This window comes from Melanerpes formicivorus, unplaced genomic scaffold, assembly GCF_026170545.1.
Source record: "Melanerpes formicivorus ecotype bairdi unplaced genomic scaffold, bMelFor1.0.p_v2 SCAF_2, whole genome shotgun sequence".
Lineage (NCBI taxonomy): Eukaryota > Metazoa > Chordata > Aves > Piciformes > Picidae > Melanerpes > Melanerpes formicivorus.
The window spans coordinates 49,310,712-49,381,961 of record NW_027142354.1 but is presented as its reverse complement, the minus strand read 5'-3'; the positions used below and the strand labels follow the sequence as shown (position 1 = coordinate 49,381,961).

Here is a 71,250-nt window from a genome sequence, read left to right as displayed (position 1 = left end):
CCAGTTCTGGGCCCCTCAATTTAAGAAGGACGCTGAGACTCTTGAATGTGTCCAGAGAAGGGCAACGAGGCTGGTGAGAGGCCTCGAGCACAAGCCCTACGAGGAGAGGCTGAAGGAGCTGGGATTGTTTAGCCTGGAGAAGATGAGGCTTAGGGGAGTCCTTATGGCTGTCTACAGCTACCTGAAGGGAGGTTGCAGAGGGGTAGGGGTTGGTCTCTTCTCCCAGGCAACCAGCACCAGAACAAGAGGACACAGTCTCAAGCTGCGCAGGGGAAGTTTAGGCTCGAGGTGAGGAGAAAGTTCTTAGCCATTGGAAGGGGCTGCCCAGGGAGGTGGTGGAGTCACCATCCCTGGAGGTGTTCAAGAAGGGATTGGATGTGGCACTTGGTGCCATGGTCTAGTCATGAGGTCTGTGGTGACAGGTTGGACTTTATGATCTTTGAGGTCTCTTCCAACCTTGTTGATACTGTGATACTGTGATTAAAAGAGCCTATTATATGCACCAAGTACTGGAGAAGTCTCCACATACACATTCCATGACCTACTGATGTAGATAAACAGCCTTGTTACTTACCTCAAATGCTCTTGTGGTGACAAAACTGCAGCAAGTTAGTAAATCTCTGCATCATGCTCATCCAAAGCCCATTATAGAGTTTCATTAATAACATGGCACATTCAGCAACTTAACAAGTGTGCCCCATTCTGCTTATGCCAGGGAGAAAAATGACACTTGGAATTGGACACTTCCAAGCTGTCCCACAAACTGGGAAAGGAAGGATGACAATGCGTCAACAATGCCCTGGTTTGATACAAGAATTGGAATTGTAGTCCTGGAACTTCTTCTTTTTTATTTTTTCTTTTTAAATGTTCAAAGTAATAAATATAATAAAAGAATAACTATGTACACAAAAGATCTGCAGCTTAACCTTTCGGTATGACCAAGGTAAGAAAATAAACCAGCAGGCAAAGCATCAGCTCAATCTTTTTCTAAGCAATACATTTAGTAATGATCAAGAGAATCAAACTAGAATCTCAAACAGAACCATTGTAAGATGAGAGTTGAGAATTACAATTTAATTACTGTAAGGGTAGTTATCCCTTGAGTTATGATTTATGGAGCTTATCCCATGTTAACAGTTATATAGCAATTTCAATTGAGGTCAAAAGGAAAAAAATCTTTACTACGAAAAAATACTTTCTTTTCTTAGGCCAAAGTAGTACTTGATGTGAAGAAATAGTTAACTGGCATCTAAGATATAGGTGATGTTTCGTTTTAATAGCCACGTGCAAATACCCTTGAATATTTAGACACAGGTGTTAATTAAAATAGTTTTGAAATGGGAAAGCACTCAAAGTGTTGGTATTAGGCTTTAGAATACTTGAAGACAGACCATGATTCTGGATTTAAGACTGAAAATCTCCTGTGTGCAGGATGCTGTATATTGCATATGAAATATTTGAAGCAGTTTTAGTTCCTTTAGGTCTTTTAATATAGTAGCATTATGCATGCAGTTTGGAGGACAAATCCATGAATTATCAAAACTTCAATATTTATTACCTTGATAAATATATTTATATACAATATTTACTTAAATTCCCACTTCACTAGGCTATAAATCAGGGGCTTAAGCTCAACAAAGCTGTTTTGCTTTGTCTGGAAACAAAGCAAAAGGCTTTAAACTTGCTTGCAGTGAAAGGAAATGGTAATTTTGGGAATTGACTTCCATATGATATATTAAGAGTGGATGTATATTCTCAAAAGGGAAACATTTTCACAGGCTTCCAATTAGGATATAAACTACTGAACTTTCTAACAACCTTATTTCCTGGAAAATTATTTGTATTACTGTGCTACTAAGTTTGCAAATGAGTTCCTCTACTACACTCTGCTGAGGATGGGAACATGAGAAAATTAGAGTTTAAGCTATTCATTACTGAATTTCTGAAACAAAACCCACAGTTCTAGAAAAGCTGTTATACCTCAATCATATATTTAATATATTTCTCAGCTGCTGAATAGCAGTTATTGTGTATTATACCAAGAATAATTGCTTTTTGAATACCAGTTGGTCATTTTTTTATCTTCTTGTCTTCTGTGTTTGTAGGAGTGAGAATCTGTAACATTATATATAGGCTAGTAGTCATGAGGTCTTGGGTGACAGGTTGGACTTGATGATCTTTGAGGTCTCTTCCAACCTTTTTGATTCTATGATTATATAGAAAGAAATCATCCATTATACCTTAGGTCATTGTACTTTAAAAGGAAAGCCTCATTTTAAGGCTCCTACTCAGTCAGTAGATGAGTAATTTTAAAAGCATGGATATCTTTTTCTTAGAGCAAAATCTGCAGTCTTCATAGAACCTCTGTGTGTGGCCCTGTTTATATGTCTGGCTAGGGCCAGCTGCAGTAAGCTGTAATATTTAGTATGAGTTCTTGAAGTACAATAAAATTCTAAATTCAATTTGATGTACCTGTAATTTTCTGGCCTTGAAACCAAGGCTTTATTGCTGAGTATGTCTAGAAACACATAGACATTAACACAATCTGCATTTCAGCTGGTTATATAAGATGCATCTCACTTGATAGTTAAAATGAAAATAAAACTGCAAAATTCAGCACTAGGCAATTAGAGACCAACATAATTTTCTTCCTATCATAACCATCTTTACATCATTGTTACTGACTTTGGATCACTACAAATTTGTATAAAAGGAATGCACATCAAAACTTCAGTTTGATCATAGTTCACACAAGAGAAAATACATAAGTAGTAGCCTCATCAACTTCCTGAAATATGTAGTAAAATTTTCAGACTCTGTTCCAATTAAAAACAAAAAAAAAATCATCATTATCAGGCCTCCTAATGAGAAAAAGTTACTCACACAACAATGTTCAGATAAAAGTAAAGACAAACTGGGGACTTCAAGGAAGAGTTGAGTCAGAGAACTGCTTGGGTTCCCATGCAGTTGAACAAACATCTGTATGCATAGCTTCTGTGCAAATGAGCGTATTTCAGTAAAATATAGCAGAGTAAAAGCTGGGAATATTCTTGAACAGTACTCTACAATTAGTCAAATTTGGCTTCTGATGTACCACAAAACCAGCAACTGCCCTGCTGAGAATTTCTAGTGCCTCCATAACCATGCTGAATGGCCATGTCAATCTCAGTTGGTCCAGTGAGCTCAAGATGTCAAACCCTACTTTCTTCTGTACTTACAAAAATGAAATTCAGCACATTGTGGATAATGAAATGAGAGATTGTGACTAACATTTCCAAAGCTGTGAAAACATGTTAGTGGCCATAAAAGGTTAAGTAATTTTCATAAGGATATAGAAAATAACACACATTTTATTAAGGCAATTTTAGAGCACAAATGCCTCTACTGTTAGAGAATTTACCAGTGGATTTCCACACAAGTTTCTGCTGTAGTCATAACTAAACTGTGAATTTGTTGCAATAGCAGCCTGTAAAGTTCAAATATTTTTGCAAATGTTTTAGTAAGTGCATATTACTGCTAATAAAATTAACTAATAAAATTAACTAGTGCTATGAACGACAACAACAACAATTAACAAAAATCAGTGATACCTTAATATTCATGATAGCTGTATTTAATTTATATTGCTATGTTCCAAAACCTTGTCCCTGTGAATTATAGGCCAAAGGAACTTGAAAAAAAAATATTTCTAACAATTTAAAAAAATAATAACTAAAAATCTAATTCTCATGCATATTATCTTAATTGGTTATTGGAGACATTTAATATGTTCTATAATATCAAAATTTAGCCGAGTGAGTGCTGAAGTAGTCTTAAAGTTTAGGTAGCCACGCATGCCATAGTAGGTAATTGTGTAATATAGCCTCCTCCCAGTAGATGGAGATACGAAAACAAACGAAATTGATGCATAGCAATCCACTTCTGTTCAACTTTGGTTGAACTTTCATTGTTTTGTTAGGTATCTGCATTTGTCAAAACCATTGCATAACCTAGCATAGCTAGACCAGTGTTTTCTTTTATTAATGTTGTTTCTAAGAATACATTCTCTCCCTGAGGTACCCTGAGTACATTCAATAGGACTACTTTTGAAACTGCATCGTGATAGAGAGCACTATGGGCTAAAGAAGGTTCTTTGCTACTATATGATTATCGCATCCCATTCCCTTTCTTTCCCATTTTCATCTGCAATTTCACATTCTCTATTATACTCTGTGACACAGACTGTTATTATTTCTTATTGTCCACAAAGAGTGTCAAATACTGATTATGTAGTTGTATTACTTTCTGGTATTTCAGCTACCTTGGGCAGGCTGTCAGCAGTATGTGTGAGGTAGATTGGAGAGGGTGGGGAGGAAGGTTAAGTTCACAGTAAGAGTTTCAGAGATGGCAAGACTAACTTTGATGCTGCACAGGAAGACTGAACCCAGATCACAGCTTTCCTCCCACTTCTAGACATGTTTTGTGTTATACATTGAGAAGATTTGGATTATTTCTTTACTTTCTGTTAAACAATGCAATAATATAAAACATAAAACAGAGGACAGGTAGAAACTGCAAGAATGAAAATTACATCTGGATACATAGGAATAAAAATTCACAGGAAGATGTGTCAAGCATTGGAGAAGACTACCCAGAAGGGCTGCGAAGTTCCATACTTTGAAACACTCAAAACTGAGGTGGATTTGACCTTGAGGAAAATTATTTGACTTTGGAGCTGGAGTCAGTCTTTGAGCAGGAGGCAAGAAGAGCAAACTTTCAGAAATTCCTTCCAGCTGAAATTATTTTATGAAAGCATATTGCTCCTTTCTATCTCAGATACACCAAAGCAAATGGTATAAATATTATAATATTAGCAAAAGGAAAGACTTTGCATTTTAAAAATTTTGTAGGTCACAATAGAAAATAACCAGAACAAGAAGGACCAAGACCTGAACATATTTTACTTGGGAAGAAACATGAGGAAAACTAATATTTTTGTCTGATGGTAAAATTGTACTTGTCAGACAACGATAACTGGAATTATTTGCTAGTCTTTGATTGCTGAAACTGACAGACATTCAACAATACTCCCACAGAAAGAATATTTTAGTGGAATTTAGCTGTTAAATCTGCCATTGGTTTTAAAAATACATTCTTGAGGAAAGCTCACAATTCCCATGAGGTATTTGATTAATAATTTTCAAAGCTTCAGTACATAAATGTTACCCCATCAATAAAGACTGTCATACATTAGCACCACAAAATCTAATTGTACTAGGCACTGTAGAAAGCAAGATTTTCAACAGATCTCTGCAAGCTAAATAATCTCAATCAGTAAGGCAGACACATAAGAGAAAAGGAGGATGAAGAAGGCAGTATCATCACTACCCTTGACTTGGAAAAGCAAAGTTTTTTACAATGGATTTTGACATTTGAATTTATGATGGACAGCAAAATCCTGAAACATAGATATTGTGCTGGGTTACACCCATCCTGGCAGAGGGCGGCGAGAGCACTGCTTCCCCAGGGGACAAAAGAAACCTGATCCAGGTGAACAGTGAGGGACTTGATTTCCCCCTCCCAAGAGGAGGGGTCCCCCGGGTCGAAGGTGGTCTATTCCACTCCCCCTTCCTGTCCAGCAAGACTATAAAAAGACTACACTGCAGCCTTTTTCTCTCTTTGTTCCCGCCTCGCCTATTTGAAAGGACCGATAGCTGCTGCTAGCCTCCTGGTTCTGCCACGTGGTTGGGCCATAGTCAGGCCTGATCTTCTCCCTGATGCATCCATGCTTCTTTAAAGGACTGAAATCCACATACATCAAGGGAGATACAAGGCCATCCAAATTTAGTTTTGTATATTTTCCTATTCATCCTTATTCCTTATCCTTGCAAATCCTCCCTGTTACTGCTATATATATAGATATTGTTAAAAAATTTACTTCTCCTACTTCCAAACTGACTCCAGATTACTTTTTGGTAGATTTACCTGCGGTCTCTTCAGGGGCAGGGGGAGGAATTCTCATGGGTTTGGTTTTTTCCTTCTACTACCATCTGAGCACTTAAACTCCAGTGAAGGTTCAAACCACTACAGATACATTCTGCAAAACTTACACTTTCACAGCCTTCAAAGAGGAGTTTCCTAATCTGTGGATAATGGCAGCCCAGATCATAAGACATGGGAAGTGGACGCTCTCTCCAGAGTTGCTCTTGAAAGGACAGAAGCTCAAAGGCTTAGATCATGTTCCTCTGTTTAGCAAGCAGTGTGACTGCTGGCAACATGAATCTGAAAAGCTTCAGAAGCCTGTAGATGTGTCTCTTAGAAATAAGCCTGAGGTTCTCTGCAGCTGATACAAACCTTAAGAGTTCCTTCAGGATATTTGACAAACAGATTTCAACACAAAATTTTGTTATCATCAGAATTTTGGGGTAGCTGTGTTAAACCAGAATTAGCTGAAGCTTCAAAGATGTAAAATTGTGAGTCGGCAGAGAGGCAGTATTTGGCTGGAGTACAAAGGTGGACAAAACTCACTGGACACAATGAAAGCTGGCAGAATTTAACACAGTCAAATAATCTAAAATTACTGCTGTAGCATTTTTAAAGGATACCTGGGAAAAAAGTTTAGAGTTTGGTGAGAGAATTCTATTCACTTAAACTGGGTAACAGTTATGCACTGCAAAAAAGCACAGTAATACACTGTACATACAGTGGAATTGCCTTCTCTGTTGAATAAAGAACAGCTTCTGCCCAAAAAATTTTCAATCTAGTTCCCATACATATCATTTATCAAACACAATATTACAGTCTCATCAGTCCAGAAATTCTACGCAACAGTTTTCATCCACGGATCATCACATTCGCCCATTGATCTCAAGGTGTTTCAAAGGGAATCAGTTTTCTTCTCCCCATTTACTCAAGCACTCAGACTTTAGAAAGCTGAATTTATGTTAGGACTTAAAGGCCACTATGACCCAACACACTAATTTAATTTAGAGGAATGGCATCAGTATCTTATTATCTGTATCTGTAGCATTTTCATAGAGAAATGATGTTTAAGATTCAATCAGAAACACCAGTACTGTCAGAAAGGGCTGACATGTCTAAAGAGAAATAATGTGCTTACAAAAGAATGTAAGTATCAAGCAAGATTTTTTTTAAATGCTATGAATGACTTTATGAAAAATGAAGAAAGCTATGACAATTGGGAGAAATGAGTTAAAAGGATACATTACAGCGAAGCAAAGAAGAAAAAAATTAGTATAGTCACAGAAGCTGCATGCAGAAAGGAGGACACTGATCCAGAAATAATTATACTTGGAAATAGGATAAAGAGGATAAAAATAGCTGCCATTAAACTGTTATTTTTTCTCCAGTTGTCCTGCAACATAATGTTTTTTGTCCACTGCCTAAACTATTTTGTCTCTTTATATATTTACCTGGGGCAGTGTATATACACTTGGAGGCATTTAAAAGATGTGTAGATCTGGTGTTTAGGGATGTAGCTAAGTGGTGGACATGGCAGTGCTGGGTTAATGGTAGGGCTCAATGATTTAAAGGTCTTTTCCAACCTAAAAATTCTATGATTCTATATTATATGCATTAGTACACATATGAGAAGATGCCAGAGCTAATTAAGTTTATATTTTATATAGATATGCATAAAAAGATTTCCCACTATATACGGGAACTAATAAATACAAAGCTGGCAAAACAGTGGAGGAAAGGAAAACCTTTTAAGTGAACTAAATGGAAACTTAGAGATGGATTTAATTTTAGATTGGTGAGTTATTTCACTGTTTGAATGAGGCTATGGAAAGTAAAATTACCAATGGTGAAGTGAAAAGAGAAGAACATACTAGGAACAGACAGGCACCATCCCATGAAATTCTAAGTTTGATATCAAGCATGATAATAATCATCCTAAACTATAGTCTCACTTGATCAGAAAATGCAGTATGACTATGCCAGAGGGGCTCTCTATACAAATTAGCCTGTGGATAAAAGCACATGTGGGTTTTTTGTTGTTCTTGTAAGTACCCATACCCATTATATTTGTCTTACTGTATGTAATATAATGCAACTGTTGACAGACTTTTCCTTCTCCAAAGTTCAAAGAGAAGCAAGCCAGCTCTTCAGTCACTATGTAACTGAGGTCTAGAGCTTTTGTGTAGAAGAGTTCACAGCCACCTCTTCATGCTGTTCAGTAAAATCAAGAACTAAATATTACATCTCTCCATATATCTATTCATAAAAACCAATGTTCAGAATCAGATTTCAAAATCACTGTCCATGTTTCTTTATTTGCAAGAAGTCTGATGATTACAACAGGAGATGGAAGAGTTCATTAAGTAATATGAACAGGGCTGGAATATGTCCAGAACATTATCTATATATGAAAAACTACCAAAAGTTCACTTCCATCCAGCTCTTGATGCTGTGTTTATTTATGTATCTTTCTATTCCAAGACTGAAAGGAACAATTTTTTTTTGTTAAGACAGATGTGTTACCAACTCAGGAAGCCTCTTAATATTACATCTATTATAATAAGATTATTCTAGAATATTTCATGTTTTCACCATATATCATGTCAAAGAACATCTGACAAGTATCTGAAGCAAACAATTTCTCTCTCTCTCCCTCTGTGCCTGTCAGTTTAGCCCCTGCCAGATCCCCTTACTAGTAAAAACTATAAATATCTAGAAAGCACTTGCTGAAACAAACTGAAACTTACTGAAACAAAAATATTTTACACCTACTGACAATTTACTCATTCCAAGACTCTTATCCAAGAAATGTGTATCCAGTTCCATAAATATTTGAAAAAAAAATCTACCACACATGACAATCTTGAATGCTGTGGTAGAACAGGCACAAATGATTCAAAATTCTTTCAAATTGTAAGGCTGGTAAAAAGCAAATGTGGTTGAGCTATGTACTGGACAGGAATGAGTAGGACAAAGGCACCTTTACCAGAGTGCTCCCTCACTTCTGAGAGCTCCTCTGTCTTGTGCCAGGCTCCCTGTGTTGCAAGGTACCAATAAGGCAATCTGTGAGCAGATGACTCATCCACATTCCCTGTGATCAGTGGCAGGTTGGGGTGAGCAGCAAAGGTAGCAATGTGTGAATATATTCTCTTTGAACACTTTTGAAAGCAGAGGAAATGCACTGAAAGGGTAAAAAGAATAAACAGTGTCCTGTGAGAGAAAGATGACCACGAAGGAATAACAAACTGACATGCATCTCATTTACACAGAATTTTACAAGGATATCACTGCTGTATATAATCTACAAAATTAATTATTTCTCTGGGAAATAAATAGAGCTAGCACAGAAAAAAAACCACAACAAAACAAAACAACCCAAACCTAAACCAAACCCAACCAACCAAAACAAATAAAGAAAACTTTGAAAACCAGATATTTTTTCCACAAAGGATACTTTTTAAAAGAAATTTTCCTTATGCCCCCTCGGTTCATTTAGCAAACACATCTACATCATAAAAGATTACCTATTTTTATCTAGTATGTAAATGCTGAGGAAAAAGAAATGAGGGGGGGAACACACACACATCTGTCAGGGGCTGAATAGTTAGCATGTATCAGATTAACTGCAAATATCAGAGACTTAACTGCAGTTCTTGTAGCATTTGTGCTAAATCTGTCATATTTTAACTCGCTAGTTGCCACAGACACTTCAGTCAGCATACCTATTTAAATTTCAAAATTTCTCAGTTTCAGGAACAAAACAAACGCAATTCTCAAGAAGTTTTCAGCTGTTGCAAAACTTACCTGATTTTTTGGCAAGAGGATTCCTAAATGAATCAGAAATACTAATGCTAATACTCGTGCTAACGACATCCTGCAAGGTGATAAAATTAGCAGCTGGAAAGTGAAATCTTGCAACCACAGTTCTCAATTTGCCATTCACATTTTTCAAGCTGCTGTCCAGTTCATGCCACTTTCTCAACAAATTTTGAAGTTGTTTGTTTGCTTAAATGCCCAAACCATATGTTGCTGACAAGCCTTTTAGAAGATAAATATTTCCATTATTCTCAAGAGCGCTCTGTCTCCCAAGAAACTTCTCATCTCCATGATCACTATGCCTTTACAAAACTTGTGCAAATCACATATAAAATTATTATTTCCACATAATTTTCTCAGCTATGTTTATTGTTAAACTGATCTGATAACCGCAGTCTCATTAAAATGTCTCGGTGGTTTGATCATCTCTGGTAAAGGAATTTGTGCATTTGGTAGTGTAAGAATTTATCTTCGACTGCACAACTTCTTAGTTCAAAAAATTTCAAAACTGCTTAGAAAAGGAATAATTGCAAATTCCAAATCCACAAAAAGAAATAATTAACTGAAAGTTCAAGACTGAAAAAAAATCCACAATCTATCCAAAGCCTATTTCATCTCGTGAAATCATCTAGCACTGAGACAGACAGGAAACGTCCTTTCTACCACCTTTACTAAGCAAAAACTGGTCTGAGAGTTTTACAAGCCAGGTTGGAATATTCCAAATGGTTTTGAGATTTCTTTTGCCTGTCTCTGACACTGCAAATTCTTTACAAAGAATAGATGACTTTTGTTTCCCCCTTTAACCCCCCTGCCCCCTGCTTTCCTACAGGGAAGTCCCAGCCTTGCACTCCTTTATTTTCAGCATCATTAAATTAGTTTCATCAGTGTAACAACAGAGCAAAGCCCAGTGCTGTGTAGCAGTAAGAAAGCCAGCTCAGGCCCTGGAAAGAGAAGAGCTGTGTAGAACAGAATTCCATGCTAATTAATTTTCTTACTTCTGCAAATTATCCTTTTCAGCAGCGCAAGCTGGCATGGATTGGTGTGCAATGCACTCCTTGCAGTAGCAATACTAAACCTGAATAATCAAACATGTTGCTGCTAGACCTCACTTAACTGTTGGCTGGGATCCAATACAACTGTCCTGTTTGAGGACAAGTGTCATGATCTATGTTTCCATTTTGAATGCAAATACTGAATTGTTTATTTGTCGAAATCATGCTTCAAGCAGAAAGGATAAACAGGGCACAGTAAACCTTTACATTCATAGAGTGATTCTGTTCCCTGTTTTCTTTGTTTTCTCCACAAAACACCTAGTTTTCATTTTAAATAAGTTACAAAATAGTCTTCCATGAATGGGCATATAATCTAAACCTTTTTGTTTTAGACCCTGTGCTTGCATAGATGCTTTATTTGTAAGACCATCTCAGATGTCCCAGGATAGCTGCTGTAGGTCCAAAAAGTAAATGTATTAATCTCCCCTAGTTTTCAGGGGGAAAACCCCCCACAAACAACTGACTCACATCCTAGTCTACTCTTAGAGAGTTACATAGACTGTGTGTCTTTTTTCCACAATAGGAGGCTAATTTGGCACAGGGTATTATTGAACAAAATGCAGATGTAAATTATACGATTAACAGAAAATGTGTTGTCTAATTTACAACAACACAAAGTGAAGGAAATAAGGAGTGGTTAGTGGCCCAATGTAGCACTAGCCTTTTAACACCCAGGAGATACTTATTAAACGAAGCTAATAAAATAAACCTTTCTAAAGAAGACAAATTGGATCTGTGCAATTACGCTGGGGAATGCTGATTGGACAAGACATGCTTCATTTAAGAAAGTATGCTCCTCTTGCACATTTTGGGAATGAAATAGAATACTTCTGCTAATATTTTGCCAAGACTTCTTTTTACTTTTCTTCAAAAATGGAAAGGGACATGCTTGGACTTGATGATCTTTGCGGTCTCTTCCAACCTTGGTGATTCTGTGATTATTCTAAAAGGCGACATAAGGTAAACCACAGAACATAGATCTCTTAACAGTGAATAAACTGATCCAATGGAGCCAGAAAAACCAAATAAACAAACAAACAAGCCCAAAACCTTAACACTTTAAAATGTATTTACATATTTAGCACTAATGTAAGCATATTTGCAAAAATGGGTATTAATGGTGTTTATATGCTAAATGAAGTTTTAATCTTCTGAGAAGAGTGACACACACAAAAGCCTCAAACATCTCAGTTAAGATCAAACATATTTGAAAAATGGTGTAAAGTTTCAAACTGGTACATTTTAAATCAGAACCAGATAGAAGAACATAATCCCCAGAAGGTTATGATTTGCTGATTTACCTTTTCTGCTTCTTCCTTTTCTACCTACATGCAAACCTTTGATTTTTCATAGCTGTGATGTTATTGTCTGTGAATAAATTAATGCAGATAAATGGTTCCAAGTTACAACAAAAATATTGAGCTATACTAGCTCATGATGAATTCACAGAGATTACATCTTTGGTGTATTCATAGAGCACCAAAGCCTCTCAGGAGCTTGGGTTCACAACTGTTGAAAGGCAAAGACAGTGTTCTGGCTGTGTGCATTCAGCCCACCTATGCAGATTATATGATGCTACTGCTCATGACAAGAGGGAAAGGAACTCGATGACAGAGGACACATTCTGTACTTTTAATTGCATTCTTGTATTTTCTTGGTTTTGTAGCATTACAATATCTTTTAAACACAAATTTTGAGCACAGAGCCTCAGTGCTGGACTTTATCTAGGTTTACTGCTGAAATATACATGGTTCTGCTAGTTTCAGGCAAATACTTTCTGTTGCTTGATAATTAAATATATTTCCTTCAAAGTTGGTAGCACAAATGTGGTTTATGAAATATTTTATGAAAACAATTAATTTGTTCTGGGCTAGTTATTTTCATAGAGTATTAGGTTGGAAGGGACCTCAACGATCATCTAGTTCAGTCTTTCAGGGTAAGAACATAGTTTAAATGAGATGGCCCATCACTCTGTCAAGCTGGGCCTTGAAACTGTTCAATGTTGGATATTTGTTCCTCTGTATTACCATGATGAAAGAAAACTGCTCCAATTCCTTTATTTACAGTGTAGCTAAGTGACATAGGTGCTACATCATTCATTGGCTTTATAAGAAGTAATAATGTCACAGAAAAAGCTGGAGCAGACTGAACTTATTTTCCTTTAGGACAGACTACATTAACACACTTACTGAAGAAGGGGACAGTAATGATCAAATCAGTACTTATCAGGACAAAATTAGTAATGCTATACAATCCCAGTGGTTTAAAAGTAAAGAGCTCCAATTCTAACAAAAGTCCTAGTAATGCTCTGGTTTAATGTCCAAGTAAAATCTGTGTATGTAACCATCCAAACAGCTTAGTATTAAAAAAAAAACAAACAAAAATCCCCCAAACTGAACCAAACCCAACTTTTACTGTTCAATGTTCATATACTAAAATGTTTAGGTGTTCAAGCCCTCTGTAGGATTGATCATGGGGAGATCTGTTGAGAGAGGTCAAAACACACAGTAAACTGGAAACTGTTGGGGTTTGTGGTTGGCCTTTTTTTTTTTTTTTTTCCCCAAAGTTCTAATGATGTAGAAACTGCATAATAATCTCCCTGTGAACCATAAACATAATAAAAGCTGAGGCCATTTCTAACATAATCTCTATCAGCAAGATGCCAGCGCTTTTCCAGATTTCCTAACGGGTCCCTGCTAATTCCATGCCAAAACTAGCAGTGGATTTCTTCCTTTTAATCTCCCCTAATGCCTTATTCGATTATTGTCACTGCTCTCCGACCGTGCACCGTCCCTTCAAACCCTAATTCCTCCACTGGAACAGTCAGATGAGGCTGAACGGCGGTGGCGAATCCAAAGGACGCACACGGCCACAAACACCCCCCACGTCCCCACCCCGGGCAGAGGGCAGCCGAGGACCGCGGGGAAGGGGGTGACCCAGCTAGACTCTGCAATATCCTAAACCGACGGAGCCCCTGGCCGAGAGGAGAAGGATGAGTACCACCACTTGCTCCAGTTGACGGGTCTGAGGGCACCTGAGACGTCCTCACACATACCTGAGGCATGGCTCTGCTCATTGCCTGGGTATGCGTCGCTGTGAGGTGAGTGAGCTAGCTCCAGCCTGGGCTTAGCCCCACCGACACCCCAAGGCCCCCTCTTGCCCCGCCGTTGCCCGTAGGAGCGGACGAGCGGGGGACGGGCCCTCTCCCTCCTCTGCTGTCCCCTCGGGACCGGCTACTCGGCCAGCGCCAGCTAGGAGAGAGGGTCGAGGCGGGGGGACGGGGCACGAGTTCGGCTCGAGCGCTGAGGCGAGGGGACGGGACACGAGTCCGGCTCGAGGGCTGAGGCGGGACTCGCCTCTCCTGGCAGCATGGAGAAGGCGCTGGGAGACCAGGGCGACGGGCCGGACCTCTACTCGGAAAACATCACTCGGATCCTGGACAAGCTGTTGGACGGCTACGACAACAGGCTTCGACCGGGATTTGGAGGTAGAAGGAAACTCGGGGAGCATGACAGCACACGGCTCAGTGAAGGAGGGTGGGCGGGAGCAAGCCGACTCCCTGTACGGGTGCGGGGGCAGGGTCCTGTCCTGGCCCCGGCAGGAGGGGGGTGGTGAAATCTAAGAGCCGGGGGGCAGAGGCGGAAAGTTACCCGCGTCCCGCCAGCCTCCAGCCCGTCGGCTATTGGGGGACGGGCCCGGTGGTGTGATGGCACCACGGCCCTTAGGCGTCTTGCAGCGGAGAGCCGGGTCCCGCCAGCCCAGACCCCGCTCCGCACACCGCTCCTCCCCGTGTCCCGCAGGCGCCGTGACAGAAGTCAAAACGGACATCTACGTGACCAGCTTTGGGCCAGTATCGGACGTGGAGATGGTAAGGGCCCCGCTTTCCGCCCCTGTGCTGCTTTCCTGGGATTCATTACGGTGGCATCTGAGTCGACCGTCATTAAAGCAGATTACTAAGCTTAATCTTTTTGACAATCTCTAGGGCCCAGCAGAGCAGTTTGGCTGGAGCTGCATATAGCTATTTCCCTGGCTGAGTCAGCCCGGGGCAGCCTGAGGCCCAGACCCCGGGTATAGGCTCGGATGGTAGGGTAAAGATACCTCTTCAGCCTCCCTAAGAGGATTGTAAGCATTTGTGGCCTGACACAGGTGTGCAGGAAGGCTGCATGCTAGGAGACAAAGTAATGCATAGTTGCAGGGGAAGGGTGCTATTTCTGAGACTACTGCTGCTTGTCCTCCTGGGTGCCCCCAGATAAAGGTAGCTTCAGACTTGGGTGAACATTGCTAATTACAGCAGCAGTCCCAGGAAAACACTAAGCCCTCACAGTGAGGATGGCATTGCTGTTCCCATTCTGGAAATTGACTTTGGTCGCTATTTTTGACATTGTTCATCAGTCAAAGAGAAGGCATAACATTTATTTCTTACACAGTTTGTCTCTGGTCAAGGTTTAGCTCCATTTCCTCAACAACTTCTATAGAGAATTCCTTTCTGAAGGCTTTTGAGAATAGTACTAAGAACCCTTAAGGAAAATAACATAGATTAATATTAACTTGACATCATAATGTTACTGTGATGTGACTCTCTCTCTTTGTGACTATCCCAAGTAAGCTGCAGAAGAGGCACTGTCTTTTTATGCCTGGCAATTAAACATTGATAGCTTGTTTCTTGCACTTTGAAAAGATACTAAATTAGACATTTATATTTCCTTAGACCTCAGTCACTTTGAAGTAAATTATCATCTCTGAGAGCACAATGATTTTTTTTTTCTTATAAATATAAAATTATCTGTTAACTGATTAATTTTTAATTATTCTTTAAATAATAATATGGTAGGATATGTTTCATAGACTTTTTTTTGTTAGTAGCTACTTAATGGTAATAGGATTAAGTGTTTAAGCAGTAAATGAAATGCCATTGACGTGTGTTAGGTTCTTTCATGGAGTTACCATATATACAGCAGCCTGGAACTGCTGGCCCTCAGAAGTAAGTCAACCACCTGTTTATTTTCCACAGGAATACACAATGGATGTCTTCTTTCGGCAAACGTGGACTGATGAGAGGTTGAAGTTTAGTGGGCCAACTGAAATTTTGAGATTGAACAATTTAATGGTCAGTAAAATCTGGACACCAGACACATTTTTTAGAAATGGAAAAAAATCAATTGCTCATAATATGACAACTCCTAACAAACTTTTCAGAATTATGCAGAATGGAACTATTCTTTACACAATGAGGTGAGAACCTACTCTTCTGCTTTTGGTTGACTTTGGCTTTGATTCTTTCACCAGTGTGCCTGCATACCATTTTTTTTTTCATTGTCATCTACTATAATGTATTCTAGACTAACCATTAATGCTGATTGCCCTATGCGGTTGGTGAACTTCCCTATGGATGGACATGCTTGTCCATTGAAGTTTGGAAGCTGTAAGTTTTTCTCTTTTTCAGTTTTTTTTTATAGTAATACATTGGTCTACACATACATGAGCAGATCACAAGGGAGATCCCAAGAGACTTAGCTGAAATTTGTAATTGTATTTTTTTAATACTAGAATCTTACTTTCTCCTCTGAGACTCATATTGTTCACGTGGAATTGAATTTATTCACTGAAGGGTGACTGTTGAAGCATATTTTATTATTTATTATTCTTACATGGCTAGTAGCCAAAGAGGGTCCTTCAACAAGACATAAAAGCTGTGGTTCATTTCCCATACTGCTTCTAGTTATGCAAATATTTAGCTGATCTGTGGTAATCAATTTTGAAAATATATACTTGATCTGTGGTAATTAATATGTGCTTTATAGCAAAGAAAGAAATAAAAGATAGTGCCTATCAATCCCCACCTCAACCATTCTCTTAAGGTTTTTTTATTTTTAGCATTTTGTCATTAATGAGGTTAGGAACTTGCTGGAGCAAGATGCGTGTTTTCATGGGTATTTTGAGACACAAAAGGGATCATGTTACTTATTTTTGCTTTAAAATGACATCAATTAATAACAGTATTTTTTCCCTGTGTAACTCAGATGCTTATCCAAAAAGTGAAATCATTTACACATGGAAAAAAGGACCCTTGCATTCAGTAGAAGTACCACAAGAGTCTTCCAGTCTCCTCCAGTATGACCTCATAGGACAAACTGTATCTAGTGAAACAATTAAATCTAACACAGGTAAGCTGTTGCCTTGTGCAAACTATTGACATTCTAAAGCACATCTTGAAAATTAATTATGTTTTTTCCATGTAGAACTGAATTAGTTTAATTATATTTTGCCATTTAAAAACTTGAAATTCTTTGAAAAAAAATCTAACCATTGTCACTTAAAAGAGAGCTTTTCGGAACAGTCCCTGTAAGCATACAATTTTTCATGCAATTCTTAGGAATTTCCCCTGTGTCCCCACCCAGTAAAAGCAATACATAACATTAATATTATTCTCCTCTGTTTCTGTAAGGTCATTTTCATTTTTCCCTTTTTTTTTTTTTTTTTAATCAGCTTATTTTTATTGTGCACTAGGAGGCCTCTAAGTGCTTTACTCTGAACAGAGTATTTTTGGCTTAAGCCAATAGCATTTACTCATATGTTGCCAAAATAATGGTACCGTACTTGTCTCTTAACAGGTGAATATGTAATCATGACAGTTTATTTCCACTTGCAAAGGAAGATGGGCTACTTCATGATACAGATATATACTCCATGCATTATGACAGTCATTCTTTCTCAGGTGTCTTTCTGGATTAACAAGGAGTCTGTTCCAGCCAGAACAGTTTTTGGTACGCTGCATTAAGGTCTTTGAACAGCTCAGCATCACATACACCATTCATTCATTCCTTTCATTGCTTGTTTGTTTTAGGTGAATATTCACTTCAGCTGCTCTATTTCCATCTTCAAAGGAAAATAGGCTACTATCTCATTCAGACATACATTCCATGCATCATGACTGTAGTCCTGTCTCAAGTTGTGTTTTGGATCAACAAAGAATCTGTTCCAGCAAGAACTGTGGCTGGTATTTGTGTTTTGTCCTTTTGTCTTTCATTTCATTCACTGTGTTGAATCTGTTGTGTCAAACAGCTACTGTAGTCCAGTGGGGATTAGAAAAGACAGCTAGGACGTTTTGGTGGACAAAAGTAAATATTAAAATGAAACCAAATAATATTCATTCTGCCTGTAAGGGTCAACAGTCTTTACTTTGAATGTTTGGTTAGCCAGACTTGTTTGTAATGTTTTTTGGTATGCAGGAAGAGGCAGTTTCAGAGTAAATGTCAATGTCTCCATTTTTTAAAAGAGGAATTTTTCTATTGATTTGTTCTCTTATGAAACCAATCTTTAAAAAAGTAAAAATCACATGGGATGGAATTAATCTCATCTGACATAAGGTACATTAACACTTATTCTGAAGTGCTCTCTTCCCCTTGTCTACAAAGATATCTAAACAACTAGCAAGGACATTAGATGGTCAAGCTAGGTGAGATGAATCCTGTCCCTAGCACAGGTTGGAGTTGCAGTGTGAGAAGCATGGCTATATTGAACAGCAGGGCCCTTTTTTTCTATCTAGTTGTTTGAATTAATGCTCCCAAAGCTTTGAGTTTTGTTTCAATTTTTAGTGTGTGCTCTGCTGTTAAACTTGACACAAACCTCCCACTTCAATATCAATAGGCTCTGAAACTGCACTCACCGTTAAGGCATAAATTTGCACTGACTGAATTGCTGTCTCTAGAAAAATAATCATAAAAAACTCAGCAAAAATAATAAAACTCATAAAAAACTTCATGAATCCACTACCCATACATACATGCTTTGCAATCCTATCTATTTTCTCTTAACCCAGTATTTCTATACAAAAAATTCCCTTTGTGAGACTTGTCTTCAGCAGCAAAAAAGCAGGTTTATGTTCCCTAAGCATAAACAATGCAAGTCTCATAATTCAAAATGAGTCTATAACTGTAGTTAGCAGGCTGCAGAATTTGTATAATTTCATTTCAGTTAATGGGCATTTTCTACCTGCATGAAATGGTATTCATAAAAGCATTGCAAACTTATAGGAATGTTAAGTGAACGCAGCTTTCTCAGGTGCCTCTGAAGAAAGATCAAAACTTCTGTTCTTTGAATCCCAGTTGGGAGTTGAGATGCAGTTTGGCATCATTAAGCACTTACAAGTATTATTTTCTGGCAATTGGGATTTCTGTAAGTGCTTAAAAATACTAAAATACCAGGCAGCAGATTTTTCAAGGATGTCTATTGCAATTGAAGCATAAAATGTATATAGGGAATTTGCACAGCAAGTATGATGTACCTGATTTGCCTTTATATCACATTTCTGGACTGTATACAGTTACACTCTCTACAGCAGTGGCACTCAATTCTATATGCTTGAAATGATGTTTAAATAAGTCTTTAGATGATTCAGTAATAATTGCATAGAGACCTCAAACCCTGGAATAACAACTCTTTAGATGTCACACTGAAGAGTAAATACAATACTAGAAACAGAAAATATAAATAGTAAAATAGACACCTTTCTCAGTATTGTGCAAAATTAGTGATGTTTGCATTTTTATAGGATAATTCAATCCTTATTCCATTCTTATTTCTCCCAGACACAGTCTGAATTTATAATCCTTACTAATTCAAAATCCAATGGGTTCTGAATACCTTCATAAAAGGAAAAGAGGGCAAATTCTTTATGACAAAAAAAGACTTTCAGGCCCAAATGAAAAAGAAAATTTTTTAAATGGAGAAGGTTTAATATGGAAATGTCTTCTTTCCAAATTATATTGTAAATCCTTGAATTCCACAGTATCATTTTTTTCTTCTTAGCTACCAAATTGTTAAGTTCTAGAGAAGAGAGTTGATAGAAGAACAACAATGGTATTCCAAAAGCAGCTTCTGAGAGCAAATTCATTTAGTAACTCTATTTGCCTCCAAAATAGATGTCAGTTACCCTTGTAGATAGTATTACAATAAATACCCTGAACATTCTGCAAAGATAAATTAATTGTCAGAAGCACTTGCTCTTTACAGACATGCAAGTGAAAAATGGGAGACTTGAAAAGGCACTCTTACATTTTCTGGAATTGTGTCATTTTAAAGAACAGCAAATTGGTAGCATGAAATTGCTTATTTTATGTGGAGCTATGTGCATAGCTCTGCATATATGTGTATATGTATGTGTGAAGTTTTATGAAGCATGACATTGTCAAATATTTCCTAGAACAAGAAACACAGTCATTGGAGGTCTGATTCTGAGTATGCTCCGAATCCATTCAGCAGTGGCTGTTTCACATTTTTATGTGCCTTTATCTAATCTTTTTTTATTCCTGTCAAAAAGTTAATCTGTTATTTTGCAAAAAGGTAGTAGTCAGCTCAGCTTCTGCCTTCCTAGCAGGTCACCCTGGGAATTTTAAATTAATATCTAGTGACTAAATTTTATTTATAATAAAGTCTCAGATAGGGAAAGGTGTTTTGAGTTCTTAGTTTCAAGGGATTTGATAGTTCAGTAATTGCATTATGTAACAGATTCTTGAGAACTTAAGAAGTGTTCAGAGTGGAAAGACAAGGGTAAACAATCATCAGTTACAGAGTTTACCAACAACAATTTGGCATTCAGTTTGATAAAGTAGTTTTCCACACTGCAGAGAATTTCATCAACATTCATTCCACATTGAGAGAAGTCTTATCTGTATCTGTAATAGAATAGGAGTCCTATTCCTGTGTTTAAATTCCTCCTGCAGAAAGTTGTTATTCAGGCACAGAATATATCATTTTTTATTACAAACTAGCACATGGACAGGTTCTAATCTAATCACACATCATATTGAGAAGTTCATTCTGGACTTTTGAAAGTGGCGTAAATCTCAGCATACTTATATTCACATTATTAAATGAGTCTGGCAGTTTGGGGAGAAGTATGAGATCCTACATATTTTTATACCATCTCCTATTTGCATTTCATTAAAACCTGTTAAGTAATGACATTGGGACGTAGTTAACCTCAGACAGCTTTCAAGCCACAGCATGTAAAAGAGTTGCAAAAACCTGAAAATAATCAAGTTACCTTGTCTTGATGCTGCAATATGCAGTGACACTGCATCCCTTCCACTGAGCATCATTCATATTACACTGATTCATCATCACAACATGGCATCATAACATCCTTTACTTTCCCACCTACCCTTTCCCAACTGCAGAAAAGAGCAGAAGAGGGTATTCTCCCCCTTACTGTCTTTAAATATCTGCAGTTTCCACATTCTAGCAGGCATAATTATAACCAAACATGAGTCATAGAGGCTTAACATGTTAATGAATGAGTTCTTGCACTTTTTGTGTGTATCAGGCAACAGTGGGAAGTATATTTCCTACATTATTAATGCTGTACAATCCAAACCAGAAAGAATAAATTCATGAATTCACTTGAAGAGCACTATGGGGCCCATGAGCTACATGCCTAGATTTGTTACATGAAAATAGATAAGCTGCTCTACAAAAGGAGCTTTTCTGTCCTTCCCTTTTTGTGACTGTGGGTGCTGTAAGTAAAGCTGAAAGAATGTATCCAGTGATTAAAGACAACAGCACAGAGGACCAAAGACATTGCTTGAAGTATTTAGATGATAGCCTGCCACTGATGTGAATGCATAATTTGATTGATTCAGTGAGGGTTCTGTAAGCCATGATCTATCTTGTGCAACAACAGGAGAAAGAGGATGGCTGTTAGGAAATGACAGTATGTTAATCTAGATTTCTGCCAAATATTCCACCTACTAACACCTCAAAAGTATTTTCCATAGTTTGAGCCTGTTTTATCACAGTTCCAAGAAGCTGCACCACGTGTGGTATGTAGTTAACTTTCAGTCTGCTCAATGTATTAAGGAAGTTTGTTCAGGTACTTGAGATGCTGAAGTCAAGTGGATTTGAATTACTAAGAATGCAAAATACTCAGCAGTCTTGTTGGTTAGCTGGTACATAGGATGACAGCTGAAAGTTGGCCTTTGAAAAATATATATGAATTTAAGAGTAGCAGGGCTGAAGCAAAATTCTAATGCTTCTATTTTCTTTCTCTTATTTTCAAGGAATCACTACAGTTCTAACAATGACCACTTTAAGCATCAGTGCACGCCATTCTTTGCCCAAGGTGTCCTATGCTACCGCCATGGATTGGTTTATAGCTGTGTGCTTTGCCTTTGTCTTCTCTGCACTTATTGAGTTTGCAGCTGTCAACTACTTTACCAATCTTCAGACTCAGAGAGCAATGAGGAAGGCAGCCAGGGCAGCAGCACTGGCAGCAGCACTATCAGCAGCAACTGTACCGGCAGAGGACGAGATTGTCTCGGTAATTGCTTGCTTTTCTGATAATAAGCATCATATAGGAAGAGGCAGCTGAAGTAGTGAATGCAAAACAATATTAAAGTGATCTTAACCTGAAAGAGATTATGTAACCAGATCATGTCTGTTTCTCAAAGACATTATTTTTACTTGAGGAAATGAAAAGACTTCACTTATTCATGCTGTTTATTTAAATTTGTGGTATCATTTACTAGAGAGATGTTTATTTGGTAAGATATTTAAGGAAAGCCATTATGCTGTTACCCATAATACTTTTGTTGAGCAGTGCTGTAGGCAGTATGGTCAGGCAGCTGTGGTTCTCTCAGTGAGTCTGCAGACTCTGTACAATGGAATGAACATGTAGTTATAGGACAAGGGGTAATGTTTTTAAACTGAAATGGGGGTAAATTTACTTACAGAAGAAATTCTTCCCTGGGAGGGTAGTGAGGCACTGGAACAGGTTGCCTAGAGAAGTTGTGGATGCCACATCACTGGAAGTGTTCAAGGACAGGTTGGATGGGTCTTTAAGCAAGCTGATCTAGTGGAAGGTGTTCTTGTCCAGAGCAGGGCGGTTGGAACTAGATGATCCTTAAGATCTTTCCCAACCCAACCATTCTATCACTCTATATGCATTGGCCAGATGATTATGTGATCACTGTAGTACCCTAAGTGGGTCATCTGGAAGAAGAGGAATTAGCCTTTACATAAACTTGGCATCTGTGCTTTCATAAAAATCTGTGTTGGTGGAAGCTTGGTGAAAAATATAAAGATAGATTTCAGTATATGCAAAAGACAGAAAGACTTTCCAGTATAAAAAAGTATGCCAGAATTGCTTGTAAATATTATTCCTTACATCTCAGGCTATATAATATATCCTGTCTCACAACATATGTTAATATATTTATCATTCTAGCCCTCCTGATTTCAAAATCAGTTCTACTACCACCAGAGTTTCAGAACCTTGCAAAACCTTTGAGTCTGTAGTCCAATAAGGAAGACAATCTAAGAGCTACTGACTATTCTGGCAGCACCTTACCCACCATGTGGCAGTTTTGAAACATATGCTTGTAAACAATAGTTAAAGTTACAACATTTAGGTATTTTCTGAGTTCCATATAGTAGTGAAACCACAGCATCTTGCTAGAGCTCCTTATTTAGAGCTAATCAACAAACATTCTTTGCTTTAACTGGGAAGCAGTGTGCTTGTAAGCCATATTGCAGCTGCTTACTATTAATACTGAAAAAAACGTGAGCACATTGTAAGATGTAATGAATGTATTTTGTTTTCACTAAATATGTAAATTTTTAAACCACAGCTATATATAAAAAGAATAAATATGAAAGGCCAAAAAGTTTAAAAGGAGTTTGGAAGCAAATGTTTGCATGATCTTGCATTGAAGTGACAGCAGAATGGCTCATTTAGTTTTAGCAGTATTTGCAATGTTCATATCTCCATTCATTTTAACTAGTAAACCTTTATATTTAAATTGTATAAAAAACAATAAGAGGAAAAGAAAGTAGCATTTGCCAATATTTAGGATATACTTCCCCCACCCCACCCTGCCCTGGCCAGTATCATGCTATTTGACTGAGAAGTACTCTGGACTGAATGAATAGAACAATGAAACAATAGAGTAACAATGAAACAATAGAGTAACATAAAAATACTGTTAAGACTGAAGGAACTCTAAAGCGTACTAAAACTTAATCCTTTTTCTGACTTTTTTTTTGTGGATGGCAAACTAAAGAGATCACTTGGATTTATGTAGCATGAGGACAATATTGATAGCTGCTACATGATGAAGAGGAATAACAGCTCTGAAATATCCTACACACAATTCCGTATTCAAGTTTGAGTTCATCATAGGGAAGTCCCTGCTGAGTGATATGAAAACAAGTTGGCCTACTCAGCACATGCTACTGCAGGTGAATTCACAGCAGATGCTGTGGAGCTGCTACCCTCACCCTGCTCCCCTCCCTAGACTCTAGAAGACAACTGTTTCAAAAAATAGCCCTCTGCCCAGGTATACTAGAGCATACTCTGAATGATTGTGGCTCCTCCAGTACTTGTGGGTGATACTTACATGGTCTGTGTATCATTGCAGACCATGCCAAGCATAAACTAAAATTTCAACTGTCTTTTATTCAAAATATGATCTGAAAGCCTCCTTCCATGTCAATTTTTACTTAATTTTATTTTAAATTTTGCTTTATTTAAAAAGTACAAAACTTTTTCTCCTGTTTTTTTTTTATATTGTAGCCAAAATCCCTGTACACTCAGAAAGTAAAAATGGCAGAAGACCAAGTTGTGCTCTACTGTACTAATGAAAGTAGGAGAAACTCTGCTGAAGTCATTGGACTACACTGGTTTCTGTAAGGGAGACAGTGGTCTGACTGTACTCAGTTAACTGATGATAGCCCAGCATGCCTGTTCTGGTTCCAGGAAAGCCACTCTATTTACCTCAGTTAACTGAGGGCAGAATTTGGCTTGTTTTCTTTGTCAGCTGCAGGCAATCCCTGTGTGAAATACAAAACTATGGGTGTTCCGCTCCAAAATATGATGGCAACAAGCTGAGTAGTCATCTGGACCTTGACAGAAACCTGGTTTTATTCTTGTGATGACCAACCTATTTCTAGCATGTAAAACGAAACTACATATATACATACATATATATATATATACACACACACACACATATATATAAAATGCCCCACATAGTGGTATCTAGCTTTCTTTATCTATATCATATGCGTATTTTCTATATTAATAGAAATAATTCATATTCATTATTGTGGCTTTCTTTATCCAGAAATATCCCAGTACTGGATGTTATAGGGGAAGGAGAATTGGTGATGCTGTCTGGAGTGCACCATTTGAAGTAATACTCTGTGAAATAATCAGGGAGTACTTGCCCTGGATAAAAGATACCCTTTCCATGTGAGAGATGTCAAGTAAAAGGCAAAAGATTGCTACAGGGTGGTAGTTTGATTACAGTTATGTTGTAAAGGATCTGTTGTTTTAACAGAAAACAGGACAGAGCAGTGAAATACTGCTGGGAGAGCAGAAGCTCTCCCTACAGACAACCTAGTCCCTGTGTTTCCAAAATAACATGGCTTGGGCAGAAGAGGATTCTTGTTCTCTTTAACAGCCCTGCCCAACTGCAGAGCAGCCATATGTCACTTTGGTATAGAGGATTTAGTTTTCTGTAATGACATCAGAATATATTGAGTGTCTTTAATGAATATCCTAATGCAACTGAAAGGAGAGCACTTCTATGAATTATCAGTTACCCTTTGTGAGTTCATCCAAGAAACAGATAAGTGCATTGAGGCTTGACTAAGAACATGACACTTTGAATTGAATTAGGGAGACATTCCTGCTCCTCCAAAATAGCAAATTATCAAATAGACTATTAAAAAGCACACAAAAGTTTTCAATTACATTGACTTTTTGTCACTTCAGCAAAGAAAGTAGATGCTCATTATTTGGTTATGCCTGAGTTAAATATTTGTCTGATTGGCAAAGCCAATGCAGGGCAGTGAGCAAGGTTTAGAATTAGCTGATATCATACACTAAAATGGCAAAATTCTATATTCATTGGATTTAGACCTTGGTTTTTTCAACAGTGAAGTCTAATTCCAGTACCTTTATTGTAGGAGGGCAGTGAAAACAAACTAAACAAAGTTATATTATAGGAAAAAAACACAACCTAACCTCTCTAGTGCTGTTTGTGTGGTTCTCTCTCATGCAGACACTCAAAGTAGTTTCCACATACTGCAGAAATTTCACTAAGTAAATATAGAGGGATTGTTCTGGACTGACACTGATAAGTCTAAGAGACAAACATGACTCTGAACATTTAAATCTGTTTAATATACATATATTTGACAGAGGTTCTGTGCTAATGATATGATTCTTCTGAAATGCTACATCTAAATGTTAGGATGAGACTCTAGTGCAGTAGATTCACTTTGAAAATAGAATGACCAGAGTTTCAGACTCTGCTGTCTTTAGCACTTACCTGGTTTATATGATAGTAACTTTAATGCAATGGGCATGCTATGATTTTCAAAGTTGTTTTCTGCCTCCAATGGGTCTTAAGATTTTCCATGCAAAGTAAGCCATCTTGAAATAAGAAGGTAACAGCCTCTTCACCTAGTCACCTTCACCTGATGGTAAAGCTATATTTTGAGAAAGGTGAATTTCAATCTCTGAATCTTAAGAAAGAATTTGAACATGGATTTTCCATGTTCCAACTGACTAATTTAACCTAAAGTCTTTTATTAGGGCAAAGCATGGAAAAAACTTAAATTTGCATGTTGTTCCCCATTTTTCTAGGAAAGGAAACTAAGAATTCCTAAAGAGATGCTTAAAGCTAGGACTATTAATGACTATATTCAGCTTTTAATTATGCAGAACACCGTTCATAGATGTTTGCCATGCACATTTTTAAAATTGGATTTCACAGGTGAGATATGCAACAAAATGTCTGATTTATAGCTTATAATGAATCTCTGGCATGAGATAGATACTTAAGCTACACAGGACTATAAAGATTGAGGTATCTTAATGCATGCCCTAAAGGAGATCTTACATAATGTTGTGAAGTTTCCTGTGGCAAGGTGCTGCATATGGATTGTTCAGTAACTAAGCAGAATTTTTACAGATCACACTGTTGAATGTGAGAGCTAAACTATGCTTAACTCTCTCTTTAGGAGCTAAGACAGAATGACTGAAAACGCTCAAGGTATCTACTAATGAGATGGACAGAGAAAAAGAATGTTAGGCATTTAATTTACTATTCTGCCTTGTACAGACATTGAGTTTCAGTATTAGTTTTGTGGGGTTTTTGTTTTCTGGGTTTTTTATTTGTGTGTGTATTTCATAATGTCATCAATGGTCAAAATCCTTAGTCTAATAAGTTATAAAGAAAAGGAGGAATAATACAATTTTTGCTTAATAAGCCTCTCTTTACTGCATTGCTTGCAGGGAAAAGAAACATAAGTGAGTAAAAGAGAGATAAGTAAGGACATACAGATACTCATTTGTTTAGAGTTAGTCAGTATCTAAGTGCATACATAAGATATTCATGCTACTGCTAGGTCATAAACTAAATGATAGTGAGCATATGCATTTGCAGTACAAACAAACTGAGACCAGTAGAGAACTTTACAAATACAAATTGCAGAAATCTTTTGGAAAACACAACAAAGTGCATTCATAAGTCACAGTTAGTATCTATATAAAAAACAGAAAAAACCCAACAGCAGAGAATTCTGTTTACTGTAAGGTTATCAGTGCTGTATTTTTAAAAATTAGGAAGCCAAACAATTCACTGAGAGCCTCCTGTGATAGTCTGAGCATAAGTAAATTCTAGTGATACTGATGAGAGTTGTGAGAGAGCAGTACCTTTATAGATGAGAGTGCTTTGAGAACTTTCTAGGGGATCAGGTAGCTTAATAGAAGCTTGTATGCATTCTAATCTTTTCCTTGTCTGGTTTTGTGGAATCTCACATTAAATAGTGATCTTGTAATCTGTTCTGTGTCACTGGATAGTCATATGTAGTGACAAGTTTAATTGCCTGATGGGATTAATATTCCACATGAGTGCAAGAGTACTCCTCTGAATCAGAATTCAGTAACTTAACAAAATTCATCATTTCATTATGGCACAGTGTGCCAAGCCTCAGGCTGCTTCTTGTTGCTTTTGCTACTTGCAAAACAGTCCTTAGTGTTTGAATGATTGGCTATGTGAGCAATGGAAAACAGAGTATTCATTCCTGTTTTCTGTGTTCTGCTTAAGTTTCATGATGCCATTTTAGGTAATCTCTGTCAAGGAAAAAGTTAAGTCTAAATGTAGTAGACAGATCATTGTAGCTGCTGGTCAGGATTCAACTGTAATAAAAAAATGTATGATTTTGTCTCACTGTCTTGTCCTCTTGGTTTAGCAATGAATTCCCATGAAAAATATGAGTTGTGTCAGCAGCTGGGGTTGCAAGTCTGATCTACAGTCAGCTACCACACTGAGAAACATCTTAATTATACTTCTGAGATAAAGTTGGACCTTGAATTCTGTATCCTGGGTAGTAGTATACAATAATATCATCTTGCCTCTGACTTGCTGGATGGGCATGTGAGGGCGTTAAAGACAGTGTAAAGAACTACTCAGGGACTTCCTTAATTATACCAACTCTAAATTATCACCTCAGCAGGTGAAGAACATGACAAAAAACCTGTGGTTTTACTGAATATCAGAACAGGCTGTTTTAGCTAATGAGATGTAATTAATACCAAATAATTGACAGAAATGAACCTAAGCTGGCCCCAAAGTGGGAGCATGTTCAAGTTAGTATTCTTCCACAGGTTCTTGGGATATGCATTCACTCCAGATCTCCCTGTCTCCAACTTAAAATGAAATCATGTGGCAATCATTCTCCTTCAATAGGAATAAGATTTAATAAGTATTATAAATAAGATCATGACCAGCATTACACTTTTCCAAATACTATGCAGACGATCACAATGATTTTACTACTTCTACATAATAAATATGTTCAGTACTGAATATCATACACAGACCATATGCTACATCTGTTCTTCTTACTATTAACTCCATCACCTCAGTACAGTAACTCCTGATTCGTACTTGAATAATCCAGAGGAGAATTTGACTCACCATACATTAGAACACGTCAGGTAAAAAGTTACCTCGCAGTGAAGTGAAAAACAAGCCACCTTATGACCTCTGCAGTTCAGTTCAAAGTAGGGCATGCCAGCAAAATGGAATAGCAACTTGAATGACAGCACTAGCCCAGGCTTGGTCAGTCAGTCTGATTATAGAGTGGGATTATTATAATGATTAGTGCAAGTGGACATGGATAACCCTCTTTCCGCTTCTGTAACACATCTGTAGATCATCCTCTATTTAAATGTGTCTGTTGCTTGCTGTGTTACTGAAAAATACAAAAACAAACATCTGCGTTCCAGATAGGCACAGCCTCAGATTATGAATGCCATTTAATAGCTGTTCAAAACACGACACTAACCATGTGATGTGTAGATGGCAAAGTGGAATGAAAAGGGCTATGGCAAATTGGAAGTGTTGATGAGTTTGGGGGGAAGAAAAAGCGCAATATGTAAAAGAGATGCATACAGATAAAGCAGAAAAAACATTTTTCCCTTCCTTTTCTCTCCACCTTTTACTGAGAGTAAAGTCAGTTGTGAGGAATCCATCTTTCCCTAATTTCAGTTGGATACCAGCATACCCATCCATGAGCAGAACTTGGCATGTTGAGCAGTATCACTTGTTCTGATAGCCTGGCAGTAACATGGACCGCTAAAAGGATAGTTCATGTTACAACTGTGTCACACAGGAGATGTGTTAGGCTAGTCTTTCATGTAGAAAGTGACCCAAGCACAAGCAAAGGCTATGTATTTTAGAAAATGCTTCTTCTCCTTTGAACAATGTACTCATTTCTCTGACTAAAATCTGTTTCCATGCATAGAAGCCCTGTAAAATAAATCCCCAAAATGCTGACAGGGCTACACTTAAGTGAATGATTGTCACTAAATCACTTCCAAAGAAGGACTTTGGAAATTGTGTATCAAACAGAATTTTGCTACCTTAAAACCATTCAAGTGTTACTATTTCATTTTACAACAGATATGTATGTTGTTGTGTTGTAGGTTATTTACATTGTCTCAAACCTCCCTCCTTAGTTTCAGTCATTTAACCATTTAGTTCTGTTGACCTAAACAGTTGCTCATTCAAACCCAAAAATTGCTTCGTGTTGTGGAATTTTGTGCACAAGATTTTTCATCAGTAATATCAATTTTTTTTTCCAATTCTTTACTGATTAAGCTTTAAGATCAATCTCAACTAAGATATTGTACATTGGCATTGCTATTTAAATTCTAAGGTGTTTCTGTTGCTCCATATTAACAGATAACTCGAGTGCTTTTTCATTCCATCTTTTTTTTCTTTTGCTCTTTATAGCTTCTGTTTATTACCATGTTGAAATTACAGGCAAATATTCTTTTATGCTTTTAAAACAAAGCTCTAGGCTACAAATGTACTTCTCTCTATTTACATTATTTTTGTGATATTCTTAGGTTGTTTTATAGCAGAGAAGCAGCAATAAAATCAGAAAGTTGAGTAAAAAGGTGGAGAGAAGCCTAATGATCACAAAGCCTAAGACTCTGTATCCAAAACTCATCGTTTTCTCCCCTCCTTTTTCTTGTTTTCCTCTTGTACAGCATTCTGACTCCAATTGTAACCTGAAGAAGCGGGTAAACTCTGTAGCATCTCAGACAGAGCAGTCTCCTGAAGCCAGCATAACATCGAATACTGCATCCCAATGTCAACCAGTGTCTGTTCCTCCACCAGCCCCACCGCCTGCTATTGGAGGCACAAGCAAAATAGACCAGTATTCTAGGATCCTCTTTCCAGTGGCATTTGCAGGATTCAACTTGGTGTACTGGGTTGTTTATCTTTCAAAAGACACAATGGAAGTGAGTAGTAGAGTTTTTTTAATACTTACTGATAATATGTTTACTTGACCGATGTTAATTTAATTTTTCATTTACTCCTGCACTTCCAGTTAATCAGGCTTTTCTGAGGAAAGTTACTGATAATAAATCAGCTTTGTTGTCCAGCAGTTGTGGCACTCTGTACACAGGAGAAAGGCCATTTGAAGATGAGAAATGTAAACACTTATCTCTGTGCCATGTTGCATTGAGCAGAACACTTTGTGTAAGACAACGTATGACTCCAGTCTCAAACAAACTAATCTTAAATCTTCCATTTGGTAATCTCCCTATCTGCAGTAAGGAATGGTAGAATTATCTGTTGAAGCAATGCAGTGAAGTAGATAAGAACTTTAATATCTCCTAAGGTTTGCTCAGTGAAGTAATAAGATAATGGTCTCCCAAAAAGTTTGTAATTAATTCTGAACCTTTACCCATAGTGTGAAGAATTGACAACTGCAGTATACAGATTGTGAATCTGGACTCCCTATTTATATAAATTTTAACTCTCAATTTTTCCTGTTTCTTCATACAGCTAGACTATTTTATTCAGGTAAAGCTGCTAAATTCTTTGCTTAAATTTGTTTGAATCAAGCAGAGAGTGGTCACGTCTTTAGATTTCCGTGAGGTCCAGAAGAGATGTGTGCCCTGCAAATTGAGCATGTCTAGAATAATCAGTTAGTGATTAGTCATTAAACTTTAAGTCTTCAGTGCTTTAATTCTCTAATTTCCCCCTTTTGCCTAAATACAGCTAATGGTGTCCCATTTTCTTGCTAAAAAATATATTCATTTGTCTGGTTGCCATAGAGTTTTGGAATCTCACTGTATGTTGCAGTCAATGATTGGTACATTTAGCTTTATTTAGGACAGCTAGGGAGATAATGATGGTATTTAGACAGTACTGACTGCACAGAGTCTCTACATCAATAAAAACAGAGGCTGGCAATTTGGTATGAGTGGTGAGCAGATTGTACCTTTATTTCCTAGATTAGAGGTAAAGCAGGCCAAGGGAAATCTCATGGATGGCCAAGAGATGTTACAGTTCAAAGTACCAAGACAGTGCTGATCAGCTGATTGGTGGTGTCTTGTCTCTGCCTGAAGCAGAGGCTACTAGCCTCTAATTTTGCTGATTTTTGCTCCTAGTACGATGTGTGAAATGCTGTCTCTCAAAGATGGAGTGTGCTGCCAAGCAGTTTATATGAAATCAGGAGGGCAGGAAGATAGGAGGCACTATCTCTTACAAATGTTCCTGCAGATGTCTCTCTCAAGAGGTCACAGCTGCTAACTCCTGGCCACTCAAAATCTGCCCAATGCTAAATTTAGCATCTGTGTCAGAGTTACTGATCCTGCTATTAAAATATTGATTACGTGTGCAAATTACTTATCTCAATCAGAGGAGGGAAGTATCAAAAAAGCTCATTCATAATCATTACAGCTTCTGTTTAGAGGCTGGGTCCTCAGCTTCAGTAGCTTGCCATAACTCCAGTGATTTTATTCAACCATTCACATTTTGGATCTAGAAATATTTGGAACGTAGTTACCATTTTCCCTGGTAGTGATGAAATATTTACACCGAGCCTTGTATATTAACTCTTATATTAGAACTAGGCTTTTAAAATACTTCTAAAGTCTAGGACATAGTGCTGACTATAAATATTTTTAAAATGCCACCTTTGCAAGCTCACCAACATGCTCACAAATTCAAAAGTAGTCTTGTAAAACTGACAGAAAACCGGCAGCAAGATTTAGAAAACAGAACAGTACTGACAGCTGGGATGTTTTGAATGATGAAGACTGTAAACAATTGTGTAAAAATGTTGATCAAGCTCTTCTTCATAAATTCTGTTTTCCTGATTGTGTACTCAGCTGTAATTAATCATGACTGTGATAAACATTACTAGGTTTCTAAATCAGCATAGTGTGTCACTTCACCAGTTGTTACTCTCAAGAAAAACCAGGATTGTTTTTAAAACATGCATTACAAATATGTAAGCCTTTCTGTTCAGACAGGGGAGATACAGAAGTTAGATGAGCAAAGAGAGAGTGATTGCCCATTGGAATGGGCTGCCCGGGGAGGTGGTGGAGTCACCATCCTTGGAGGTGTTCAGAAGGAGACTTGATGGGGTGCTTGGTGCCATGGTTTAGATGTTTAGGTGGGTTGGATTGGTTGATGGGTTGGACGCGATGATCTTAAAGGTCTCTTCCAACCTGGTCTGGTCTGGTCTGGTCTATTCTATTCTATTCTAGTCTAGTCTAGTCTAGTCTAGTCTAGTCTAGTCTAGTCTAGTCTAGTCTAATCTAGTCTAGTCTATTCCATTCCATTCCATTCCATTCCATTCCATTCCATTCCAAAGCAAGGCATGCTTTGAGGCCAGTTCAACTCAAGCCCAAAAGATTAAATATTGGTAGAGTGTTGTTTAATGAGAAACTTTAGTTTCATTTACAAAGTGCCTTTTGGGGCAATATTTCAGGTATATTAGCTTTTCTTTAATTTCTTTTTTCTTTGAGTTACTTTGTTGAGTTCTTTTGGCTTTTGTTTGAAAAACAAAATTGAAAAAAAAAATCAGTCCATTGAAATAATAATAACAGTATTCTCTGAATGGAAAAAAAAAATCCATGTTTAAGTGCTTTAACTGAATGCTTTCTGTATGTGGCTGAGAAAAAAGTTATCTTCTGGCCTTAATATTGAAATACATGGTTCCATGCTCCATTGGAACAAGTGGGAAAACATTTAAGTAGCAGTCATCTTATGCAACCTGGTACATAAACAATATTTGAATGTAAACTAGTTTGCATTGTGGAGCAGCAGTACTGTGGCAGGACAACAGTTACATTGGTGAAAGTATAGAAATTAAGCTAACACAGTTCTCTGCCTGCATTTTGCTAGACAGCATGTTATTAAACCCTAATACAGCTAGAGGACAACATAAAAGTAGAAAAAAAATGAGGTAATTGAAAATATGTATATGGAAGAATCCCTAGTTGAAATAACAGACATCAGTTTTCATATCCCAGAAAATGCTGATACTTGTACCATAAGCCCCCCTTTCTCACTAGAGGTTTTAACTGTAATGCTGACAGATGCTTAACTGTAGCAATATGACTGTGCCATTTAGAACATGAAAAAAAAAGAAGCACTAAAGTTGCGCTACGAGGACTTACTCCCTCACTACTTAAGGTCAATTTGTAATTAATTTAGGTGGAAAATTTGAAGATATGTCATCCCCATGTTTTGTACATGTAAAATGGAATAGGGATCAGTGCTGGGCCCCGTCCTCTTCAACATCTTCACTGATGATCTGGATGAGGGGGTAGAGTCAGTCATCAGCAAGTTTGCAGATGACACCAAGTTAGGGGCAGATGTTAGTCAGTTAGAGGGTAGAAAGGCTCTGCAGAGGGACCTCGACCGACTGGACAGATGGGCAGAGTCCAATGGGATGGCATTCAACAAGTCCAAGTGCCGAGTGCTGCACTTTGGCTACGGCAATCCCATGCAGAGCTACAGGCTGGGGTCGGAGTGGCTGGAGAGCTGCCAAACAGAGAGGGACCTGGGTGTGCTGATCGACAGCCACCTGAATATGAGCCAGCAGTGTGCCAGGTGGCCAGGAGGGCCAATGGCATCCTGGCCTGCATTAGGAATAGTGTGGCCAGCAGGAGCAGGGAGGTCATTGTGCCCCTGTATTTTGCTTTGGTTAGGCCACACCTTGAGTACTGTGTCCAGTTCTGGGCCCCTCAGTTTAAGAAGGACATTGAGACACTTGAACGTGTCCAGAGAAGGGCAACAAGGCTGGTGAGAGGCCTTGAACACAAGCCCTATGAGGAGAGGCTGAGGGAGCTAGGATTGTTTAGCCTGGAGAAGAGGAGGCTCAGGGGTGACCTCATTGCTCTCTACAACTACCTGAAAGGTGGTTGTAGCCAGGGAGGGGTTGGCCTCTTCTCCCAGGCAACCAGCACCAGAACAAGGGGACACAGTCTCAAGCTGCGCCAGGGGAGGTTTAGACTCGAGGTGAGGAGGAAGTTCGTCACTGAGCGAGTCATTAGTCATTGGAATGTGCTGCCCAGGGAGGTGGTTGAGTCATCGACCCTGGAGGCGTTCAAGAGGAGATTGGACATGGCACTTGGTGCCATGGTCTAGTCATGAGGTCTGTGTCGATAGGTTGGACTCGATGATCCTCGAGGTCCTTTCCAACCTAAGTGATACTGTGTTACTGTGAATGTTTCTATGGGTGTGTGTTCTTATGTAGAATACAGTAACATCTGCCATCCACAAAAAACCTGTATACAATAGCAAACAGTACAATTTGTCTAGCCCAATACAGAGGTTCTTGAGAGGAGATCAAAGCTATGTGACAAATCAGGAAAAGTGGCAGACTAAACACTGGGAAAGTATTTAGCTTCATTATGTTAATATTTACAAAGCTTGCAGTGTGGATTGTTACATCATGTTTCAGTTTAAACACTGGAAAAGTAAAGGTCAGGAGAAAACAGTCATTGCTATACATACTGACAATTGAACTTTGATGATCCAGGTAATGAACAACAAATTCTAAGAGGGTTCTCTCTTGTTATATACTTTTATTCTAAGTCTGCTGAGATAGTTAGACATTGAGTGGTTTTATTGGTTAACATAGTCAGTAACAAGTGATAACTTAAATTTCTCTCTAAACTTTTCTTCTAGTTTTTTGAACCTACTGCAATGCATCTTCGTAATGACTATCAGCCCAACTGAGGAACAGCTCTCGGTCTCACAGAAATCACTGAAGGACATTTAGAGCTAAAGGCTTGGTCTGTCTGCAGGTGCTCTCAATTTCCAAATGGGGAATATTTATATTGGACATCACCTGGAAACAGTCTCTGGACAAAAGAAAAAGATACAAACTGAACAGGGTTCCAACTACTTTAAGATTTCTTACATTGATTCTGCTACAAAAGTCCAATAGTCAAAGAAAAGAATGTGCATTTGTTTTAATTCTGCTCTAGTTGAATGTTTACAGTGATATAAATAACAGGATATTTTTTAAAGAATAGAATAAGGATTGCTAAAATGGGACTGATTCTGAACTGTTGTAACTTGACATGGTTTTACTGAAAGGTTAGGAGCTACACTGGTGTGCAGGACATGAAAAGGACCCAAAGGAATGTTATGAAATTCTATGAAAGGGAGCTTCAGTCTCATCTTGCTTTTTCATAGAAAAGGTGAATGAAGAATTCTGATTAACTTAATTTTAATCTCTTTTAATTTGAAATAATAAGACCAAGATACAAGAAAGAAGGAAATAGAAACTATTGCTTATGTGCTGTAGCTGGTTAGTTATGCTAGTGTAACTCTTTTTGTCAAGAGTGACCATGGAATGGAAGTCCATCCAGGCTAATAACAAGCAGGTTTTTTTGCCAGGATCTAAAAATGCCCAACTGAAATGTCAGGGAGTTTTCAAGGTCTAAAGCTGAATATCCAGAAAGATGCAGCTAACCATCAAGCTAAATGCAAGCTTCCATCCCCAGGGAATTTCCTGGAAGCAAGTTTTGATACCTAGGATAGGCAACAAGCTGCATTTTATCAGGTGATTCTACTAAACTGCCTGTAGCAAACTCCATAGAACTTTGTTCCAGAGGCAAAGTACTGTCAGCAGATTCAGAGTTTAAAGGTAATAGTGTTTTGTCACTCTCAACACAGCCACAGGATTTCTTTCTCATATTTCATACTCATCTGTTATTTTATTGTATATTCTCTCAATAATGCTTCTTAAGAATGTAATTAGGGAAGATATGCCTATTGAACTCAAACCCAAGCCAGCTTTGTTACAGGTGTGATGAACACTGGTGGGAGTGAAAAGCACACAGAGTATTTCATGCAGCCAGATAAAAATTAAGGACTCCTAACTTGAAATTAATTTTAGTACATTAAAATTAATTTTAACAGAAACATGAAATGCTGCATTGATTCAAGAAATTCAGGGTCTTTTGATTCATCTAAGCAAACATCTTCATCTCTATGAGAAAATATTTAGAGGGTGACTAATTGATTCCAGTAAGTTGCCAACTGCTTTATTGGCACTATAACAATTTAAACTATCTGATGATTTAGCTACAGCTGTTTTCCTCCTCCTATTTCAAGAGGAGTATATTTCTTTTACTATTGGACTGATCATGAGAAATGACTTTTGGTACTCCCTGAAGTACAAAACTCTGAAGATCTTAGATGGGGACAATTTCAGTAGATTTGAGTCAATAATAACTATTGTTTGCACAGAGATGACATGTTTGCAATTTGCTTTTCCTGACTGGCGGCAGGCTGGCACACTTGGATGTATTTGTAAGTGCACTGAATTAATTGTGCTTTGAAAGTAGAGTTGTGTCAATTTTTCCCATTTGCAGCCTTTATGTATTACTTAAAAATAAAATATGGACACTGGACAAATATTTATAATTTGTAAGTAAATCTTATTTCGCTAAAAAGTTGTGCTGTAGGGACCCAGAGGTTATAGTTCAGTTTAACTATACTTACTGTTTCTTCACTGACTAACTTTCTAATTGTATATCTTGAGTATATTAATATCTATTGAATTTTTCAGAGTACTTTAAAATGACTTTATGCACAAAATAAAAATGTTTAAAAGCTATGGGGGAAAAAAGTGACACTAAAGAAGCTAAATGTTATATCTGATCTTTGTTTAAATTTTGCAGATGATGCAGAAGTTATGAAGTAGTCACTATTTGTCAGAGCATAGTATTCAATGTATAAATAAGTGGAAACTTCCAGATTAGGAAGCTGTATCAGAACTTAACACTGTATTTCAACAGGACCACTGCTTATCATTTTTTCATAAGACCTTTTCATATGGAAAAGAGAAGAGTTGGTTCTCCACATCAGTTTGTATGGTAGAAAGAGAATATGTTTGGGTTTTTTTTTTTTCCTATTACATGCTTTGTAGAGACACAGGTGTGATCAATAATAGTGTTCAAAACATCAAGTTGTATCTTAGGATAAATGTAATTGCTTACAAGTAATGTCAATTCTTAACAATCCTGGTTAGGGGCAAACTAACCAAACAAGCAATACCATAAAAAGAGCAGATAAATGTTTTTCTTTTATATATATATGTATGTGTATATATATGTTTTTATGTATATATGCATATATACAGATGTATTTCTGTAGAAAATATAAATAATGTATTTCTCTATTTAATACTAATATAAAGGAAATGAGGGGATATGAGTTTCTTCCAATATTTCTGACTGTATTGCAATAGGAAGAGCAGGAGCTAAAGTTACAGAATACAGAGAATACAAAATTAACCAGGTTGGAAAACACCTTTGAGATCATCAAGACCAGCCTATCACCCAACACCATCTAATCAACTAAACCATGGTTGCTGTGAGATGGGAATTTGTGCAAAGCAGAATACTGCAGAAGAGAAGATGAGCAGTTACCTTGAGCTATTGCACTCTGGTAATACATTATTCAACACTGACCTGACTCTCTGTGTATCCCAGTAGAAAGGATGCTCTGGTTATAGCCCACAACCCCCTCAAAGGTACAGAGCGTTATCTTAACTTCATCTTTAGCATGTTCTGCTTTATCAGAAGTGCACAAAACAGAAGAACTAAGGACATAATTACAGAATTATAGCACAATAGAAACCTCAGCTACATATTAGTCTTCATTATTATTTATCTAGGTTTTTCAAACACCCCTCCCCACTTAAGTTTTTATCATTTCTAAACAAAGAAAAAAAATCCAGCAGTTTTAAGATACAGAAATCATACAATGACACACTACATCAGCCCCGAGATCATCCACTACTGTGTTCAAGGGCCAGTCCTCACCAGAAGCTATAGAGTTAGATAAATCCCAGAAATGTGGAGATGAAAGTCCTCAACACTCATCTGATACAGCCTAGTCTCCATTGTTTTGATAATTTACTGTATTCTGTGATGTTACTAACTCAAGGCCTTTCTCTTATGCAAACAAAATTTAGAGGTGACTTTGTCATTGCTTAGTTCATTACATTCCTATTTCTTCTACAGTTCATGACAAAAAGAGCACTCCTCATCTGCCTTCTTTATGAAACTCATTCTTGCATGATTTTCCTCTAATCAGTAAGCAATCAAAGCCTTTCAATTCTCTGCATAAATGCTGTCCATCACCTGGCTTTACAGAGAAACCTGTGAAGAAAAGTCCTTATTAGAGGTGGAATGGGTAGAGATTTGGGGAGTAAATGATTCTGTTCTGCATCACTACTTCAAAAAAATCATCAGTCAGACATGACTGGAGTGGTGCTCAAGTACAAAGAATAAAGATCTGCAGTTCATTTCCAGACAGCCATTGGATGATGCAGGTGATAGCAATTGAGTGTCAGCGAAATATATTGGAAGCAGAAGTTAGCAACAAAGCACAAATGAGACTCAAACCTGTTTTCTAAGATGCAGTTCTTGAAATAGAAGGTTTAACCAAGAGAAACAAAGAAATCCAAAGAAACCAAACACATTCACACAACTGTAAAGAAACAGAATTCCATGCATCTTGAGAGACCTCTTAAATGAACAAACAAAACCAAATAGAAAACAACCAACTAACCAAAACAACAAAACCACACCAAAGCCTCATGCCCCCAACCCCACTCAAAAGCCAAACTATGTTTAATTCTGTCCAAACCCAAAATACATGGTCTTTCAAACACAGATTAGGAAAGACCCTAACTTGTATATTTAATATATAGTTATCCAAGGTAAAACAAGGCATTGCAGAACAACATAACCCACATAACATGCAGTTTTGCTGTATCACTATACAACACATTTAGATTGTTATCAAAGACTCCATTAGTTTGTGAAAACAAGATATGACCTCAATTATGACTATATTTTTTAGTCCACAAACAAGAGTAATCGCCAAATAGTTTTAAGGTACTAAATTCTTTACATGCCTTAAGGAGCAAATAAGCATTCTTTAGGCCAAATGTAGTATCCAAGCACTACTGCAAATGGTTTTCTCCTCATCTCATACGTGCTTTGTTTATAATAATATTTTCATAGAGCTGATAGAAATTTAAATAAAGCTAACAATCTGAAACTCTACCCTGGAATACTTATATCTGCTATTCCTGTAAATTTAAAAAGCTTCATTAACTGAATGCCAGCTTTGCTTTGGTTAAAACTAGGAAATTTCAACTGACTCAGCTGTTAAGTCAATGCATAACATCTGCAATTTCATCAGGAAATTATATTCAGGAATTGTCAATTTCATAAATGAGCCCGTGGAAAAGATTGGATTATGATGGTGAAACAGACTAGAAATGATCAGAAATAGACTAATTCTTTATGCAGTGATTTGAATTTCACTGGAATTAACTTATCTTAAAAGGCAGAAATGTCTTTGTGTGAACAAAAAGATGTGGTTTGGTCAATAAATGTAATCAATTTGCATTGTCGAGTTTTATTAAGTTATACATTCTTTATAGGCTGAAACTTGGTATACTTCTACCCACTCCATATTAGATATGTAAATGCCTCTGATTTCTTTCTAGTTCAGTCTTCACATAAGCCCCAATGTTAACTGCTTGGTACAAGATACTGCTTGCAAGTCAAGTCTATTCTGAAGTAAAAGTTGTCTTTTTAAGCTTCATCAGTTCTAAAGTTTACCCAGGTACACTGTATTTTGAAACACTTCCTAGCTTTCCACTTACAAGGTGCTACTGAGTTACACCACATCAGCTACACAGCCTGAAGGGGTAGCTGAATAAGTATTAATAAAAAGTATTTTTAGTGTTATGAATACAAACATGAGAAACCCAAAGTGCAGCCTCTGAATTACCTACTGATCTATTGAATTGATTCCTGTACTACATGCTGCCAGCAGCAAGGTATTTTTTTTTTTGCTATGTAATTTAATTCAAAACATAAAACATTGTTACAACAGTAAAGGAAAAAATACTCAGTTTCATTCAGTCTCTTGGTGTGAGGAAGAGCTTGTGATCAGGGTGGTATGTGATAGGTGTTGAACGAAACAGATTCCACTAATGGCAGCCAGGACTCAAAATAGGGACTACAGCAAGATATTACCTTACCTTCATATCTGTTAAATGCAGACCTAGCATGGAGAATCAGTACATTTAATGTTACCTTTGGATTTTTTGAATGTTATTAATTTATTTCCATTTCTAGGTAAGTTTTGTTTTAAGGCGTAAACTGCTGAATCACTCAGGCAGAGTAAGACTTTATCAACACTAAATATGGTCACTGTAAAGTAGTTAAGAACATTTCATAGCCCAGCAACCATAGCATTCTTCTTGTCACAATATTACTTATCAGTATAAGAAATAAGCACATCACCCATCTAGTCTGGGGTTTGAAGTCATTCAGACATATATACTTCAAGTATAATCTGTGTAAAGGTTATACTATATCTGTCTCCCACCACAAAAGTCCTTTTCTTGCAAGGTGGCCAGAGCCTTTGCGGACAGAAGTCAGCATTCATGATCAACAGCTGGAGTCAGTCTTCATGCTTTTTCAATCAACATGACAAAGTAGTAAGTTATGCCATTCCTACTGTATGTTGATGTTACTTATAACACCTTAAAATTGGATTAATTCTACTGAAGCAGACTGAGTTAAGATGAAAGGAAATAACAGAGACTAAATGGTGCCATATATAGGAAGCTGTTCTAAATACCAAGTTTTAAATCTGTGTGATAGCTCAGTTGTAATAGTACTATATTGTTTAAATATGGACCAACTTACTATAAAAATTTACATAATTCCTTCCACCACAGACTGAGATGTCTTAAAAAGACAGTTAAAGAAAAGCAGTGTCTGCAACTTCCAGTAATTACACGAATAAAGGCAATGTATCTTTAAATGCTATACTTAGGAATGTCTATTACAATACCTTTTTCTTTAAAGAATGAAGACAAAACCCAAGCCATCCTTTTTGTGCCCCATGGAGGCAACGTGAAGAGATTATAATAGTGGATAATGGACAAAACCCTCAGGGCTGCAGGAACTTCAAAACCAGAAAGACCACAGATGTCTTTGTAAGAAGCTCTATATAGAGTGTACCTATTTGTACTTCTATTCTGCTGGCATACAAGAATTCTGTATCAGAAAATCACTTTCCATGTTTGAGACCTCTTCATTAGCAGTTCTTTACAGAGCAGTCACAAGAGTATTATTGTGTGCTTGAAAGAAATTAGAACCACTGGGTAAATGTGCTGTATTCAGGAACAATAAGCAGCAAACAAAGGTAAGTGAATTTAAAACACTATTTCCAGCTGCACTAGAAGTTAAAATCCATATGACTCCAACATCCTACCTTCATTTTAAAACTGGTAAATAATTTATTCAAACTGGTGAGTAATTTATATACCCACAAGGTATCATTTCATTGGGGGCTGATCAAAGAGTCATGACTTTTGTAAGTGAACAGCAGGAAAATATTTAGGCCAGTGATGTGTGAACTAAAACTTTTTTGCCTCTACAAGTTCCATTTAACAGTGCAGCCATATCAAAATACCTCATGACACCCTTACAATTCCTGGAGACACTAAACTGAAAAAAAAAAAGTAACTAGAAACTTAAAATTTTAGTACTAAAAGAAGGCAAAACAGTTGGATTTTTATTATTTACATATTTCTGTAAGGATCAGTTTGGCCATTAACATTATTCAGAATAAATCATCTGTAATCATCTCTGAAAATGCATTCTGACGATAACCAGCAAATTCAGAGCCCCCATTCACCATCTGATCCCTATTCCTTATTGACCCCTCTATTCATGTTGCCTTAAAGACTGAAGAGATGGTAAAGGTTTTTGGCAGGATTACTGAGGAAATATGGATGAAAGGAAATTTTTGCATGGTGTTGAAGGACAGTGGGCCTTCTTGTTCCTTCACTCATATTGATGTCTAAACAGGAGATAAGCAACTTTAAATAGCACAAAAGGCAAAGACATTCCAAGTTTTCATGGACTAGGAAGAAGCCTGGAGAAGAGGAGACTCAGGGGTGACCTTATCACTCTCTACAACTACCTGAAGGGAGGTTGTAGACAGGCAGATGATGGTCTCTTCTCCCAGGCACCCAGTACCAGAACAGGAGGACACAGTCTCAGGCTGCACCAGGGGAGGTTCAGGTTGGATGTTAGGAAGAAGTTCTATACAGAGAGAGTGATTGCCCATTGGAATGGGCTGCCCGGGGAGGTGGTGGAGTCGCCGTCATTGAAGGTGTTCAGGAGGAGACTTGATGGGGTGCTTGGTGCCATGGGTTAGCTGTTTGGGTGGGTTGGATTGGTTGATGGGTTGGACATGATGATCTTGAAGGTCTCTTCCAACCTGGTTTGGTTTATTTATTTATTTATTTACAAATCCCATGATTCTAAACAAATGCCAATCAAATGCAGAAAATGAGAAGTTTGTAAAAGTCAGTGATCAGGTCCAAATACAGACATTTATAGTAAATCAATATTAATTCACTATTACATAACCTCACACATGTCTCAGATGAACTGGATGCTGCCACTTTGTCTTACAATACAGCACAAATGGCTTAAAGGTACTTTTCCACAACAGTTTCTTCAACAGTTCATTTGCACCTTTTCACTTTTTTGTTTAAAATACTTATGATCTCCCTGTGATTTATAGAGCTTTTATTTGCCTTATAGACACACTTGTGTTCATCTGTTGGTTCAGTGTACAGAATTAAGCACCCATAATGCACAGTTTATTGATTGTGATGCCAGTTGTTTGCTGGAACCCAGACAGTCTTTCAGGTCAATAAGAGAGTTGGTGCACTTAACTAGAGTTGTTTTCTGTACTGTATGTGCCAGGCGAATACACAGATTAATTAACCTTATGACAAAGTAATTATACAGAAGATGTAGTATTTAAAGGAGATGTTTCTAGTCAGAACAGTTGCATGGGCAAAATATGCTGAGAGCCCTCTAAATACCTTAACATGCTACAGCTGGATTAACCATTGTAATTAAACTCTCCAATACTGTTTATTTTAAAATTGTATGTGTAAAAAGTGAAAACTAATCTGTGGTTGAGAAGAGAACTGGAAGGGGAAAAAAGGATACTTTTCAACACAAAAATTTTAATCACAGAATTGTCAGGGTTGGAAGGGACTCCAAGGACCATCTAGTTTCAAACCCCCTGCCATGGGCAGGGACACCCTCCACTAGATGGGGTTACCTAGACCCACAGACAGCCTGGCCTTAAAAACATTCAGGGATGGGGCTTCCACCACCTCCATGGGCAACCTGTTCCAGTGTCCTCCAGCTTTCTTGTAGGCCCCCTTCAGATACTGGAAGGCCACAGTAAGGTTTCTTCACAGCCTTCTCTAGACTGAACAATCCCAACTCTCTCAGCCTGTCCTCACAGGAGAGGTGCTCCAGCCCTGGGATCATCCTTGTAGCCCTTCTCTGGACACGTATAACAGTTTACTGTAAAAGTAACTGTTTACAAGATTGTCAGAAACATATTTATAATATTTAAATATACCAAGGCTGTCTAGTTTTACTACTGTGACTGTATGTTTTATTATGCAGGCTATAAAAGTGTATTCAAGTATGTCATGAAGCATCGGAGTCAAAAGTTCAGCACTTAAATATCATCTGATTTTCAGTCTTGTTGAGTTCCCAGTCAGCCATCAAATTAGATCGAGATAAATTGGGTCTGAATAATACCCATTAACTTTATTTGATCTCTTTATGACCAGTATGTTCTCACTGGAAATATTTAGAGAAATTTCAAAATGGAATTGTCATTTTCTGTTGCTAAGAGCAAAGTGGCTTACTTCAGAAAGAGCCCTGGGTAACTTACTGGCTGCAAATGTCACTTTGAGAATGTTCCAAGGAAATATTTCCTTAAACATGACTTTTATACCTTATTTTAATCTACTTGGCATCCATTTTGAAAATCTCTTCACCAATCCACTTCATACTTTGGGTTTACTGTCATTCCAGAGAAAACCCTTTTGTATCTACTGTATCATAACATTTTAACCTATTATCTTATGTTGTTAGTACCATGACAGCTTAACCCTGCAGTTCATTACCAACCAGAACCAGTTCTACCATGTAAATCTGTCTAAAAAAAATAAATCAGTTGTTTCTTTTCTAAGCTGAAGTTAAATTGCTGTAGCCTTTGTGGTGACAGACTGCTTTCTAAAGCTATGCATATTTATACTCCTTTCACCTGAATTGCAAAACTTATCAGGCACTTTTTTTCTTGCTTCTAGTTAGGAACACATAAAATGTCTCCATAGTGGTAACTAATGTGACAGAAAATTAATTTACTGCAGCCATCATCTTCTCTTTCTACATCTTTAAGCAGAAGTTAAATATGAGATATTTCACTCCCAGTATGGGGACATGAGGACAGTGAGAATAAGAATATTTTCATGTTCATTCCTGAAGTGGTACTTGAGTATAAAAGGGTGGGGAGGGGGCAGGGAGGAAATAGGGGAAGAATGTGGGCATCAATACAAAATGAAAAACCAGAAAAGCTTCCACAATCAAACAGGCCAAGTTCATAAAAGTCTGATAGCTACTCAATAGCACTGAAGAATAACTGCTTTTACCATCTCACATAATGCTTCTGCAGAGTGACTTTCCCCACCATTGCAGGAATGGAGCAGGCAATGAGCTGTATCATAATGCTAAACTAACTGTGGAGACCTCTTGGCAGTATTGTTCTACCATTTGCAATGACACAAAGAAAGAGGGTACAAAATCCAGTATTTTGGAGTAAATCAGCCTGTGCTCAAATTTTCCAAGCCAAACACATACTATTTGGGAAAGCAAATCCCAAGCACTCCAAGCAATTCTGGTTACTAAGCTGTGCACACTTTACACTGAGTTTTATAACAAGAATAGCATTCCTGCTTTAGGCTTGTTGGTCTTGTATTTCCGTCTCATTACCTCTATGCAAAATGTGCAAAATCTGAATTTGCCTACTAGAAGCTAAAAGCTTGTATGAAAGTCCTATTTTAATTATTAGTAAACAATGTTCACAAAGCTGAGGGGGCTTCACTCATTTGACTAAACATAAAAATTTGTCAGAGATGCTTGTTAAGATGAGAAGATAACTATGGAAACTCCTATATAAACATACCTTTCAGAGGAATTTTCACTTTGTGGCCTTATTAAAACACTGTTAGGTACTACTATTACTAGTACAGAGGTGCAAGGACTGGGTTCAGGTGAGCAGCTATCTGCTAGTTCCACTGAGCAGTTCTGAGATTTAACTGCAGATTTTTTTCAAGGGTCAGACAAAGCAAATTTATTTTGTACATTCATCAATAAATTCTAATGTAAAATAGGCCAGCTTCACTATATCCTTAAAGTTGAGGATTTTCCAGACTGCAGCAATGTCAACTCCCATTGTTTCATTTCCCTGGAGCATGGGAACTCCATACTGAGTTAAAGGAAGCTGGCTATATAGTTCACGTCTTGATTCCAATGGTACAAGAGAAAATTGTGGAAGTTTTCAAATATAAATTCTGCATGCTCCTGAATTATTTTAAAGTAATTATAATCTCTCTTGTAATCAGCTCTAATCTTTGTTTCTTGTTCCACCTGGCATAGCTCTTGTTATGCAAGTCTGAAAACTTGCACTTCTGTTAAAACTTTAAGATGAGACTATCAATGAGAATACAATGTTCCATGTAAGATTAGACAGGTGGCCAAGAAGGCCAATGGCATCCTGGCCTGCATCAGGAATAGTGTGGCCAGCAGGAGCAGGGAAGTCTTTCTGCCCCTGTACTCAGCACTGGTTAGGACACATCTTGAGTACTGTGTCCAGTTCTGGGGCCCTCAGTTTAGGAAAGATGTTGAGTTGCTGGAATGTGTCCAGAGAAGGGCAAAAAAGCTGGGGAGGGGTTTGGAGCACAAGTCCTATGAGGACAGGCTGAAAGAGTTGAGGTTGCTTAGCCTGGAAAGGAAGAGGCTCAGAGGAGACCTTATTGCTCTCTACAACTACCTGAAGGGAGGTTGTAGGCAGGTGGGGGTTTTTCTCTTCTCCCAGGCAACCAGCACCAGAACAAGAGGACACAGTTTCAAGCTGCACCAGGGAAGATTTAGGCTGGATGTTAGGAAGAAGTTCTTCACAGAAAGAGAGATTTGCCATTGGAATGGGCTGCCCAGGGAGGTGGTGGAGTCACCATCACTGTAGGTGTTTAGGAAGAGACTGATGGGGTGCTTGGTGCCATGGTTTAGTTGATTAGATAGTGTTGGATAATAGGTTGGACTCAATGATCCTAAAGGTCTTCTCTCCAACCTGGTTAATTCTATTCTATTCTATTCTATTCTATTCTATTCTATTCTATTCTATTCTATTCTATTCTATTCTATTCTATTCTATTCTATTCTATTCTATTCTATTCTATTCTATTCTATTCCATTCCATTCCATTCCATTCCATTCCATTCCATTCCATTCCATAATAGCAGTTTGAACATACTCTAATGACAGAACCAGATGGTGCAGTTACAGGTAGTATTACTAATGTATTACTAATTCATTTTCAGTTATGAGTGATCTATTTACTTTAACAAACTAAAATGCAATGGTTTGTTTTGCAGTCCAGATTGTACTGGTCACTTTGTTTCAAAAGAAAATGGAAGTGCTTTCTGTTTTTTTCTTTTTTGTCTCTACATTTTTAGTGGATGTAGTTTTAGCTCCCCCTCCCCAAGCCAATAAACTAGTGTTTGTACTATACTTCTTGATTAAAAAAAAAAAAAGAAAAGAGCTATGCCTGCATTCTGCTGATGAACATCTGTTCGAGACAGTTTTATGCAAATTTATGTCTCTCATTTAATTTGCTGGGTGGGCTCAACATCACTGAATTCTCTCCCTGTGGGGAATACTGTACCTATTGATATTCAAATATGGTTGTGCGGTTCACCTCTCACCTCATGCAGCGTATCCAAATATTGAGAGTTTTCTTCCATCGCTACCACTCTTGTAGCAGCAGTGAATGAGAACAAACAATACCCTTTGTAAAAACAGCATTGATTATTTCTATAAATCGGATGTAGGAATGCAAATTAGTACCCATTTTGGAAACAGGGAGTTGTATAAACATATACCTTGAAAGATTTAGGCCCAAAAGTGCCTGGTACTTTTTCCTAATAAATCTTTAAAGAATGCTTACAGTTAGAGCAATCACTTAAAAAACATTAATTTTGTTTTAGCTTTTTCTTTTTTTACAACAGTAATTGGTTTTAGTAACAGATTTTTCAGAAGACATTTCAAAATTAACTACTTAATTTTACATCATTCCTATGAGGTGAAAGGAGATGTTTGGGGTACTTAGGTTTTCTGGGGTTTTACTAACTTCTGAGAAAACTAAGACAGCAGGGTTACCAGTGCAATATGGCAACCGTCACTGGATGCACTGGAAAATTCCAACTCTCATTAATTTCTTTTAAGGTTGTATGTACAACTCAGCTGACATAAGACATTCAGAATTACTGCTTTTAAAGATCACAGTGCAACTTTCCAAGGTCACTGAGTCAAGAAAGAACAAAACTGAAAATTAATAAGTTTCCTCCTCTGTGGCATGTTTTATCATTACTCATAGACTAACAATAACCATACAAGGAACTCTAAGTGCCATACAATTGCAAAATATAACATTTTGCAGAACAGTAAGGTCCACCTGCCCTTCTTTTAGCTGTAATTTTCCAACCTACTTTTGTGTATTCAGCAAAACTCAAATTCCTGTTTTAAAGGGGCAAAGGATTGCACCTACCAAATAAAGGATTTACTCAAGCACTTAAAGAAGTGAAGATCTAATACATAATTTGTGACCATAACGCAGACACAGGTATAGCAATCTGGACAAAACTTTTAGTTACCAAAAGGAAAGCAGTAAGATATAGAACATTAACAGTACCTGCTACTGAAATACTGGAGTATTTAGATTTGTTTCTTTATGTCTTCACAAATCTCACATATGACCTTGAGAAGTTCACGATCTGTCTGCAATTTACATTTGGAGACTACACACAATAATAATTTCTGTCTTTTCTACATATATTGTAAACTGTTCCGAACAAGGACTGCCTTATTACATGCTAATTACAGCAAAAATCCCCAGTTAAGTACCAAATCCCTCTTTGTTGCCTGAGTTTCCACAACATGTAAACACAATATGAATAATCGGGAGTATTCCAAATCATGGAAGTCAATGTCAGGAGACATTCTGTCTTATTGAAGAGAATGTCAGGAGCCTCTTCATCCCACTTATTCTGCAATTGGTGAACATTCATCCACCTCACTGTGGGTAGAAACACCTCTCACTTTCAGAAGATATGATATTTTTATGCACACACTTATATGCAGCTGTTATTAAGAATGCAGTCACATCATTTTTTATTCTAATAGTGGGAGTACATAATCAGTTCAAGTGCTGCACTAGTAAGGAGAATTCAAGACAAATTATAAGTCATAGATAATTACTATTAATAGAAAATATGCCTCAAGGAGAATGGAGTTATTAGATAAACATCATTGCAGTGCTTAGTAGCACAGGAGTGGATAAAAGAAAGGAGAATGAGTTGCTTTGGGATTCCTCCATTCTAGTAGTTGGTGAAGGGGTTTTTTAATTATTTTTTTTTCTCTTGGAAGCCTTTCTGTTCCTAGCCACACTAAGGAAGACTTAACTTCAGGAGAGTCAGGAAAAAACTACAGAACAGTGCCACCTTGAAATGGTGCAATACTTGGTATTGTTGCAAGGAAAGGTAGCATCTCCTCAGCTAAAGCAAAGGCTCACTCCTCTTGCACATGCTTCTGCCCTGACTGATCCTGGCTGAACTTCCTTACAGAAAGAATTAGTCATCAAAAGCAAGATTTTGTGTATATGACCTAGCTGCTTTAGATTTGAACTTGCATAGAAGAGATATAATTCACTTGCTGTGTTAAGTTCTGTGCCCTGCATGAAAGGAAATCTTTGCAAGCCTGACCTTCCCCTTCCCTTCCTGTTTCAGCTGGAAAACTCACTGTCATTCTACTGGATGGCAAATACTTTTCATTTAGTATTAAAAACCAAACCACCAAACCAAACGAAACCAAACTAGAAGAAATATCCTTTCATCTTGAAAAGTATGATTATTGAACCACTTGATTTGCTTGATACGATGGTATAATCTTTGATTGACCCAAATGTCCTCCAAGCATCTGGTGGCTGATTTCCTTTAACAGCACTCTGAGAAGGATTACCTTTACAGTCCCATGAAGCAAAGTCATAGCAAGCCAGCCTGCTTTTCAGCCTTAAAGTAGCTGGCTGTTGTAGTACGCTACTGGAGCACCCCCTAAGGTGGGAGACAAGAGGCCAAAATGGCAATGCTTTTAACAACCTGGAAAGATCCCAAATCAATAGCTTACTAACACATACCCTGAAGTGTCTCAGTACTAACAAGGGACAGATTAAACTGACACATCAAGAGGTTTTCAAATGACTGCCTCTTTATTATGTTGTCCAAACTATTGAAAAAATGGCTTGTTTAAAAACCCTTTAACAGAGAGAAAGATGAAAGAGATCAGTGCAATACTTCTTTTTCTACATTGAACATATCTGGCTTTATCATGACTCCTTCCCCCTTCTGTAACTAAAAGAAACAACATTTTCCCCATCTATTCTAAAAAATGACCTGTAGTTGTTTTAGACTGGCCACTTTGTGCTGTTTGAAATGAACATATTTGCTGCAAACAAGAAAGGTTTTCTTCATTGTGGCCTCTGTGTAAGAAGAAGAAACAGGAAGGCAAAGCAGAAAGATTAAGACTGAGGAAGCTGAGTATAGGCTTTTCTATAAGATACAAAGGGGCTACAGTATAATCCTACAGTCAGGAGGATGACTTTGGTAAGCAAGATCTAGCCTGAATTGCTCTGTATGTTGTTCAGCTGCAGTAAATAGTGCAGGCTTATATAGAAAAGAAGTTATTTTCTGCTTAAATTCTACTCTTAAAATATTCCAGCATTTCTGGCAATCAATATTCCTCACACTATATGATAATTCTTGATAAATTAGCCTGATTTCGTACCGCTGTTCTGTCAAAGACTGTAAAAGAGAAATGTCGTCTGGCATTTTTTTAGTCTCTATGTCCATTTTGCATGGAAAATTTCCTTGGCTTACAAGGATTTCACGTTTCACAGAATGCTGACGTTTTAGCAATTTACAAACCCCATTCAGTGCAATTTTTATAAAATCAGAGGACTAGGTAATTGTAGAAAATTGAGCATTATATAGGACATCTAGGAAAAGCAGCATTACAAATGGTCATGCTTGGAAAAATGAAACCATTGTTTACAACATTGTTGATCTGCAGCTCACAGAGTGATGCCATAAATGCCTGAGAACAGCTATTTTCCACCTGATCCTCTTTTGAATATTGTCTTTTTTTACCCCCAAAAAAATAAAAGGGGGAGGATGCACATCCTCCTTGAATCACAAATACTTACAAATTGTCTTTCTCACTCTTGAAATGTCTCATAAACCTTTTGCACTTCCTTTTCAATCCACCTCCAAAGCTGGACAGGGTGCATAACTAAGTCAGCTGGGATAGAAGGGAGATGATTCTTGTGGGATATTGGCCTGTGCAGAGCTGTTAGAAGCTAAAGAGCGGCATTTAGGCAGCAGCAACTTGAGAATGGCATAAGCACTGTCTTCTGTGTTTTGCAAGTCCCCATGGGAGTTACACATGTATCACAATCTATATAACTGCTTGTTTGAGTCTCTGTCACGTTGTATGTGACTCCTCAGACATGGTTATGGGGCTTTTTATCAACAGGAACTCACAGACACGTAACTGCACTGTTGTATTGAACAGCAGTGCCAAGTTTGGCACAGTTTGATCACCCTCTGTGTAAAGGCATGTCCCAGAAGGGACATCTGTGAACTCAAGTGGGAGGCAATGGCAGAGCTCTCCTGCCAGCTGGCCAAGGGGCAGCATGGATGTCAACTGCGAAACATCTGTTCTTCCACCTGCAAGAGTCATGGTGGCAAGCTGCTTTCAGAGCAGTGGGGGAACAATACAAATGTATATTTTCTAATTATGCAATTCCACTTTTCTGCCTGTTTTCCATTTGCAAGTTGGCACAACTAGAAGTCATGTGTCACTAATGTACACGTGGATTAAACTAGAGTCTGCATTACAGAACAGAAACAACAGTCAAAACAATTCTCAGCCTCTGCTCACTGTAATGATGAGAGTTGTGATATCTAGTAATCTGATGCAAAGAAACTTCATAGTGCTGTTACAGAGAAGTAGTGACATGAAGAAATATTTAACGTCAAAGGCTAGATTCCTTCACACAGATGTTTTTCCTTTTATATGCCACAGCAGTCAGAAGGTACATGACAGTTCATGATAGTTCATGAATCAGGAAATCACCACTGTTTGTAGCCCTCACTGTCCACAAACAAACCTGGACAGAAATTTCATAGTGCTCTGCATAATTGTACTCTTAAATCCTTGACATTTTGACTTCTGAGTAATGACACTGGTTAGGTACAGAAATAGGCACTCAAAGTAGAACATGTAACACCTGAGTTTGGTCCTTGCAGCATGGGCATTCTCCACATAATAATAGAGCATTCAGAACCCTTTATTGCAGTTTGGGACCCTGAAATGCTTCTCTATATGAAATAGGATAGAAAGTTGTGACAACAAAGACTGGGCAACTTCAGCAAGGCTTCTCAATCATAATTCTGCATTCAGATTTACTGTCAGAATAGCATCCAAATATTCTCAGCTGGTCATTCCTAAAAGTTTTCATACATAACAAAATGCCACATTGAGAACAATCACATAAATTACCTCCTTCACCCTATTAGTATTTTAAAAAACAGGTTTTAAATAAGTGATACTAAAGTAAGGAAAACTAATTTTTTGACAGAGCACCACAGAGGTCTTTCTGCCAGTGTCCTGCTCATAGCTCAAAAGCCTGGATGTTGTGCACAAGTAAAGAAAGTGGCGGATCCATGTTTAAAAAAGTGAGGTAGAATTCATTAGACAAGGACTTAGCATTTCTGAATGATCCCTCCTTTGAATCAGGGAGTATTCACAAAGAAATCCATCTTTGGAGCTGGGATTGTCAAATGCTCTTGGAATCAGATTTTCAGGGTCTCAGTGTTTGGAGCTCTATTGCCAAGGGTGGATAGCTGACAATGAAGTGGTGTCACTAAGACCATAATACTAAACTTTTCTTTCAGGAAACAAGCAGCAATGTAATATGTGAAAATAGTGACAGATATTCAGGATTAGTCTGTTGCTGGTTTATGTTGGCTTTCTTAAAGATGGGAATATCTCTTTCCAAAATCAGTGTTTCAAAAGTGTCCTCAACAAGAGTGACTAAAATTAGAGTGAATAGAACTAGAATAAACACAATTTCATATTAGTTTTCATCTGTTATTATTTTCAGCTCTCCATTTAACTGTGAATGAACATGAACAAAATTTGTTTCTCTTATTAATGATACAGTCCTCTTACTCTTTCATGTAGGATCACTCAGATTGAAACACACTAATGAGGCTTTCAGAGCTGAGCTCCTATTTCCCACTTTCCTTAAGCATTGCTTCAGAAAGCAGATTTGCTATTCATGGAAACTCAGAAAAGGAAGAAGCTTTAGAAATTATCACAGGCCAGGTCCAGCAGATCATCCTCAGGATGCACCACTGACTCGTAAAGCAATGAGGCTGGGGTGGGATGACTGAGGAATGAGTCTGGGCTACCTGCAGCCAAGAAATGTTCCAGACGCCCTTAATCACAGAATCACCAAGGTTGGAAGAGACCTCAAGGATCATCAAGTCCAACCTGTCACCACAGACCCCTTGACTAAACCATGGCACCAAGTGCCATGTCCAGTCCCCTCTTGAACACCTCCAGGGATGGTGACTCCACCACCTCCCTGTTTCTCAAAGGTGTATAGCACACCTCAATTTATACAGAATCAGTATACAGAATGAGGGATGTGATGAGCACTATAAGTCCATGCTACACCTAACTGTGAACTTGGCAATTCCAACAGGATGAGAAGAGGAGACAGTAGGAATGGCTAAGAAAGTCTTCAGGAGTTCACTTGTACACAACAATAACAAAGCCCTCTCTCCTGAAAAATAAACCCCAAACCAGTCAGGCAAGCACTTTATTATTCCATACTAAATAAAAGTTAGAAATAGGACAACTTGTTGTTGGTAGTGTCTTAAAACAGCATGTGCAGATATATTAGCAACAAGAACCTAAGCAAGTTTTAGGTAAAGAAGCTTTTTCTACTCCTATTCGTATACTGGAAATACATTAAAAAACCTAGAACAGAGTGATTAGGAATCAAGAAGCCTATAGTAAAAGAAAAAATATATAAATGAGAGAATCAGAAACTTACTCAGAAAAGGCATTAGAAGAATGCAGTTCTAAAAAAGGACAAAAATAAATATCTGAAAATATTAACAGGAAGGAGGGGGAAAAAAAAATAAATAAAAGAATACCAAACATTATACCAAAGCCTTGAGAAGGTGATTTCAAAGGAAACAAGGAGATAAATGGAGGACAACATGCATATTAATGAACTCAAGGCAATTCTCAATTACAGTTCATTATCATTAACCATTTGAAAAGTAAAAACCAGATAAACAACTCGGCCCGCTCTAGCAGGAGCTGAAAATTGCCTGGCAAGAGATGCTTCCCTCTCAGGAATTCTAAGTAAAGGCAAAGAGCCTCTGAATGTAACTCTTAGGATACAATTCAGATAATGAAAAAGACTTGGAGAAAGGGGAATTAGGTTTCATTATTCAGAAGGACAAAAAGTAAGACCCAAAGACAAACATGTTATCCATAATATTCTGAACCCTTCATTAAATACATCCTCCTGTGCTGGCTCACATTAATACTTCAGTCTGAGCACCAGGTTGCAGTGCAGCTCCCCTGACCTCTCCACTTTCATTTAACCTCATCATCTCACACACAGTCCTGCTCATTCTGAAATAATGCCCCATCAGCAGGTTTTGGGGTCTGCTGATTGTTTTCTTGGTGCTCACTACTGTAGAACCCTTCCCTGAAGAATGCTGACAATACAATTCCTATGCAACTGCATACATGCTGAGGATATATTCACAGCACACACATTACAGGTTCAATGTCAAGAATTTCTTGCCTTGTAAGTATAAAATGAGTCTTTTGGCCTGTTGAGATCCTGAAAAAAGCTTTGGATGGAATAAGGAAGCGGACAAGATTTAGAAAATAACAAAGCAAACTAAGGCTAGTTGAGAAACTTTGAAAGGCAAAAACTTCTATTTGCTGTGAAGAATGAAGTGTGCCCTCTGTCACACTGATGACATTTTAGAAGGTTTTCATCTCCTCTCAGAGCCTGTGACTGACTGTCATTGTAAGCTAAAGCCAACACCCAATCAGAGAGGTTTTATGGCATTACTTTTTTCCTTCTTTCACTTATTCAATTTTATTTTCTTATACTTTTCTTATTTTCAAACTTAAAACTTTCAGTAATTTCTATGCAATCTTGGCATTTTCCCTCTTTTGAGGGTGTGAAATATTCTACTTTCATAGCTCTTTCTATACAAAGTAGGAAGTCATTTTACTAGCCTCCAATTTCTTTAAGACTTGTACAATTGAGGCTTGAAATAAATTAATATCTTGCAACTGCATCAGCAGTGGAGTCATCAGTGAATTCCTTGATGCCAGGAATATTCACTATAAATTTTCTAACTTAGGCTGCTTTAAACTTTTATTGCCATCCTGCATCTAGTACAGAGGAAATAAAGCTTTTGTCTAATGCTAGATTATTATAATTTCTATGAAGATTCTATTTTTTAATAAAAAGCAGGGAGTTTGTAAGTACCATGAGAAATATAAACCATATGGGTTGAATGACACCATATGATGAAGTCAGCAAACAAAATATTTGTTCATATGTTCCACTTCTTTCAATGGAACAACATAATTCTTGCTCTTTGTGACAAAATCAGGCATTCTGCTCTGTACAGTATGGGCTTCATACTGCCTTTTATACAAAGCTGGCATTGTCTAGGCCTAATCAGAATTTCCAAACAAGTGCTAAGACTTGGAACAGAAAGGAACAAACCATTTTGAAACCTTTTTTCTATTGTTGTCTACAACTACCTGAAGGGAGGTTGTAGGCAGGTGGGGGCTGGTTTCTTCTCCCAGGCAACCAGCACCAGAACAAGAGGACACAGCCTGAAGCTGCACCAGGGGAGGTTTAGGCTGGATGTTAGGAAGAAGTTCTACATAGAAAGAATTATTGGCCATTGGAATGGGCTGCCCAGGGAAGTGATGGAGTCACCATCACTGGAGGTGTTAAGGAAGAGACTGGATGGGGTGCTTGGTGCTATGGTTTAGTTGATTAGATAGTGTTGGATGATAGGTTGGATTCAATGATTTCAAAGGTCTCTTCCAACCTGGTTAATTCTATTCTATTCTATTCTATTCTATTCTATTCTATTCTATTCTATTCTATTCTATTCTATTCTATTCTATTCTATTCTGTTCTGTTCTGTTCTGTTCTGTTTTATTCTAATGAAATTATCAGAATCGATGGCCAGTTTTGCACAAATACTTCCAGCACCTCTAAGTGAAAACAATTTTATTTTCCTAACTTTTAATGCAATGAGCAGGCAATGTACATATTTGCAGTTGTTCAATAGTTATGTTTGGTCACTTAAATTTAGGAACTGCATCCTAATATTGAAAAGCATTTGTTAGTTTAAAAACCCCCTTTCAAGAAATATTTGCACAGCAGCTTCTGTGTAGCACACAAACCTGACTTTATTTTATGCCTTTTTAATTCAGTGTTGGAACACTGTGGGATGCTTTCTTACAAGAATAATTATTTTCCAAAGCAATTCTTCTTTTGTTTTCTGGAAATACATGTGGTCACTACATAGCTTAGGAGAATGGAGCAGAAGTAATTAATCTGCATGAAGAACTCCGAACTGTAGGACTTGTTCATTTGCGCAGACATCCTTCAAACACTTAAACCAGAGTTAACCTATTACAAGCTCTTTGACTGAGAAGGGCTTTAATGACATTGGTTTTAGCAATTAGCAGTACCTCTTCTGCATTCAAATGTGTTTAAGCAGGCAGAGCTAAGGTAGAAATTAGGGACTAGAACATACAACAATTACAAGAGCTATTCAAACAACATACTCATCTTTTAAAGTACCTCCCTACACCAAGGCCATGATGCTCAGGTTACAAGCAAGAAGAATGGTCTAAAATGACATTCCCAAGCAGATTTTTTTTACACAGGATTATCACCATTTTGTATTTGTTCATTAAATGATTTTCTGCCTAATTTATAGGAAACCTACCCAGATTTCACATATCTCACTGGCATCTCATATATTTATGCAGCTTCTTTCACTCTTCACAGCCGCAGTGTGATTTGTATGGATTGTGGTAAACAGGTGATTTGGAGAAATTGCAAAACTCTCTACTAAAATCTGAAAAGGAGCCTCACCAACAGCTACTGATCTCCTATTCTTAAAGTCATTAGCATGTACAGCATTAGAAATAAATCAAAGCATAAAAAAAGGGCCTATAATTTATTTGGTTTTCATTTCCTCCCTCGTAGCTTTAATTAATAAAGTTTACTATTAAAGACATTTTGTGCTTTATTGCTCAATATTACAACATAACATTGCTTAATCTCACACAGTCTACCAAGCCAACAAAAGTTTCACCATTGATTTCAGTAAGTATAAGATGTCAGCCTCATATTAAGAAACTTATTTTGCTGATGTGCCAGTGAGCAACTTGATTATGGGGGTATATTACCCATTATCATCGCACTGCATTGCTATTGCAATAAAACATTGAGTTTAGCTAAATGCTTTGATGTCATCAGCATCCATGAAAATGGAGCATAACGAATGTGTGAATGGGAGACCTCTCCAATCTGGAAGTTAATTTGCATGACATTATGACCTTGTTTGCATTGCAGAATATTAAAATATTCCTTTTAGAAAACACTGGCATTTTGAATAGCCAGGAAATGCAGTGCTGAGATCTTAATAGGTTATTAGTTATATTTCAGCATCCCCAATTCTTTTTTTCCCAGATGGATGTAATAAAAAGGAAAATACATTCTTATTATGGGAGAAAGGGTAGGGTTTTTACTTTGGATATCCAGGAGAAAAATGTTGACATGTATTAAGAGAACAGTATTAAGCTACTGTTAGTCCTTCCTGTTAATGTTGCACTACGTTTTCAAATCATACTCATGCTGCCGTTTTCTCCAAGAATTTGTTGTTCAGAATAAAGTTATCACCTTTATTTCAGCTTTATAAAAAGCTGAATATTGTTGCAATTATTATTAATAAATCGTTTTCATCCAACAGCACAAAAATCTTCTCATTTACAGCTTTAAGAAAGCAATCACAGAATGTTATGGGCTGGAAGGGACCTCGAAAGACCATCTGGCCCAACCTCCCTGCAGAGCAGGATAACCTATATCGGATCACGCAGGAATGCTCTGGGTGGGTCTTGACTATCTCCAGTGAGGGATTTATTACCTTCAAAGACACCTAAAAGGAAAAAAAACTAGTAGCCAAGTTCTAGCCCTTAATTACCACTTCCTTTGGCTTGCAGGGGTCAGGACCAAAGCCCGTGCTGTCCTGCTGCCCTTCCAGATTGTCTTAAGGCAAATGGGACCAGAAGTGCTCATTTGAGAGCAGTGAATGGGAAATTTGTGGTCAAGAAAAAGCTGAATTGCTCCAGCTCCTAAGGATGGCAGTAGTTGACAACATTCAAATGTCTTGGTTCAGCATGTGCCCCATCCTGCATAAGACACTGACAAACTTGATTTCTCCAATGAGAAAGCAATGAGGCAGCAGATGCATACTTACATTTGGTGTTTAGGGTAAATGATGGTTTGATGCACCAAGGTCTTATTTAGTGGAAACTAAGCTCCAGAAGTATTGTGAGAAAATATCACAAATCCTTCAACTCTATATATCATGTCATTGCATATGAATATATAACTGCTAGTATTTGCATTTGGGAATTCATCACTATGTTCAGGATGCAGCACATTTCCCCTAAATGCCCAGCCTCTAGATGGCTGTTTGAGAAGCATTCATTCACAACACACCAAGAAAAATGATCCCATTTTTGCACCTAGGATAAGCACTCCAAACTCTACTCCAAAAATGGACATAAATATCCGTAAGGCAGGAAAAAGATTATCTAAAGGCAGTTCACGGCTAATGACTCCTATTTTCACACAAAGCTATCTGCTCCTTCAAAAAGCACCCAAGAGCAACTCTTGTTTGCTGGAAAATGATTCTTGTTAAATCATAGTCTCATCTTGTCAAGAACTTAGAGATGCAGAATCTTCTACTAGCTAGTCATAATGTTCTTATTTTTCTACTTATTCTTTTGCTTATATTCTCTCCAAAATGTCACCATGCGGCTCTTAATGAAAACATTCCTGGAATTACACCCGTGAGAGCAGAAACAAGCATAGCCAAAAACCAGCTAGGTCAGTCTTCACAGTTGAATTAGAAGGGAATACAGAGTTCCTGGCAGGCCCACAAGCACACACAGCCCAGTCCCAGGGACAGGTGTAGTCCTGTCCCTTTTCTGTGGGCTTTGCGCATCATTCAGATATGCAGTAGGCTAAGGGAGCCTGCAATCTCTGATGTAAAACTTAGTTATGCATCCAATCTATATCTTATGAGATTCTCTGACTACACAGTTATTTCACCTGAAAAGCAAATATGTATTGTCTGTATGTCTTCGGGGAAAGGGGGTGGAGGGGTGTGTGTGTGTGTGTGTGTGCATTTCATTCAGAAATGTAGAGGACAGAAGTTGGAGGAGAAACCTAAAGCTCTTCTCAGAAAGCAGTCCATATCTGACAACAGTGACAAACCTGTCAGGGAACGCAGATGCACCAGACTCTGATTTCTGCTACACTTAATTTCTCTTTTCATTCCTGCTGTGTTGTTCTTTCCCCATGCTTCCTGCTTTTGCTGCTTTGTAGACTATTTAGATCTTGTCCAAACTGCCAAGTGTCACCCCTATTTGTCTGTGATATCTCCTGGTTCCTGAGGAAGTACAGAGCCCAGGTTGATTCTTACCTTAGAGACATCATCATGTGCTAATTGGCTGCAAAATGGAAAATAAAATAAAATTAAAATAAATCAAGTAACTTCATTTTCATAAGATATTGCAATGCCACAGAACCAGGAGTTTTCATTCAAAGGGGAAAAAAAAATATTTTCTATTTTTTAATGGATGCAGAGACGAGTTCTGAAATTTTTGCAGAAGTTTTCCGCGCTGGCCAACAACTTTTGCCAGAAGATCTGAATTTATGTAATCAGTGTGATAAATTCAAACCACACCACCACACAAAGACACTGCCTTTGAGGATTGCTGGGTGCTTAGCAGGAGTATGCAAACGCTGGAGTATCCTGACTGTATCTGAAAGGAACAGGAGGTGTGATTTGCAGCATGTCTAAAAGTGCTGGGTTTCCGCCCATCATCTCAGGAGAACTTCAACCTTCATTTCCATTCTTGTGCAGCCTGCTTCCTTGCAGCACAAGGGGCTGGAGGATTAGCATGTCAGTTTTCACTATGATCTGCAGATACCTATGCCCAGCTAAATTGTGGTGTTGTGTCCTGCAGCTGAGGTGCAGTCTGCTTGACCGATTCAAGCATAAATCATTCAACTGCTGCAGTATTTGAAGTGGCACTGAAAAGTGGACTAGCAACACACATTACTTCTGACTTTTGCAGAAACACCTGAAAGATAAGTCAGTGAAACCATTTTTTGTTATTTTTTTAATGGAGGAGAACAGTTCATCCTGAAAAGGAGCAACTATAGAAAATTTGACAAGATAATACAGAGAACCTAGAAATTTTGAAGATAAGATACGTAAGGTTCACTGAGTAAATTTCCAAGATTTAGACACTTCACAAAGCCTCTGTGTTTTTGTAGACTTCTGGCCCAGCAACTTTAAGAGAAAAAAAATACTCTGGCTAAATCCATCTTGAAAAGATGCCTTGAAGAGAGGGCAATGTTAAGCTCTTTTATCAGAGACATGAAAATGAAGCTGTGGCTGCTGCTTCCTTCAGTACTTTGGAAAAATTATACCCACATGAAAATTACACTCACATGAAAATAAGACAAACTAGATGGGCTATAAGGTCAGATATCCCATGAAGCAGTTTGGTTTTGTTTAGCAGGTATGGTTATCACATTACTTGTAATGTTCTAGGCAAAGCCCAGGAACTTTATAATACTGAGAGTTTTTGTTATACTGAAACCATAACTTCCAATGAAGTACAAAAACAATTAGAAAAATTTTAGCCATGAGTCTATCATGTATTGGCAAATAACCATGAGTTCAGTCACACACAGATATATGCATATAGATTTAGCTTTATGCAAAAAAAAAGGTAATTTCATGCATTTAGGAGAGATTATTATTTTCTGACAGAAAAAAAGACTTACAAGTCATTTATTTGTCTTTGTCTGTTTTCTACAAACAATTTGGTCATGCCTGATACAGACAAAAAGAATGTGTTGTTCTTTTAGTGGATGATAAAGGAGTCTAACTATCAGGAGTTTCTATAAGAGAAACTTACTATAGAGATAGCCTCTTCTGGGGAGCATCCCAGTCACCAACTAATCTGGTTTACAGGCTAATTCTAGATGTTGTCTACGACAGGTTTGTCACACCAAAGGGCCAGAGACTTAAGAGAGTCTTCACTGAAACAGAAAATGGATTTGGACTCATTCAGTAGTGTTGGCAGGTTGCACTACTCTATTTCTTTCTTTGAATCAACACATAGGACTTTATCAATGCATTGTATGCTATCTTTGTTTATGGTTATTTTCTTTTGGAGTTGGTTTGTTCGTTTGCTTTTTGTATGCTTTTGTTTTGGCAGGATTTTTTTTGTTTTGTTTGGTTTGGGGTTTATTGGTTGGGAATTTTTTGCTTGTTTGCATTGTTGTTGGGGTTCTTCTGTGTTTACTCTTGGGTATTTTGTGTTTACGTTTTTCCTTCTTTGAGAGGAGGGGGAAGGGGCTTTTTTTTAATGTGTGTGTGTGGGGTGGGATGTTATGCTTGGTTGGTGTGTTGTGATGTCAGTTTTTTAAAGTTTTTGTTATTTCCCTTGATGGACTCAATGATCTTGCAGGTCTTTTCCAACCTGGTTAATTCTCCTCTCCTCTCCTCTCCTCTCCTCTCCTCTCCTCTCCTCTCCTCTCCTCTCCTCTCCTCTCCTCTCCTCTCCTCTCCTCTCCCCTCCCCTCCCCTCCCCTCCCCTCCCCTCCCCTCCCCTCCCCTCCCCTCCCCTCCCCTCCCCTCCCCTCCCCTCCCCTCTCCCCTCCCCTCCCCTCCCCTCCCCTCCCCTCCCCTCCCCTCCCCTCTCCTCTCCTCTCCTCTCCTCTCCTCTCCTCTCCTCTCCTCTCCTCTCCTCTCCTCTCCTCTCCTCTCCTCTCCTCTCCTCTCCTCTCCTCTCCTCTCCTCTCCTCTCCTCTCCTCTCCTCTCCTCTCCTCTCCTCTCCTCTCCTCTCCTCTCCTCTCCTCCCCTCCCCTCCCCTCCCCTCCCCTCCCCTCCCCTCCCCTCCCCTCCCCTCCCCTCCCCTCCCCTCCCCTCCCCTCCCCTCCCCTCCCCTCTCCTCTCCTCTCCTCTCCTCTCCTCTCCTCTCCTCTCCTCTTTCTCTTCCCCCTGTGCCCCCCATTCCTCACCCCCAACAAAGGATATAGTCCCTGTGTTTCTCTTTAACCTTTCATTATTTTATTCCAGATGATACGGAGATGGACTTTCCCCAAAACACTTCACTCAAATAATTCCTAAGGGAGACACAATACTGCTTCAAGGACTTTTCAACAAAACAGCCAGGAGTGGTGTGTGAAGAGCACAATGAGTTTCTGCATTGTCTTCTATTGTGACTTGGGCTCACTTCTTAACAGGGAAAGCTTCATAAACTTGGGATAGTTTGGTTTGATCAAAAAGCCTTTGTGAAAACACACGTCACTACTGCAAAGGGTGCTTGAGTGTATGGGAGGGCGAAGCTTCCTTTGAGCTCAATTACTTCACAGGTGCATTTGGCTTCAGATATCAGCTATGCCCATGGTCAGATAACACATTGGAAACCTAGATGATCTGATCTGTTGCTTTGATATGGCCATTCCCGCCTCCCTGCAAGCTTATATATAGCAAAAATATTTGTGTGTTCTGAATCATTATTTTTCTTTGAAACATCTAAAAATACCACTGCTGGAGGAAGCCAGCCATTTGAACTATGTATATTTAGTCTTCTCCAGCTGCTGGAAACGCTGATAGGATTTGAATTTATCAGAATTTTGGGTTAGGCTGCAGGTTTTTTTCTTAGCAACAGTTGCTATGCAAATTTTTCAGAGAGTTTCTGATGTGATTGATGCCGGATAGAGATTTGGAATATGAGATTCTTCAAAATCTGTCCTGTAAGACACCTTAAGTTCTTTACCTCTTAATGTGTGGAAAGTTGATAGCTATATCAACAGAATCACTTGTCCTTCCCAATCACTTTTCAGCAGTGAAATCTTAATACTTCCTTAATAATACACAGGGGGGAAAAACAATATCTTATATTCCCTGTATTGCACAAGAGTGCAACCAAACAGAGATAAAATTGTCCCTTTCTCTACTCTTTCATTACCATACAGGTAATGTTTTCACTTTGTGACAGTGAAAACAGTATTCCTGTCTAGTGACAGTGACAGAGGGAAAAGTGGGGGAAAAGCTAAACTCCCATATGACATTAAGTTTGGTTATATCTTCAGGTCAGTTTGGGTCAGTTTAGCATTGATAGTACAGACACATACATCAGGCCATGACTAGATTAAAAGAAGCTTGTTAGAACTGCACAATACAACTAGGAATAAAATAATTCTGAACTCCCAAATTTCCAATACTCAATGCAAGCCTGTAATAATGAAATCCATTGTAGTGACCATCATTCCCAGGTCACCTCTTGAAGTGCTGAATTTCCATTATCTGCTACAATGCATTTATGCACAGACATCTTATATAACCCATCTCATTCTGCCAAGAGTGGCAGTTGGGAACTAACCTAATGCCGTCACTGCCATTTAGAAATAGGTATTAGTTATAGGCTGAGTTCTGATTATATCTCAGCCTGGTTAAAGCAAGGCTTCAGTGCCTGAGGATCTCAGTAAGTCACAGCTATAGCTGGATACTCAGTCGGGACTTTCTGCTTCTAAATATCCCATGAAGATAATCCAAATGCATAAAGATTACTCTTACAGATTGTGTGTTCACTCTGGAGCAAGAAAATAGACTACAAATAGTTTGAGACCATACCCATAAGCATGTTTTTAAAGCTACAAATATGAACAACCTTCCCTAATGCATGAAAAGGACAAAGTCAAACTTTCCTCTCCCTGAGAATTTCACCATAAGTTATAGTTTCATAGTTCTACTGGGTGTGCTGCTATTGTATAACAACTGTGGCGTTTGAGCTCAGTCTCTATGTGCCCTTCTGTAATCAGTGATTATTTTTGCAAATGTCATACTGATTAGTTAGATTCTCATTGTCAGAGAATTGTACATTTCTGTTTTGTGTAAACAATCAATGAATAAGAAGTCCTCTTCCAAGGGCACAACGGGCAAACACATTAGGTAATGTATCACATTAAAACAAAAAAGTGGAAAGCATAACATTTGGGACCTTCTAGACTCTTCAGCTGAAAATGGTGTATCAGCAAAAAAATGACATTTGTTGTTGTGAAGAGAATAATCTAGATTTCAATTATTATGTTAAGTAGTGTACAATAGAAACAAATTCACAATTTAAATGCACCTGTCCTCAACTGCTGCAAGACCCAACAGCTCAGCAAATGAACCATGCACTAGCTTAACCTTCTGCATCAACTGCAGAAGGTGGGCCTCTTGAAAGACATGACAATGAGCACCATCATACTAGCCTTTTGGAGAGATATCTTGGGGAGCAGGGAGGGGGGGTAACATGTATTGTAGTAACTTCTTTGTGAACCATTAGGAATGAATTTACTCACCAAACTGAACTAAGAAGAGAAAAACACTAATAAAAGCTTGCCTTGGGCAACAACTTCTTTATTTAGGAAATTCTATTTGTATTTCCATCATCTCTGGGCATTATGAGAATCTTTATCAGACTATTCACAGGAACATGTTCTATGGCAGAAGAGCTGCACTTGATGTGAACACTTGGCATATTTACTCCTTCATGCACGGATCATCTTGCCTTTCATTAGACACGTTATAACCAGCTCCATCTCAACAGGGTGTTAAGACACCTTTTAAAGACACTAGGGAATAGCAGGCTCATTGTAGGTACAAGTTCCATTGTGGGGAAGTTGTCTGAAACAGCAAACAAAAATTTCATGATAGAAATGAATCATTGGGAGTCTAGCTAACCAGGTGTAGCGCCTGTATGGTAGTGAGCTAGAGTAAGATGAGGAAAAACTCCCAAACTTCCAGTCTGCAGTCTTATTCTTGTGCAGATCTAAAGCCACAGCCTATGCAGAAAGTTATCAGACAGATCCAGAATTACTATTTTTATAACTATTTTTGAATACTGAGGAATACCTAGGAATAAGCACAGACCTCTGAAGCCTTTTTCACAGAAATTTTCATTCAGGTTGGAAAAGACCCTTGGGATCACCAAGTCCAACCAATAACCCTACTCTACAAGGTTCACCCCAAGCACCACATCCAAATTACTCTTAAAAACATCCAGGGTTGGTGACTCAACCACCTCCCTGGGCAGCTCATTCCAATGCCTGACCACTCTTTCCCTGAAAAAAGTTTTCTTAATGTCCAGTCTGAACCTACCCAGTCACAGCTTGAGGCTGTTCCCTCTTTTCTATCACTAATTACCTAGGAAGACCAGCACCAGCCGCTCTACAATATCCTTTCAGGTAGTTGTAGAGAGCAATGAGGTCTCGCCACAGCCTTTCTTTTCCAAACTCAACAGCCCCAGCTCCTGCATTCACTCTTCATAAAATTTATTCTCCAGGCCCTTCCCCAGCTTCACTGCTCTCCTCTGCACTCGCTCCAGTACCTCCACATCTCTCCTGTACTGAGATGCCCAAAACTGAACACAGTACTTGAGGTGTGGCCTCACCAGAGCTGAGTAAAAGGAGACAACACCTCTCTACTCCTGCTGGACACGGCATTTCTAATACAAGCCAGGATGCTATTGGTTTTCTTGGCCACCTGGGCACAGTGCTTGCTCATATCCATTTGTTTGTCAACTAGAACCCCCAGGTCCCTTTCTGCCAGACAGCTTTCCAGCCACACTTCCCCACATCTGTAATGTTGCGTGGGGTTGTTGTGACCCAAGTTCAGAACCTGGCATTTGGCCTTGTTGAAGCTCATCCCACTAAGGTTGGCCCATCAATCCAATCTGTCAAAGTCCCTCTGTAGAGCCTCCCTACCCTAGTGCCTTTTAGGTATGGCATGCTTCAGAGCTGACCACAAAATGTCTTTTACTAATGGGTCCATCAAAATAGGTTACCAAGCAAAAAGGTAAGGAAAGGAACATCCTGTGTGGAGTGTTAAAAACAAATACTCCTCTTTAGTTTTAAGAATGAAGTGTTCCAAGTGAAGACTTGCTCAGTTCCTTTCAGAAGAGCACCTGTTCCTTGCCTGGGTAAACTTGTGCTCATCTAGAGGAGTTTGAAAAAAAAATAAATTAGTTTGACCTGAAATTTGAAGTACTGCCCTAAGGTCTTTTATTGTATATTATATGCCGTGAATACACAAATTTGTCTTCAGTGTCATTCCTAGAAACACAATATAAAAGTTGTGAAAATCTTACAAGTCTGCACATGAAGTTGTAAGATGGTCCCCTGCAAGAGTGAGAAAATATTACCCTATCTTCACATAAAAGGTTCGGCATGATGAGCAATATTTATTTAAATATTTGTTCACTTTTTCATTTCTTGTAGCAATTAAAGTGAATTATTCTCATTAGTTAGATAAAAGACTATAGAAATCATTATGATGACATGGCAAATTTAGTATTCTTTTTATGATTTTGCTATTAGACTGTAGGTTGCTACGATTCATTGAGAGATTTGAAAGCTAAAGCTGATTTTCTGCTATAAAAGACCTCCTCCCCCCCCATTGCTTAGGTATGTCTTGTATGTTTTCATTTTATGTAACCTCAGCAACCTCAGACTAAGAAAACTAATTACTTTGCTGTTTTAGAAATTGCTATGAGCATTCCACTGTAGAGAAGCTGCTTTTCTAAAGCAAACATATATGAGTTTCTGAGATAGAAAGGCTTCAATTGACATCAGAGGGCTTTAGAATTGCTTCTTACTGTTTACATACTTTTTAACAAGGCCAAATTCCCTTTGTAGAAATCAGTAGTGCAAAATTCTTTAGCAGACTACATTCACTTCAGTCATTTCACTTGTTGTTTATTCTGAAATGATTTAACATTCAAAGCAAATGAAGGTCTGCTGCAGTAAAAAGACAAGTTCTTGCTGTGCCACTCTGTGCCACTGTATGCAACAAATACAGAGCCAACAGTATAACAGAAATACAGCAAGAGGGAGTTGAACCACAGGCATTTTTCATATTATGTTTAGCACTGACTGCTACTGCTCGTTATGCTAATATAACTACCAGAGAGAGCTGTGGTATTTTTATTGCATCATTTCCTAGTGGTTTTGTACAAATCAGATCAAGTTATCTGACCTTAGTCTCCCAGCACAATAAAAAGCCAAAATCCTCTGTCAAGTTAAGGAGGTGAATGCATTTCCCATTTTATAGTTGTTCCTTTCTATGAATCTGTTTCTAGTGAGAATCCTTTTGTTATGATTTCCCAATCCATAAGGAAGACTTGGGACAGTGTCATGTCAGACCTTACTCCAGCTTCCAGTGTATTAGAGGCAGCCCTGACTGAAGTGGTCCTGATGGCTGTTACGAACCAAGTAACAACTAAATCTTTCACTGAATCGCTTCAATATGATCCTTTATGGGAATGATAGAGACAGCAAATCAACACTGAAAATCCCAGAGGATTAAACAAACAGTCCTAATATTCGTGCAGAATTCCACAAACTCAGAGGACAGGGTAATGGAGGGGGATTGCTTCCAAAAGTAATCGCGCTTCCCTCTGTATAAGCACACTTCCTTGCTAGCCATCAGCTACTGAATTCACAACAGACCAGAAGAAATCTCCCCTCTCGTACAAAGGCTCAATCAAATTATGTGTGAAAATTTTAAAAGAAAGAAACAAAACCATGTATGTCTTCTGCCATAAGGGGTCTCTTAGGTTCCTACTAAAAAATGCTCAAACACTAATCAAGCATCAGTCCAGAGATCAATGGACTTAAATATTTTCAGTATTAGAAAACCCTCCTGCCTGAGTTGAGTCAGAATCGGAGCATAAAACATAAAAAATTGATATACAAAGGAAAGAGGGAGATGAGAGACTACATTTTCATCTGCATTCCTTTGGCACTAGCTGTAGTTACCTGGAGACAGCTTGTGTGGTCATTCACAGCCCATTGTGCTGCTTATGGTGGCTATGAAAAAAAATAGAAAGAAAAAAATCAGCACTGTCATTTTTGGCTGGGAGGGTATTGCTTGCTGGGCAGGACAATGGTATTGACTAGAAAATTAAAAGACCCTCAAACAACTTGAATTGCAGCGTAAAAAATTCTTCTCTTTATTTAATTTCAGTTCCTTTAAACAAAACAAGGAAAAATGAAAAAGGGGATCTGATTCGTCCTGGAAATTTTCAGACTCCAATAAATATTCACATGAGACCAAGGAGAAAAAAACAAACAAATCTCTGAATTATGTTTTGGACATTTTAAAATGCAACAGTTGTTGTTATTTTGGTGCTCTTTAAACTGCTTTGTCAAAAGAGGCTGTCCTACACTTGATAAATTCCACTTTAATCAGCAGGTGTCTCTCGCACAGACTGAGAATAATAGAAAAAAAAAATAATTGGTTAATCAGACAAAAATGTATATAACCAAATAAAGAAAAATGTATAGAAATTCTGGGAGACAGTGTCTGGAGGTGATTAATAATTAACTTTCCCATTTTCAAAAGGAAGTTTTATTCTCAGAGGTGACTAATTTTCCATTTCAAGACTCCATCTTCCTTATTTGCTTTAATATCTTTTTAAAGCCTGCAGAAATGCTCTTCCCCAACATGGAAAACTCTCAAATAAAACTCAAATGCATATTAATAACTCTTGCTTTCCAAAGGTGAATGTGGAGATTCTTTATTGTTTCACTTCCTTTGAGTATTTCAGGCTGTTACTGTACAGAATGAATACTGTTCAGAAATTGGTGAAATTTATTCATTATAAACACAATAAACCCACAATGGACCCTGTCAAAATGGCTTCCATCTTGAAATGATACCCCTAGCAAAATATTTACTATAATAACGTTCCTAGTTTCCTCTGTTCTTTCTCATTTCATACAAAATATTTCAGAATTGAGATTGGAGATCAAAGATTCTGTTCCTGTTCTAATACAAAAATAATAATAAACAGATGAGGTAGGAAATACTTGTTATGCAGCAGAGAAATTGGAGAGCTGCAGTATTGTTTTCCCCATTATAGAACAGATCAACAGAATTGCTGTAAACTGTCCCTGTCTGAAAAGAAGGATCAGGTTTACATTTTCCAGTGGACCATGGTCAGTAGAAATTACTTGTAGTTTTACTATCTAGAATTCTTTATCACTTAAAACTCTATGACTTAATAAAAAGCACAGCATAACCTTCAGCAGTAAACCTCTTTCAAAAAGAACTCATGTGCTTAGACTACCAAGTGGATTTAAATACCTTGCTAACTGAGAGAAACAGAAATGTCCTGTGCTGGTCTGAGCAGGCATAAACTATGTGACTATCCTGTAGTCCAGCTCTTACACACTCTGCACGGGAACACTGTCTCTACCAGAGCACTCTCTCAGGGGCTTTTACAAGCCCTGTGTTAAAATACCACCACCAAATTGAAGGTAGGATTGATTTCCCTCTCTCTGATGGAGTGTACCCCTTTATGGATACTGCTTAATCATCCCTGCTAGAAATAACTTTTCCCTGGAGCTTATGGAAAGACTTCTGAAGAGAAAATCTTTTGGTTTCAGAACGTATCAGGATGCCCAAAATGGCAGGCATTTTGAAAGGAGATGTTCCCAACGGAGGATAACCTCCCTACAAGGTCTTTCACTCTTTCACTTTACTCAGCTCCGCCAGCTGAGCACTGCACTGGCATATTAGCATGCACAGCATCCCTTTATGAAAAAGCATAAACATTTTCAGCAAGGGCATTCTGTGCAAGTTTGTCTGCTAAGTGGCTTTGCCTTCCCCTTAAGATATGCTTAAAATAAAGCAGTTCTCAGCAAAATAGATTCCCTGTTATTCCTTTCCCCGTGGAATGTATTCAGAGCCAGGACATTTTTAGACCTTTTCTATTAACTCTTGTGAGTTTGCATCCAGCTCCTCCCTCTTTTTATGGGAAAAAGATCCTATTACAGGCTGAGGTGAGTGCCCTGTGCCTGCGCTTTGCTGATGTGCTAGCAGCACCTCACTGCAGAACTGCTCCTTCCTCTGCTCTGTAAGCAAAGGTAAATCCTGGGAAGCAGGTATCTGTCATTATCTCAAAATCAGTACAGAAGATTCTGGTAATCTGATGGTTACAGATGACTTTGGACTAGGCTTCAGCATTTCTGTTGTATGTTACATTTTACTTGGAAGAATTAGTGGGAGGAAACCTATTGGCTCTGTGTAATTTCACCTGCTAATTAGCAATGTTAAAGTGCCAAAATAATTTGACAAACCTTTTCAGACTTCTCCATATGAACTATACTTTTTTGGAAGGGTACAAAAACCACAGCTCACTTTACTAGCATATCACAGGTTGTCATAGTGGCCACCCTTTTATTCCACTAAGTAGAAACTTCACAATTAGTCCCAGAAGCTGTTCAGCCACGGCTTTTCTTCTAGCTAAAGTTAAACCACTCTGACCTGTACCTATGAATATTAAACTCTATCAAATTATAGTTATTTCTAATATTCTGCATTCAGGGCTACAAACCAGACAGTCCTATCTGTACTCTGAATTAATCAAAGATATAAAATGAGATCAATACACATGCATATATATTGCTAAACATACGTCCATATAAATGTGCACACATTCCACAAGCCCAAAGCTACTTCAGCGAACAGACACTGATCAAGACTATTGTGAATATAATTTCTCTTATGCTCCATGATAAAACAGAATCTATGATTTTGTTTAATGACACCATTGGATTGGAGATACTAACATTTCATCCCAGCAGAAATAACCATTTCTCACTTTGTCATACAGTATGGATTATATACTGCTAGATCTTAACTACAGTTTGAAATATTTAAAATCCTTTGCACAATTCCTATGAATTTTATATTTGTCATTTATCTTTCACATTGCACAGGAGATCTAACCAATTAAAATTATATATTTTACAAACAGAAAAATAGAAGGCAATGAAAGAGAAAGAATATCCACATTGATACTTCAGTTTAGTAAAACAC

The 71,250-nt window shown here is 38.0% G+C and overlaps 1 protein-coding gene across 2 annotated transcripts; it reads left to right on the top strand.

The window, feature by feature from the left end:
* The first annotated feature begins 13,618 nt into the window (after positions 1–13,618).
* Positions 13,619–37,067, top strand: GABRA6 (gamma-aminobutyric acid type A receptor subunit alpha6). 2 transcript variants are annotated; one of them, XM_068159471.1, is made up of 10 exons: positions 13,619–13,929; positions 14,198–14,316; positions 14,630–14,697; positions 15,841–16,061; positions 16,169–16,251; positions 16,850–16,993; positions 17,441–17,593; positions 21,887–22,146; positions 30,397–30,651; positions 35,345–37,067. In XM_068159471.1, the coding sequence occupies exons 1-10, from the start codon at positions 13,892–13,894 to the stop codon at positions 35,393–35,395; spliced, it is 1,392 nt and encodes a 463-aa protein (XP_068015572.1). In that variant the 5' UTR covers positions 13,619–13,891; the 3' UTR covers positions 35,396–37,067. The 2 variants fall into 2 exon arrangements, with proteins under 2 accessions (XP_068015572.1, XP_068015563.1); XM_068159462.1 differs by lacking the exon at positions 17,441–17,593 and adding an exon at positions 17,674–17,826 and having other exon boundaries at positions 13,622–13,929.
* The last annotated feature ends 34,183 nt before the right edge of the window (positions 37,068–71,250 follow it).

Bases quoted from the DNA above. Each gene is read 5' to 3' on its own strand.
- GABRA6 (XM_068159471.1), top strand. From the start codon at position 13,892: ATGGCTCTGCTCATTGCCTGGGTATGCGTCGCTGTGAG. The intron at 14,317-14,629 runs GTAGAAGGAAAC...CGTGTCCCGCAG, and splicing joins GCTTCGACCGGGATTTGGAG to GCGCCGTGACAGAAGTCAAA. The intron at 22,147-30,396 runs GTAATTGCTTGC...CCTCTTGTACAG, and splicing joins CAGAGGACGAGATTGTCTCG to CATTCTGACTCCAATTGTAA.